The 72,089-nt window shown below is 42.3% G+C and overlaps 2 protein-coding genes and 1 long non-coding RNA gene across 4 annotated transcripts; 1 reads left to right on the forward strand and 2 right to left on the reverse strand.

Moving 5' to 3' along the window:
* The first annotated feature begins 1,507 nt into the window (after positions 1-1,507).
* Positions 1,508-60,634, forward strand: LOC124014174. Of its 2 annotated transcripts, none has more exons than XR_006834976.1 (3): positions 1,508-1,638; positions 1,862-2,013; positions 60,403-60,634. It is a non-coding gene; the product is annotated as an uncharacterized LOC124014174 (long non-coding RNA). The 2 variants fall into 2 exon arrangements; XR_006834975.1 differs by lacking the exon at positions 60,403-60,634 and adding an exon at positions 58,867-58,965.
* LOC124014172 (leucine rich adaptor protein 1-like) lies at positions 39,631-44,798 on the reverse strand. The gene is made up of 2 exons (XM_046328930.1): positions 44,148-44,798; positions 39,631-41,601 (listed from the first exon to the last, which is right to left on the reverse strand). The coding sequence occupies exons 1-2, from the start codon at positions 44,355-44,357 to the stop codon at positions 41,203-41,205; spliced, it is 609 nt and encodes a 202-aa protein (XP_046184886.1). The 5' UTR covers positions 44,358-44,798; the 3' UTR covers positions 39,631-41,202.
* On the reverse strand, positions 45,489-51,568 carry LOC124014171 (5,6-dihydroxyindole-2-carboxylic acid oxidase-like). The gene is made up of 7 exons (XM_046328929.1): positions 51,010-51,568; positions 50,047-50,369; positions 49,090-49,294; positions 48,177-48,344; positions 47,642-47,821; positions 47,217-47,363; positions 45,489-46,225 (listed from the first exon to the last, which is right to left on the reverse strand). Exons 1-7 carry the CDS (start codon positions 51,362-51,364, stop codon positions 46,035-46,037), a joined length of 1,569 nt encoding a protein of 522 aa, XP_046184885.1. The 5' UTR covers positions 51,365-51,568; the 3' UTR covers positions 45,489-46,034.
* Positions 60,635-72,089: the final 11,455 nt, after the last annotated feature.

Below are 72,089 nucleotides of genomic sequence, written 5' to 3' on the forward strand. Positions count from 1 at the left end.
TTGGACGTTTTATGTGTGGATTAATTGTCGGAGTAGTGTTCCTTGTGCATTTCAGGTAAAATAACAACTCAATGTTTATATCCCAGGACAAATTAGCTAGCAACAGCAAGCTAGCTAAATAGGACAAATTAGCTAGCAACAGCAAGCTAGCTAAATAGGACAAATTAGCTAGCAAGTGCAAGCTAACTAGCCATACATGTTTCATGCTTTTCGACCTGTCCCCAAATTAATGTCATTGGTTCAGAGTTTGTTTTGATATTTTAACCTGCGTGTCGTGATCGCGTTTGGTGTAGGGGGACAAAATACATTTATGCACGATGGCGCACGCACGCAGCCGGTTTGGGTTCCGTGTTCGACTTTTTGTCTCTTAAAGAGGTTGAAGTCGATCATCATCCTTATGGTGAAGAACCATCCATCAATCATATTTAAGGGACTAATTGTGTAATTGCCCTTGCTTCAGTAAAATTTCAGTTGGCACTAATTTCACTCCATACCCATGTAGCTGCAGTCTCCCATTCCCATGGGCTTCTCATATCTCAGCTGATAACTGTCAGCTATGCCCTGGAAGGGAGGAGGGAGAAAATACAAACATTGTGTGCTACCTTTGGTATGTTTGTCTTCTAACTACAGCTTCCAACTCATTATATCACTGCAGCCTGATAAGTCAATGTTTAATCAACCTTTTATGATCCCTGTGCGAAGTGATGTAATGACACAGCGAGCAGCACGGTATGTTTACAGAGCTGACGGTTGGGAGACCACCAGGCTGAACACGACAGGGTCACGTGCTACGTAACCTCGGTAAATGACCATTTATTAACCTGACAGACAATACAGTGAGAAAAGATACCTGGGAAATCGGTAGGAATGACGAACAAATGGTGGTCCAACCAACGTTTCAGAAAGAAAGCCTTTTGATGGTATTTTTCAATAAAACTGAATGAAAAAAATGCATTTGGATTCAAGTAATCATGTAATCAAGAAATCAGGATTTAATGTATGAGAAGCAAACTTGTATTTTCAGATTTTAACAGTGTAGCCCAAAAACTTGGTATGGGCATTAAAGGGTCAATCTGCAATTGGAAAAACAACAAGTGGTTGGCCTGCCACTAATTTGTTAAACAGCTGAGGGATGTGGCTGGAGAAATGTAACCACTCTCAAAAGCACGGACATTTTTAACTTACATTCTTCAAAAATCAATGGCTATGTATCATTAATTGGTGTCAGTGGCTAGGTAAACAAACCCGAAGATTACAGTCTCTTCTGGTTCATATAGATCGGTTACTAGGCAAGGAAACACATATGTAATTGTGTAATTTGGTTGAGCTATCCCTGTATGAAGTCGCTGGAATGACAACCACCGGTCCAGGGATTCATCATTACGCACACCTGGCACTCATTATTATGCGCACCTGTTAATCATTATGATTCACACCTGGACTTCATTACCTTTATCATTTCCTCCCCTTTATATGTCACTCTCATGTTCGTTCACTAGTTGGTATTATTCTTGTGTACCGGTGTGTAGCCACGTGGAATTGTCTCATTCCTGGTTTTGTTATTTTATTAAATGATTCACCTGCACCTGCTTCCTAGCTCCATTATTACACATGTGAAGTTCGTAGGAGCACATTCAGGTTGGTTTCAAATGAAAGCTAAGAGTCTAAACAAAAATATAAACGCAACATGCAACAATTTCAAAGATTTTACTGAGTTACAGTTCAAATGAAGCAATCAGTCATTTGAAATAAATGTATTTAAAAAAACCTTTTAAAGGTAGTGGCATGGATCATAAAACCAGTCAGTATCTGGCGTGCCCACCATTTGCCTCATGCAGAGCAATACACATCTCCTTCGCAGAGTTGATCAGGCTAATTGTGGCCTGTGGAATGTTGTCCCACTCCTCTTCAATGGCTGAGCGAAGTTGCTGGATATTGGTGGGAACTGGAACACGCTGTCATACATGTCGATCATGAGCATCCCAAACAAGTTCACAGAAGTTACAAGTAAAGGTTAGTCATTTAGTTATATTGTTTTTACTAATAACAATTTGGGTTACTATATGATTCATTAAGTGATTAAAATGTGTCATCCTGTTACTGAATTGGCTACAATGGGGAATCATAAGTCACAAACCACAGTTGGGTCACCTGCTACTGTCCTCCCTTCCACTGGCATACTGTTCAGCTCATAGCTGTTTTCTTTCTCTTTCTGATGTCTGGTGGTCAAAGCAAGAGTGATAAAACAGTCTGGAAAAGCTCTCCCCTCTCTCATCTCTCTCTATCCAGTTAATGTCACCTCTCCCAGCTCTTACTGACACCTAGCCATGAGGCGCCTCTCTTTCCATGTACTGTAACCAGTCCCCTCACCAACTGAGCTCTGACTAACACCAGATTTCCATGGATGTTAAAAAGCAGTTGAAATTTGGTCATTCCAAACCCGAACCAATCTTGGAATGTTTCACAAGTTTAGACAGCACAGTACTTGTATTTGCATTCATTATGGATGCCCATTAGTTCCTGCCAAGGCAGCAGCTACTCTTTAAAAAACATAACATTACATTTCGCAACAGATTTCACAACACATTAAGCGTGTGCCCTCAGGCCACTACTCTGCTACCACATATCTACAACACAGAATCCACGTGTGTCGGTGTGTGTGGAGTGGGTATGTTATTTGTGTGTGTCTGTACATGTGTCTCTTCACAGTCCCTACTGTTCCATAAGGTGTATTTTTTTTAAATCCATTTTTTAAAATCTGATTTTTACTGATTGCATGATTTACTTGATGTGGAATAGTGTAGCCATGGCTCTATGTAGTACTGTGCGCCTCCCATAGTCTGTTCTGGACTTGTGTACTGTGAAGAGACCTTTGGAAGCATGTCTTGTGGGGTATGGATGGGTGTCTGAGCTGTGTGCTAGTAATTTAAACAGACAGCGCAGTGCATTCAGCTTGTTAACACTTCTTATAAAAGCAAGTAGTGATGAAGTCAATCTCTCCACTTTGAGTCAGGAGAGATTGACATGCATATTATTGTTAGCTCCCCGTGTACATTTAAGGGCCAGCCGTGCTGCCCTGTTCTGGGCCAATAGTAATTTTTCTAAGTCCCTCTTTGTGGCACCTGACCACACGACTGTAGTCCAAGTGCGACAAAACTAGGGACTATAGGACCTGCCTTGTTGATAGTGTCGTTACTAGTGAGTTACTCTCCATTATAAACAGACCTCTCCCCACCTTAGCTACTGTTGAATCAATATGTTTTGACCGTGACAGTTTATAATCCAGGGTTACTCCAAGCAGTTTAGTCTCCTCAACTCCTCAGCTAAATTTCCAAGATTTCAAGATTTAGTTGAGGTTTAGCATTTAGTGAATGTTTTTTTAATTTTTTACATTTAGGACTAACTTATTTCTTGCCTCCCATCCTGAAACTGACTGTGACTCTTTGTTAAGTGTTGCACTGATTTCACTTGCTGTAGTAGCTGACGTGTATAGTGTTGAGTCATCAGCATACATAGACACACAGGTTTTACTCAGGGTCATTAGTATTAGAAAAAGGTAAGCTGTCCTGGGCAACGCCTGACTTTACCTGGATCATGTTGGAGAGGCTTCAATTAAAGAACCCCCTCTGTGTTCTGTTAGACAGGCAGTCCATAATATAGCAGGGGGGTGTAAAGCCATAACACATTTGATTTTCCAGCAGCAGATGATGATCGATAATGTCAAAAGCTGCACTGAAGACTCACAAAACAGCTCCCATAATCTTTTTATTATCAATTTCTCTCAGCCAATAATCAGTCATTTGTGTAAGTGACATGCATGTTGAATGCCCTTCCCTATAAGCATGCTGAAAATCTGTTCATTTTGTTTACTGTGGAATATCATTGTATTTGGTCAAACTTTTCCAAAAGTGTACTAAAGGTTGGTAACGGGCTGATTTGTCAGCTGTTTGAGCCAGTAAACGGTTCTTTGCTGTTATTGAGTTGCTAAATGAATTTTGCTTCCCTCCAGGCCTGATAGCACACACTTTCCTGTAGGGTTAACTTGAAGAGATGGAAAATAGGAGTGGCAATATCATCAGTTTAACAACATGATATCTGAATTTACAGTACGTTTGCCAGTCGGCTGTGCAGGCAGACTTATTTGACAATTATTTTCCCAAATCCCTCAAACATACGGTTTTTTCAAATCCTCATCAATCCATAGGGATGTAATAGTTTTTACAGTAATTGTCTTAATGGGTGCGTGCTTATTAGTAACTGGAATAAGCAATTTCATAAATGTGTCAAGTGCAGCGTCTGGTGGCTCCTCACAACACACCACAGACCAGTAATTATTCTTTACATCATCAACATAGGAATCACTACAAAACTTATTGTATGGCCTATTATACACTATATTAGGCCCAGCCTTTGGAACTTTGGTTTTCCTAGATATGTCTACTGTATTGTGATCACTACTTCTGATGGATTTGGATACTTTGAATTTCATCCCATCTAGTAAAGATGTGATCAATACATGTTGATGACGTCATTCCTGTGTTTGTTAATACCCTGGTTGGTTGACTGATAACCTGAACCTGGTTGAAGGCACTGGTTAAAGTTTGAAGCTTTTTCTTGAGTGGGCAGCTTGATGAAAGCCAGTCTATATTTACAGTATAGCACAGTACAGTACAATACAATACAGTACAGTAAAGTAAGGTATAATTTACTGTATCGTACTGTACTCTACTCTACTTTAGTGTACTGAACTATACTGTGCTGTGCTCTACTGTGCTTTACGGTGCTGTGCTGTACTGTCCAAACTTGTGAAATATGGACATCTATGATTGCTACAGATTTGGTCCGGACCAACCAAATTTGGTCTTGTTTGGCTCATTAGAATAATAGCCAGTGTGAAGAATAAAACCCAAACATACAAAGAAGGATGTTCTATTTTTCTACCTTTATGTATCTTTTCAGAAAACATTGGCATGAAGAGAATGACATTCATTATGATGCATTTCTGTATAGTACAGATCCGAGACCCCTGATGTCATTCTTTTACTATCATTTTGTTACCAGGTGTTAGTCCACTTCACTTACTGTAGTTCAACAACTAAAATATATGTTTTCAAAGTCAAGGTGTCATGTCATTAGCTGACACCCCATTATTTCTGCAGAATTTCTGCATTATTTCTGTTTTTTAAAACAGTTAAAACTGATGGAGATTTTACTGTCATTCTGTTACCAAACTTTACATCTGCTGTCATGCAGGTGAATGAGGACCCAAAAGCGACTTGGCGAAAACAGAGTATTTAATCCAGAATAAACTTTACAAAACAAAAAAGCATAATACTACACGTAAAGACGAGAACGGACTGGAGACTTGATCGAGAACTGCAGGTTGCCTCGGGAAGGCACTTGAACCTAGCAGACTCAGACACCTGCTCACCACGCAGCATCTGAGGGAAACACGACACGACAGGGCAAAACATAGACACAGCACGGTGAATTATAAATGAGGATCCGACAGGGCAGGTACGGGAAACAAGGAGAGAAATAGGGACTCTAATCAGGGAAAAGGATCGGGAACAGGTGTGGGAAGACTAAATGATGATTAGGGGAATAGGAACAGCTGGGAGCAGGAACGGAACGATAGAGAGAAGAGAGAGCGAGAGAGTGAGAGAGGGAGGGGGAGAGAGAGGGATAGAAAGAGGGAAAGAACCTAATAAGACCAGCAGAGGGAAACGAATAGAATGGGAAGCACAGGGACAAGACAAGATAATAAATGACAAAACATGACATCTGCACTGTTCTCCGAGTTAAATAGATTTTTGTTAAATGTTCTGTGGCAAATGTTAAAAGTTGTAATTGTGCATGGAGATTTTTGTTTACATTTGTAATTATTCGGAATCTCAGCGTCATTCTGTTAACGTGGATTTGTCCAAAACTCCCACAATGCTTGACAAAGATGGAACACTGTGTTACATAAGGGACCTAACTTAGTGAAGCAAGCTACACTATTATCACAGTCCGTCATGTGTTTGTGTTTGGACTTGTTAATGGACCTACTGCATTATTAACTGATGTCAGTCTCTGCCACGTATGTATGTAAAAAATAAAGCTACTCCATTGATTGAGTGAGGGAAGTAGGCATAGAAAAACATCCCATGATCCCCCTATAGGATTTAAGCAGCTGACACCACTGTTACGGGTCATTATCATCATTCATTCATCGACTGGCTAAACCATTTAATCTGTGAGCAAAATGAGAAAGCATGGCTGCCATTCAAAAAGCAGCCTGTATAATGCCAAGAAATAACTATACTGAACTGTAGACAACATTCTATATACATATATATTTCACTTTCTTTTTTCTTTTTTTTTACTCCTTTTTCTCCCCAATTTCATGATATCCAACTGGTAGTTAGTCTTGTCCCATCGCTGCAACTCCCGTACGGACTTGGGAGAGGTTATAGGCGACATTCTGAGTAGATCTGAGATTGGATGTTACACAGAGAAACAGCTATGTTTTGAACCATTCCATGAAATGCCGTCAGTTTCAGAGTAGGTCCTACAATATCCATCGTCATCGAGTATGGTACACTGTATCACCCAAGGAGTCAAGGAGATTTCTTCAAGCTTTGATCTAAATGTCTGTCCATATCTGTTTGAGGTATAGCTTGTGGAGCTTCATTGTCAATATGTTAACATTCAAATCCGACATCGGACATCAAGAAGTGTAAACCAACCCTAGTTATAAAAACATAACAAACAGTTTTCTCTACAATCACAACAGCACATAATAAACGCTTAACCCTCCATACTATTGTTGACTGTACATTTTTTTGTGGGGTTAGCAGTTAAGCCATATGTCATGGTGTACTCAGTTCTGTCAATCACTTCAAGTGTTAAAATCACATATTATTGCCGTTTCCTGTTATTGTCGGGGTCAAGATAAGGGCGTTCGTCTACGGCAGTCAAAATCGGTCATGGTAGACGGCAGTCAAAACCAGGCATTGTCTTTCACATTGTGAATCCCTTCTGTTGTGTACGTCATTGTGAGGTTCGAGCCATAATTACGTCCAGATGAAAGCATATGTCATAGCCTTTAATAATCGCCACATCAAAACAATAGCTTAATCCAAGAAAGTTGTCAAATCTGTCTTTGTAATGTTGTTTATTTGCTCCCCAGTTAAAAGCCCTCAGTGGCATTTTTGCAGCGATTCCTATGCAGCGTTCTATTATCGTCTTATCAGCCGAGCAGTGTTCCAGGGATGGTTTTAAGAAGTCAAAGACATTCTTGAAAGGTTAGGCAATAAGACAGACCTTATAAAAAGGAAAAATGACTCACAACAGTTCCCCTACATAGGTCAAAAGTTTGGACACACTTTCTCTTTCAAGGGTTTTTCTGAATTTTTTACTCATTTCTACATTTTAGAATAATAGCGAAGACATCAAAACTATGAAATAACCAGTGGTGTAAAGTAAAAAGACTTTAAAGTACTACTTAAGAAGTTTTTTGGAGTATCTGTACTTTACTATATACATTTTTGACTACTTATGCATTTTTTACTCCATACATTTTCCCTGACACCCAAAAGTACTAGTTACAATTTGAATGCTTAGCAGTAAAGGAAAAAGGTCCAATTCACACACTTATCAAGAGAACGTCCCTGGTCATCCCTACTGCCTCTGATCTGGTAGACTTGGTACATTATGTCTGAGTGTTGGAGTGTGCCCATGGCTGTCAAAGTTTTAAAAAAGTCATAAATAAGGTAATTGTGCCATATGGTTTGCTAAATATAAGGAATTGGTTGTGTAGAATTGACTTTTACTTGGTACATTTACTTAAGTATGACAATTGAGTACTTTTTCCACCACTGACCTTAAGTACATTTCAAATCTGAAATGTAGTGTTTAACTGGGTTACTTTCACTTTTACTTGAGTCATTTTATATTAAGACATGAAGGTCAGTCAATTCGAAGGGGAAAAAAAAGTTTCTTCAAGTGCAGTCGCAAAAAGCATCAAGCGCTTTGATGAAACTGGCTCTCATGAGGACCGCCACAGGAAAGGAAGACCCAGAGTTACCTCTGCTGCAGAGGATAACTTCATTACAGTTAACTGCACCTCAAATTGCAGCCCAAATAAATGCTTCACAGAGGTCAAGAAACAGACACATCTCAACATCAACTATTCAAAGGAGACTGCATGAATCAGGCCTTTATGGTCAAATTGCTGCAACAACAAAGAACTGCTAAAGGACACCAATAATAAGAAGAGACTTGCTTGGGCCAAGAAACACGAACAATGGAAATGGGAATCTGTCCTTTTCTGAGTCCAAATTTGAGATTTTTGGTTCCAACCGCTGTGTCGTTGTGAGATGCAGAGTAGGTGAACAGATGCTCTCTGCATGTGTGGTTCCCACCATGAAGCATGGAGGAGGTGTGATGTTGGGGGGGTGCTTTGCTGGTGACACAGTCAGTGATTTATTTAGAATTCAAGGAACACTTTTAACAAGCATGGCTACCACAGCATTCTGCAGGGAAACACCATCCCATCTGGTTGTGCGCTTAGTGGGACTATCATTTGTTTTTCAACAGGACAATGACCCAAAACACACCTCCAAGCTGTGTAAGGGCTATTTGACCAAGAAGGAGAGTGATTGAGTGCTTCATCAGATGACCTGGCCTCCACAATCAACCGACCTCAACCCATTTGAGATGGTTTGGGATGAGTTGGACTACCGAGTGAAGGAAAAGCAGTAAGTGCTCAGCATATGTGGGAACTCCTTCAAGACTGTTGGAAAAGCATTCCTCATGAAGCTGGTTGAGAAAATGCCAAGAGTGTGCAAAGCTGTCATCAAGGCAAAAGGTGGCTACTTTAAAGACTCTCAAAGATAACATTGTTTTTGGTTACTACATGGTTACATATGTGTCATTTCATAGTTTTGATGTCTTCACTATTATTCTACAATGTAGAAATTAGTCAAAAGTAAAGAAAAACCCTTGAATAAGTAGGTATGTATACATTTTTGACTGGTACTGTAGGTATCCCTAAATTCGAAGATGTTGAAAATGTTACGTTCACTCTGGCTTTACAGTACATTATAGGCCAATGAGATTAAAGAAATGTATTTTCTTTTGATTTGTATATACTTCACCTTACCACACATGTAACGGTGAACACAATAATGCATGGCATTGTCCTACATAACACATCAAAACACAAGGTCTCTTTTGTTAACAAGAATTTAGTATGCTCATACACTACTGTCTTTGCAAAACATGACCTACCAGTGTATCATAGTGGCTGTGCAGTGCTTCAAATCCAGTTACACCATTTGATTTACGAGCGTACCCTGGAGAGGAAGCAGCAGGGCTCTGTCCCAAATGGCACCACATTCCCTTTATAGTACACAACTTTTGTCCGTGGTCCATAGGGTTCTGGTCAAAAGTAGTGCACTATGTAGGGAATAGAATGCCTACATTGGGACGGACACTTGTAAGAGCTGCCATATGCCTCTTAAATGGAGTGTGACAGGCAATATACCATCTTCAAAGGGGCATTAAAACCTGTTTACACTCCCATTGCCAGGTGAGTGTTACCTCCCCAAGAAATTCCATAAAACATGCAGCTTGACAACCTTGCTGCTGTTTGGGGTCAGTGGTATTGACAGTGCTTCATGAGTTGGTGAGCAGAGGGTTGTGAGTTCACGACCATGTTGGGATGGAATTTGCATTCCTTTACACTGCAACAATCTGTTCTACATACCCAAATGCACACATACAGTAAGTAAACATTGAAGGTGTAGGTTACGTACAGCTGCAGTCATGATTCACAACAGCCTAAACTCAATTTTGTGATGCAAATGCTGTCTGTCACCTTTGCACCGTGGAGAGTGGAATGCCGTCCGGCGTCTCCAGGCAATAATTACAGCAGAAATATGTTCACCCCGTGGATTCTTTAGTGTGGTTAAGATCATGCCATGGTGCTGGAGGCTAAAGGGTTTGAACAAGCATTTAAGATACACGCCACTAGGCTCCCAACTGGTTCGGCATAAACAAGGATATAATTAATGGCACATTATTGGCGAATATAAATACAGACAAAACACGTGCACACACACACACATTTGTTTTACTATCTTTGTGAGGACCCAAGAATGTATTTCCATTCAAAATCATATTTTCCCTTAAACCACCCCTTAATAAAAACCAAACTAAACTGCACTCACACACACACACACCTGGTAACTGACTGCACTGTCTAAAGTACAGAGCATTACTCATTGAGGCAAAGGCTTTCAGCTTCTGAAAAGTGTTGTCAGCTCCATTTAAAAAAAATCATACTTCACTTTTGCCCGTTTCACACTATAGGGCCGAACGGGACCTTACTATGCTGGTTCTAGTACAGCTTGTCTTTGCTTGGCTCACTTTGACCCAATTGTGTGCTTTTTGAACTACAAAATGAAAGGTGCCAATTCCTATTCAGTTCAGGTAGTACATCAAAACCTTTCCTCCAATTTGGTGTCTACTGAACGCGACCTCGATTTGTCCCGATTGTGGTAGTAGTTGTCTTTAATAGGTCTTGGCTACATACACAAGCATCCGAATGAGTCCTCCTTCACTGACATTGTCTGAAATGTTCCATCAAACACGTATCAACCTGTTCACTGGATCAACAACTTAGACATGCTCAAACCTCATGTTAATCTGTTCTCCTACGGGCAAATGTCAAAGAAAGAATGATAGAATTGGATCGTAATTCATAACCATAAAATGATATTGCATGAGTCTACTTTATAGACACATTAGATTAGCTAAAACATCTGACAAGTCTATTTGGGTTTCTGTGCTTACTTAATCACCATTATTGCCCAAACTTCCCTTACAACATGCTTTCTCATGACCTATATCGTATTCTACCAAACCTGTAGACCCCCAGTCATTGCGCTAACGCTAGTTAGCATTGGCTTGTGAATCTACCTCTAACGTCCTTCATACTGCACGCAGATACCTAAACATGGTATCCACAAGTTAATATGACTCTGGAAAAGTAGAAAAACGCCTGTATCACAGTATCCCTTTAAAGATGCTGTATTTGTTTTGCGCACATTGCAGCACAGCATGCCACACTCACCTGGGTCAAAACCTGTATGTACTAAATAATCATCAATGCTAATCACTAATCACTAATGGTGATGTGATTCAATAATGGAAAATCCTCCCACGTGTTTCTTTCTGTTGAATGGTACTCCTAAATTCTCGTATTCACATGTACATTTAAATTAGACTTGGGGGCTAGGCCTGTTTGCATTCCAATCGATGTCATTCATTCCAATGTTATTTCAATCCATTTAGGGGAAACAGCCTTATACAATAGTAGAACATGTATCTTTTGAACTTGTGTGACGCCCAATAAGCAAGTCTCACTTGTGGTTTGAGGGTTATCAGTCACCAATTGCCTACCTGAATGTTCCAGTTTGGCTAGTAGTTACTAGTTGGTATATCTGGTTGGTAAATCTGCTATGCTGTGGACAGTAGACACTCCTTAGTGGCAAATATCATAGACAAAAACATTGAGGTTGAAAATATAACTGTGTATTCCATTGAAATGCAAAATACTAACATTCTAAGGAATGTTTAATACAGTAAATGCTCATTTTTTGCCATAATGCCACAGACAATAGCCCTCTTCTGACTACAAACGGGGGTCTTTCAGCCAACCAGTTCGTTTTGGGAATCTATCATCCTACTGTTCTCACTGGTGGGCTGTAAAGGAATTACTGCATTGTGACTAGCTAGCCAACATTCAGCAAATGCTAATGCCAGCTACTTATATCTGTGCTTATCCAGAATGACTTTTCTTTCTACAAACGCTCAACTTCCCACTTCTGTACTGCGCTACTCACAGTAAGACTTGCTGTGCTATTTGAAAAAACTCCACATCCAAAGAGAATTAGCAGCATTTTGCATCAGGTAATGAAATAATGCTTTCCTTTTCCAGAGTAACAGAAAGGGCATATCTTTGAGTGATGTGTGACGTCCTATTCTGTGCATCTTCTGAGATGCAGTCTCTGAAGACAGTAACAAGAGATGTTGCAAACAAGCTGTGATGTAGAGAGAATTGAAATGAGGAAATACAGTGAAAGCTGCGAGAGAGTTACTTTCAAAGGTTTTTCACCGACATTAAATAAACTTCCACGGGGTTACATTGGGACAATGTGCCCCAGATCTTCCTGTCAGACCAATGGTTTTAACAATACTTTAACAAACGTTTGCTCTGAGAACGAGAGAGAGATTCTCAAACGCGAGGCACACCACAATGTATACTTATGTAATCCCACAACATTCACACGTTCCCACATGAATGACCATTTACACATCTGACAACTAATTTGTCTTTATCGGTCTTCCCAGCCGTACGACATGTCTCAGTATCCAATGACAATGGTAAATGAGGACTGTGGTAAGGGTTAGACATCCTCCTCAATGAACAGACAAGGTGCCTGTCAGTGGGATGCATAATGATTAGCCCACCTAAAGATAATCATTAACAGCCACTGCTGAATGCCTGATTGCAATTACCTCCCCTGTTGGTCGCTGCAATGCATAGCCAGCTGGTTACGTCCCAAATGGCACTCCATTCCCTATATGGTGCACTATGCAGGGAATAGGGTGCCGTTTTGGAAAGCAGACAATGTCTCTCTGGCGTGCGTTTGAGTTGAAGTCATTGTAAATTGGCATAGAGCAAAGGTCAGAGTCCTCAGGTAATCCGAAGAAATCAGCTTGTCTGTCCAAATGTTGGTTATTAGGTTATTAAATTATTGCATCTGAGCTCCTAGAATGTGCAGCTGTCCTTTTTCTTTTTCAAGTGTTCTACTCTGCTAGCAGCACGTCGCCTAAACAGGTGTGCGTTTCTTTCACCTTCAAATCAGAAGAAATCAAACACATTTACAATGTGTTGTAGAAAATGTAATAATTGCAATTATCACATCTGACCTCGCTGTAAGGTCCAATGAGAAATAGTCAGGGCAGTGTAGTGATGTAGGTTGAAATGTAGCTACTTCATGTGTCTGGTAAAGTACGCTGGCATAGGGGAGGCTCAAATGCTTTACCTGCAATTGATTCAAATGACTCATTGGCTCTTTAGCCTTCTGTTCATCATTATTTATAAATCACACTGAATCATACTGTAGAGATGAATCAAAATTGAACAGAGTAGCAATAATAGCTAAGTAAATAAGAACAACCTCAATTCCTTAACTCTTTGCTCCCAAAAAGCATGCATTCGTTGAGTAAAAACATAACAGTACAAACCCACGACAGCAGAGTGAACATACAGAGTTGTATTTCCTCCTTGAACAGAAGAGGCCCCAGGAGTCCTATGAGTAACAGGCTGCTAAGAGGCTTTTCTCCTAAGCACAAAGAGCTGTCTGTTAGGCCAGGGGGATCCGGGGATCCCTGGAGTCAACTGGGCTATCTTCAGGGGGTGTATGTGGGGGCTGAGGAGGGTGGTTGGTGAGTGGCTGAGACAAATGTGCTGTGGTGGTGTCGGCTGGTGTGCGGTGTGTGTTTCAAACGGTTTCTAACTGTTCAACAACATGCTTACCATGGCTGGGTCAAAGGTATATTCAGAGAGGAAGGCGTGACGCGAGAGGGATAACTGGGCCCAAAATCTGTCTTCTCCAGCAAGTGGCTTATTTTCTTTGTGTGTCTTATTTGATCGAATAGAAGTTCCATAATGCTTAGGTTGTTACGAGTGTACTGATATATGTAGGACACGTCACATCCTGGCAATTCTGAGAAAAAAACACTTTATATTGGAGTTGTGCCTGTTGCTCCACACGCATATCTGCCCCCTCCCTCATACGCTAGAATGGTCCCACCTGATCTTGCCTACTCCCGACTGCCTTCAATTGTTTCCCCAATACATTTTTATGAGCAGCCACTTGAGTATCTGGTCAATATAATGGATATTCTGTGGTATGTTAGAGGTAATAAACATTGGGACGGTTCAAAATGGCCAGTAAGAGAAGAGGCTTAAAGAACGGTTAAAGAGTTCAACCGCCTTTTCCATGCATTAAATTGTTTTCCACAGCTGTAGGCAATGGCTTATGGCCACTTAATTCCTTACACTTGTGGGAATTGGCCTATAGGGATAGGGCTAAATCGAAATGTTTCTTACAGAAGAAATGCATATGCATAACCATGGTAGCAATTGAGAGGGAACAGTTTGGAGATTATGGGGAAATTATTAGACTAAAGAGTTCACCTGACACAAGACTGAATTCAAACATTACAGTGTTGATTTTATGTGAATTTGACATTTTCTGTACTTTTCGCCGCACTTGTTGATGACAAAATCTGATAATACTCTGGATACGTTCAGTAACATGATAAGAATATTCCTGGAAAATGTTGGGTAGGTGCAACATAAAACAATAAAATGGCAAGGATATTGAGTGAGAGGTCTAACTGGTGTTTCCAAGCGGCCACACACCTCTCCAAAGGTTGCACAGTCCCTAAGTTATTTCAGTGCACTGTTACGACTCAAAGAAGAGTCTTCCACCACAAGGTGCTTTTTTGAGCTCTCACAACCTGTACTGTTGAGGAACTAGAGCAGGGTCCCTCATCAGGTGGTGATTTTATTTGGCCCCAAGTTTTCTGAGCAAAAAAATAATACACATGGGGGACAAAAAATACAGTAAAAACATTAAATCAAATCAAATATATTCAAAAAGCCTCTTCATCAGCAGATGTCACAAAGTGCTTGTAAAGAGACGCAGCCTAAAACCCCAAAACAGCAAGCAATGTAGATGTAGAAGCACGGTGGCTAAGAAAAACTCAGGCAGGATCCTAGGAAGAAACCTAGAGAGGAACTAGGCTCTGAGGGGTGGCCAGTCCTCCTCTGGTAGTACATGGCTATTAAGGCCAGATCTTTCTTCAAGATGTTCCTAACTTTCATAGATGACCAGCAGGGTCAAATACTAATCACAGTGGTTGTAGAGGGTGTAACAGGTCAGACCCTCAGGAGTAAATGTCAGTTGGCTTTTCATAGCTGAGCATTCAGAGGTCGAGACAGCAGGTGCGGTAAAGGGAGGGAGGGAGAGGGTCGTAAACAGCAGGTCTGGAACAAGGTAGCGCGTCTGGTGAACAGATCAGGGTTCCGTAGTCACAGGCAGAACAGCAGAAACTGGATCAGCAGCATGACCAGGAGGACGGGGACAGCCAAGAGTCATCAGGACAGGTAGTCGTAAACGTAATCATAAACGCTGACACTGTATATTACAGGAGTTTCATGATATGGAAATGTGAAGTGCACATTTGGACTCACGAGGGAATGGTTTGCTTGTATGACATCAAAGCGGTATTTAGTATAATTCTCAATGTCTCATCTTTGAAAATACATCCCCACTCAGACACATTTTTAATCTTTGCACTCCCTCACTGTTGTAATTTTGGAAGCTATAGTAATGTCTACATTTGTTTTTGCCACATTAAGGTGTCTGAAATAGAATTAAAGTCTACTGTTAAATGATATCATGTAAGCTAAAAATAAGAAATATATGAAAAAATTTCCTTAAAATATATTATTTTGAGATTACTAATGTTACTGTCCCCACAACAACAACAAAAATACTTAAATACAAATGATTTTTGTCCTTGAAACATTTAATTGAAATACTGTTGAATTCCATTCATTTCCATGGAAAACTACTTCTACTGGGGAGTGCCAATATGGCCGACCGGTGGTGTCAAAGCAACTCAATGGCCAATACATAGTACCAGCAATCCAGGATTTACTGTTTACTGTGTTCAAAAGTTTGGACTCACCTACTCGTTCAAGGGTTTTTCTTAATTTTTTTATATTTTCTTTGTACATTGTACAAAAGTAGTGAAGACATCAAAACTATGTAATAACACATATGGAATCATGTAGTAACCAAAAAAGCGTTAAACTAATCAAAATATATTTGATATATTCTTCAACGTAGCCACCCTTTGCTTTGATGGACTGTCGTATCTTTTTGCTTATTTGAGCTGTTCTTGCCATAAGGATTGGTCTTTTAACAAATAGGGCTGTCTTCTGTATACCACCACTACCTTGTCACCACACAACTGATTGGCTCAAAAGCATTAAGAAGGAAAGAAATTCCACAAATGAACTTTCAAGAAGGCACATCTGTTAATTGAAAAGCATTCCAGGTGACTACCTCATGAAACTCATTGAGAAAATGCCAAGAGTGTGCAAAGCTGTCATCAAGGCAAAGGATGGCTACTTTGAAGAATCTCAACTATAAAATATATTTTGATTTGTTTTACACTTTTTTTGGTAACTACAAGATTCCATGTGTTTTTTCATAGTTTTAATGTCTTTACTACTATTCTACAGTGTAGAAAATAGTAAAAAGTAAAGGAAAATCCTTGAATGAGTAGGTGTGTCCAAACAATTGATTGGTACTTTACATCATTGGCAAAAACCCATACAGCGCTGTGAAGTGCAGACCCTGAGGTCTGACGTCAAGTATAGTATGTTAGTATAAAGCCACTGTGTTCCAATTGAAGCGCTTTCAATGTCCAAATCTGCGATTTTCAACCCGCACACAGGTACGAGTGTAAAGGGCTACTGGAAGAAGATTTGAAGTATTCTAATATACTTCATTTGTACTCATCGGCTTAGTTATCCATCAGGCTCTTGTATCACGGCGCATATGTAAAACTCATTTAGGATATAATTCCAGTGTCTGGACTTTCTTCTTGGAAAAACAGAAGCCAAATAACATGAGTCCACAAAGCATCAGTGTTTTTTTGAGAACACACACCACACAGAGTACAGGGGTCGTTGACAGAGTAGAGGGGTCGTTGACAGTTATTTGGACCTGCTGACATTATGCTGCTCCAAATCCCCCTCTACAAATGATCTTCCATTTTTTTCTTCCTATTTGAATAGGGGGGCTTTAGGTTGTGCCAAGGAACCATTGTCAGTATCAAGGCCTAGTCTGCCCAGATGTTAGAGGTTCCTCATGAACCAACCACTGTTTAGAGAGTCATGATGGTGGAGTGAGGATTAGACCTGGGTTGAAATAGTACTTGAATGAATTTTAAATACTTCATCTGTGCTTGATTGAGCTTGTCTGGCTTAATGGCCCAATAAAATAGTCCTAAAATGGTCAACCCTGCCCATCTGGCACTCTAGGCAGAGTAGAGCAAACGCTCAAAGTATTTGAAAGATTTCAAATAGTAGTTGAACCCAGTTCTGATGAGGATTGGACACCTTGGTAGATTTTTTTATATACTACACTGGTTAGAACTGTCTCGCAATAGATTTTTTATTTTTGCGGTCTAGCCTCAAATTTGAATAGTGAATTCCTATTTCTGGCTCCCTACAACACTCCATCAAACTTGGGGCTGAAAGCTATATCTCAGACGGTAAGAAGTGGAGGTCTGGTGAAAGAGGAGGATATACTGTATACTGATCCGATAAAGTTAGTTACACAATCACACCAAAACTGGATAACCACTCAGTCAGTAGTGCTAAGAGGATTTAAAACGTAAAGACACTTCTATTGCCTCCTAGACCTATAACAAATCAGCTCCCATCTGATACGATTGGGAACAACTGTCACGACTTCCACCGAAGGTGGCTCCTCTCCCTGTTCGGGCGGCGCTCGGCGGTCGTTGTCACCGGTCTACTAGCTGCCACCAATTCCTTTTTCCTTTCTGTTAATTTTGTCTTGATTGTTGTCACCGGTTACTTATTTGGTGTTAATTATGGCCTATTTAAACTTCCAGGGCCCGCCTGCTTTTGTGCGGACTTTTTCTCACTGTCAGTGATGAAATTATTTTGCTTACGTATTTTGCTGTCTGTTATTTTCCCTGGTTTTGGGAAGATACAAGTGGGGCAAAAAAGTATTTAGTCAGCCACCAATTGTGAAAGTTCTCCCACTTAAAAAGATGAGAGAGGCCTTTAATTTTCATCATAGGTACACTTCAACTATGACAGACAAAATGAGAAAATAAATCCAGAAAATCACATTGTAGGATTTTTTATGAATTTATTTGCAAGTTATGGTGGAAAACAAGTATTTGGTCAATAACAAAAGTTTATCTCAATACTTTGTTATATACCCTTTGTTGGCAAGGACAGAGGTCAAACGTTTTCTGTAAGTCTTCACAAGGTTTTCACACACTGTTGCTGTTATTTTGGCCCATTCCTCCATGCAGATCTCCTCTAGAGCAGTGTTTTGGGGCTGTTGCTGGGCAACACAGTCTTTCAACTATCTCCAAAGATTTTCTATGGGGTTGAGATCTGGAGACTGGCTAGGCCACTCCAGGACCTTGAAATGCTTCTTACGAAGCCACTCCTTCGTTGCCCGGGCGGTGTGTTTGGGATCATTGTAAGACCCAGCCACGTTTCATCTTCAATGCCCTTGCTGATGGAAGGAGGCTTTCATTCAAAATCTCACGATACATTGCCCCATTCATTCTTTCCTTTACACGGATCAGTCGTCCTGGTCCCTTTGCAGAAAAACAGCCCCAAAGCATGATGTTTCCACCCCCATGCTTCACAGTAGGTATGGTGTTCTTTGGATGCAACTCAGCATTCTTTGTCCTCCAAACACAGATTTGAATATGTGTAAAATTATTCTACCGTACATATGAGGTCGGCCATCATTGGAAGAAAATCCATCCTGTGATACAGATACGTGGGAGTGATCTGGTTGGGAAAAGAGTGATTGGGAGCATACTTTGTGCTTCTTCCCATGGGAATGGCATCCCTGCTAAGTAGCTTCCCTACCTCTCCTTGCCCCAACCTGGGCTCGAACCAGGGACCCTCCGCACACGTAAACCACAGTCACTCACGAAGCATCGCTACCCATCGCGCCACAAAAGCCACGGCCCTTGCTGAGCAAGGGGAACAACTACTTCTAGGTCTCAGAGCGAGTGACACCACCGACTTAAACACTATTAGCGCGCACCACCGCTAACTAGCTAGCCATTTCACATCAGCCACATTAAGCACTGTCAAAACATTCAAAGACGTTTTTATGAGGAAGTGCAGACAGACGGTTTGGAACAGAGGATGATGGGTGCCCCATAATGACAGAACTAGGTTCACATACAATTTGAAATCTTTCAGATACATTTAGAGTTTGCTTTGGCCTGCCTGGAGTGCCAGATAGCTGGGGTTTGCAATTTTGAACTATTCTATTTGTTCCATTGTGCAAGGCAAGCTCAATCAAGCTCAGTCAAGTATTTGACATGATATAAAATAGTATTTGAACCTGTGTGACAATAATGAGACATTAATTCAGAGTCTGAATGAACACATTAATACAACTAGAGAAATTGAGCCAAAAGAGTGACGGGGACAGGGACAGGGGACAAAAACAGAACTAAAATGAAGACTTAATGAAGTAGATCGGTCAGCACCAGCACCAGCACTTGCGCTGTCGATGCTCCAGCCAGTGGTAATGGGGAGTCCTCCTGAAGTCTGACAGGATGTTTTTCGGTGTCAACTACCTTCTTCGACATGTCTGTGTGTGTGTGTCTCTCAAGGGCAGTTGGATATGCAAAAAAAAACACATTTCCATTTATCCTCACACACTTGTACAGGTTACACACTTGTGTCTCTGTCACATCTTGTCTGGTCTTGTTATGCAGGTGAATGAGGACCCAAAAGCGACTTGGCGAAAACAGAGTTTTTAATCCAGTAAAGTAACTTTACAATCAAAAGGCATAATTCTACTCGTAATGACGAGAACAGACTGGAGACTTGATCAAGAACTGCAGGTTGCCTCGGGAAGGCACTTGAACGTAGCAGACTCAGACACCTGCTCACCACGCAGCATCTGAGGGAAACACGACACGACAGGGCGATACATAGACACAGCACGGTGAACAATAGACAAGGATCCGACAGGGCAGGAACGGAAAACAAGGAGAGAAATAGGGACTCTAATCAGGGAAAAGGATCGGGAACAGGTGTGGGAAGACTAAATGATTGATTAGGGGAATAGGAACAGCTGGGAGCAGGAACGGAACGATAGAGAGAAGAGAGAGAGGAAGGGAGAGAGAAAAAGGGGAACGAACCTAAAAAGACCAGCAGGGGGAAAATGAACAGAGGGAAAAGCAAAATGACAAGACAATCTAAGACAAAACATGACAGTACCCCCCCACTCACCGAGCGCCTCCTGGCGCACTCGAGGAGGAATCCTGGCGGCAACGGAGGAAATCATCAATAAGTGAACGGTCCAGCACGTCCCGAGACGGAACCCAACTCCTCTCCTCAGGACCGTAACCCTCCCAATCCACTAAGTATTGGTGACCCCGTCCCCGAGAACGCATGTCCATGATCCTACGTACCTTGTAAATAGGTGCGCTCTCGACAAGGACGGGAGGGGGGGAGGGAAGACGAACGGGGGTGCGAAGAAAGGGCTTGACACAGGAGACATGGAAGACAGGATGGACGCGACGAAGATGTCGCGGAAGAAGCAGTCGCACAGCGACAGGATTGACGACCTGGGAGACACGGAACGGACCAATGAACCGCGGAGTCAACTTACGAGAAGCTGTCGTAAGAGGAAGGTTGCGAGTGGAAAGCCACACTCTCTGGCCGCAACAATATCTTGGACTCTTAATCCTGCGTTTATTGGCGGCTCTCACAGTCTGTGCCCTGTAACGGCAAAGTGCAGACCTCACCCTCCTCCAGGTGCGCTCACAACGTTGGACAAACGCTTGAGCGGAGGGAACGCTGGACTCGGCAAGCTGGGATGAGAACAGAGGAGGCTGGTAACCCAGACTACTCTGAAACGGAGATAACCCGGTAGCAGACGAAGGAAGCGAGTTGTGAGCGTATTCTGCCCAGGGGAGCTGTTCTGCCCAAGACGCAGGGTTTCTGAAAGAAAGGCTGCGTAGTATGCGACCAATCGTCTGATTGGCCCTCTCTGCTTGACCGTTAGACTGGGGATGAAATCCGGAAGAGAGACTGACGGACGCACCAATCAAACGACAGAACTCCCTCCAAAACTGTGACGTGAATTGCGGGCCTCTGTCTGAAACGGCGTCTAACGGGAGGCCATGAATTCTGAACACATTCTCGATGATGATTTGTGCCGTCTCCTTAGCGGAAGGAAGTTTAGCGAGGGGAATGAAATGTGCCGCCTTAGAGAACCTATCGACAACCGTAAGAATCACAGTCTTCCCCGCAGACAAAGGCAGACCGGTAATGAAGTCTAGGGCGATGTGAGACCATGGTCGAGAAGGAATGGGGAGCGGTCTGAGACGACCGGCAGGAGGAGAGTTACCCGACTTAGTCTGCGCGCAGTCCGAACAAGCAGCCACGAAACGGCGCATGTCACGCTCCTGAGTCGGCCACCAAAAGCGCTGGCGAATAGACGCAAGAGTGCCTCGAACACCGGGATGACCAGCTAACTTGGCAGAGTGAGCCCACTGAAGAACAGCCAGACGAGTGGAAACAGGAACGAAAAGGAGGTTACTAGGACAAGCGCGCGGCGACGCAGTGTGCGTGAGTGCTTGCTTAACCTGTCTTTCAATTCCCCAGACTGTCAACCCGACAACACGCCCATAAGGAAGAATCCCTCGGGATCAGTAGAAGCCACAGAAGAACTAAACAGACGGGATAAGGCATCAGGCTTGGTGTTTTTGCTACCCGGACGGTAAGAAATCACAAACTCGAAACGAGCGAAAAACAACGCCCAACGAGCTTGACGGGCATTAAGTCGTTTGGCAGAACGGATGTACTCAAGGTTCTTATGGTCTGTCCAAACGACAAAAGGAACGGTCGCCCCCTCCAACCACTGTCGCCATTCGCCTAGGGCTAAGCGGATGGCGAGCAGTTCGCGGTTACCCACATCATAGTTGCGCTCAGATGGCGACAGGCGATGAGAAAAATAAGCGCAAGGATGAACCTTATCGTCAGACTGGAAGCGCTGGGATAGAATGGCTCCCACGCCTACCTCTGAAGCGTCAACCTCGACAATGAATTGTCTAGTGACGTCAGGAGTAACGAGGATAGGAGCGGACGTAAACGTTCTTTTAGAAGATCAAAAGCTCCCTGGGCGGAACCGGACCACTTAAAACACGTCTTGACAGAAGTAAGAGCTGTGAGAGGGGCAGCAACTTGACCGAAATTACGAATGAAACGCCGATAGAAATTAGCGAAACCTAAAAAGCGCTGCAACTCCACACGTGACCTTGGAACGGGCCAATCACTGACAGCTTGGACCTTAGCGGAATCCATCTGAATGCCTTCAGCGGAAATAACGGAACCGAGAAAAGTAACGGAGGAGACATGAAAAGAGCACTTCTCAGCCTTCACGTAGAGACAATTCTCTAAAAGGCGCTGTAGAACACGTCGAACGTGCTGAACATGAATCTCGAGTGACGGTGAAAAAATCAGGATATCGTCAAGATAGACAAAAACAAAGATGTTCAGCATGTCTCTCAGAACATCATTAACTAATGCCTGAAAAACAGCTGGCGCATTGGCGAGACCAAACGGCAGAACCCGGTACTCAAAATGCCCTAACGGAGTGTTAAACGCCGTTTTCCACTCGTCCCCCTCTCTGATGCGCACGAGATGGTAAGCGTTACGAAGGTCCAACTTAGTAAAGCACCTGGCTCCCTGCAGAATCTCGAAGGCTGATGACATAAGGGGAAGCGGATAACGATTCTTAACCGTTATGTCATTCAGCCCTCGATAATCCACGCAGGGCGCAGAGTACCGTCCTTCTTCTTAACAAAAAGAACCCCGCCCCGGCCGGAGAGGAAGAAGGCACTATGGTACCGGCGTCAAGAGACACAGATAAATAATCCTCGAGAGCCTTACGTTAGGGAGCCGACAGAGAGTATAGTCTACCCCGAGGAGGAGTGGTCCCCGGAAGGAGATCAATACTACAATCATACGACCGGTGAGGAGGAAGGGAGTTGGCTCGGGACCGACTGAAGACCGTGCGCAGATCATGATATTCCTCCGGCACTCCTGTCAAATCGCCAGGTTCCTCCTGAGAAGTGGGGACAGAAGAAATAGGAGGGATGGCAGACATTAAACACTTCACATGACAAGAAACGTTCCAGGATAGGATAGAATTACTAGACCAATTAATAGAAGGATTATGACATACTAGCCAGGGATGACCCAAAACAACAGGTGTAAAAGGTGAACGAAAAATCAAAAAGAAATAGTCTCACTGTGGTTACCAGATACTGTGAGAGTTAAAGGTAGTGTCTCAAATCTGATACTGGGAAGATGACTACCATCTAAGGCAAACATGGGCGTAGGCTTGTCTAACTGTCTGAAAGGAATGTCATGTTTCCGAGCCCATGCTTCGTCCATGAAACAACCCTCAGCCCCAGAGTCAATCAAGGCACTGCATGTAGCACCCGAACCGGTCCAGCGTAGATGGACCGACATAGTAGTACAGGATCTAGATGAAGAGACCTGAGTAGTAGCGCTCACCAGTAGCCCTCCGCTTACTGATGAGCTCTGGCCTTTACTGGACATGAATTGACAAAATGTCCATCAAATCCGCAATAGAGGCACAGGCGGTTGGTGATCCTCCGTTCCCTCTCCTTGGTCGAGATGCGAATACCTCCCAGCTGCATGGGCTCAGTCTCTGAGCCAGAGGAGGGAGATGGTTGCGATGCGGAGCAGGGAAACACCGTTGACGCGAGCTCTCTTCCACGAGCTTGGTGACGAAGATCTACCCGTCGTTCTATGCGGATGGCGAGAGCAATCAAAGAGTCCACACTGGAAGGAACCTCCCGAGAGAGAATCTCATCTTTGACCACTGCGTGGAGTCCCTCCAGAAAACGAGCGAGCAGCGCCGGCTCGTTCCAGTCACTAGAGGCAGCAAGAGTGCGAAACTCTATAGAGTAATCCGTTATGGATCGATCACCTTGGCATAGGGAAGCCAGGGCCCTAGAAGCCTCCCTACCAAAAACTGAACGGTCAAAAACCCGAATCATCTCCTCTTTAAAGTTCTGGTAATTGTTAGAACAATCAGCCCTTGCCTCCCAGATAGCTGTGCCCCACTCTCGAGCCCGGCCAGTAAGGAGTGAAATGACGTAAGCAACCCGAGCTCTCTCGCTAGAGTATGTGTTGGGTTGGAGAGAGAACACAATATCACACTGGGTGAGAAAGGAGCGGCACTCCATGGGCTGCCCGGAGTAGCAAGGTGGGTTATTAACCCTAGGTTCCGGAGGCTCGGCAGGCCAGGAAGTAACAGGTGGCACGAGACGAAGACTCTGGAACTGTCCAGAGAGGTCGGAAACCTGAGCGGCCAGGTTCTCCACGGCATGGCGAGCAGCAGACAATTCCTGCTCGTGTCTGCCGAGCATGGCTCCTTGGATCTCGACGGCAGTGTTACGAGCATCTGTAGTCGCTGGGTCCATTCTTTGGTCGGATCCTTCTGTTATGCAGGTGAATGAGGACCCAAAAGCGACTTGGCGAAAACAGAGTTTTTAATCCAGTAAAGTAACTTTACAATCAAAAGGCATAATTCTACTCGTAATGACGAGAACAGACTGGAGACTTGATCAAGAACTGCAGGTTGCCTCGGGAAGGCACTTGAACGTAGCAGACTCAGACACCTGCTCACCACGCAGCATCTGAGGGAAACACGACACGACAGGGCGATACATCGACACAGCACGGTGAACAATAGACAAGGATCCGACAGGGCAGGAACGGAAAACAAGGAGAGAAATAGGGACTCTAATCAGGGAAAAGGATCGGGAACAGGTGTGGGAAGACTAAATGATTGATTAGGGGAATAGGAACAGCTGGGAGCAGGAACGGAACGATAGAGAGAAGAGAGAGAGGAAGGGAGAGAGAAAAAGGGGAACGAACCTAAAAAGACCAGCAGGGGGAAAATGAACAGAGGGAAAAGCAAAATGACAAGACAATCTAAGACAAAACATGACAGGTCTGGTCTGTCTCCACTGAATTGTGTGTGTGTGTGTGTTGTTGGTTTGAAGCTGTGTCTTTCTTCAGTCAGTCTTAAAAAGCTGCATATTGTTCTTTCCACAATGCATGGCCAGGACAGGAAAGGAGCCACAAAAGGCCAATACAATATGGGGTTCTAGATGAATTCTCTGATGGAATGAAGTTAGAAATCACATGATTGCAGTGTAATTATGTTGAATTGGAAATACATAAGATTAAACATTTTCATGAGTAATGTTTTTGTTGTCGTGTGTTTTGCCACATGGGAACACAGAAACATTCAAGAGTCAAATTGGATGTATTTACCATATTAACTTTAACCCAAAAAGGTTTTAACAACCTGTACCTTGAGCTAATATAACCAAAGTCCAGAGTCAACTGCGGACGCCCAATGCTGTCTGTGGTTCAGGGGGGGGTGGTCATGTTCTATAGTGCAGAAGATCAAATTCACTTGACCTCTGTAAGCCTGTTTATCTGTTGTTGTGGTGTCTGACCTGAAGCTGGCCTCATTGGATCTGAGGATCAAAGGTCTGAGGTGTTGGGGTGGAATTCCCAGCTCTCTACACTAATGAAGTTACAACGTTCCACATTTGTCATATTAGGCGTGATAACAATTTCCAAGCTGGTGGAAATAAAACTACATGTGAAGTGAACAATCAACAATCTCTTCAAAGTAAACTAAAATAACTGCTGTCTCTTCTCTGCAATCTATTACCACTCATGATACATAAAGTTAGCTGTCAAAAGCACTGAAGGTGTCAAAGCCTTGAAACAGCCTAGTCTTTGATTCCTAATATAGCCATGTAGGGTTTCTGGGCTCGAGAGAAGTAACATTTAAAAATGTAAAAAGATCAAATTCAATGAGGAGTTTGTTTTGTCAACTGCATTTTTTTTTTTTTTTTACAGTTGAAGCTTCCTGGCTGATGTTCCACTGTGTTTATTAATCTACACAGCTCAGTGGATTGATTATCAGGTTGTGTCCCAAATAGCAGCCTATTCCCGTTAGAGATCAATACTTTGGACCAGGACCCATGGGGCACTTTATTGGGAATAGGCTGCCATTTGGGACACAGCCTCTGTATAGAGTGGTAGAGGAGAGAGCATCTATCCCAGACAGAAATCAAACAGGACAGACAGAGGGTGTTGGGAGGTAACCCTACAAACATCAATGTGAAAGAGGGAGTTGAAAGGGGTAGGGAGGGAGAAGGGGGTGGGGGTGAGAGAGGCAGAGAGAGAGAGAGAGAGAGAGTGGGGGAGAGAGGAGTGGAGAGAGAGAGGAGGGAGGCAAAGAGGTGAGGGTGAGGAACTGGAAGAGGAGGTGGAGATAGGGGTCATGAGAGAGAGGGGGGAGGAGATGAGGGAGAGAGGAATGAGATTATACGGTAGAGATAAGAGGATGAGAGAGGGAAAGAGAGGGAGATTATGTGAAAAATAAAGTAAATGGGAGAGAGAAATAGAGTGAGTGGAATGAAAATACATAGGCAGGGGGAAGGTCACGTGGGGGGGGTCATGCTACTATTGATTTTCTGATTTTCATTACTTTGAGTTGTATCACAACATATCATTCCCTACTAACACAAATCTTCCATCATATTCCTGATATTCAATACAGCACTTTGGGGATGGGGACATCAAGATTTTAATCAAGTGGCACATTGTATAATGAGCACTTTAGATGTGACTGTAGTTGAATGCAAATCAGGCAGCCAATCAGATCTACTCCAGCTGTTCTTACCAGCTGTTCAGTGCATAAGTATACAGAGTAAGAGTGAGAGCAAGACAGACAGACAGACAGACAGACAGACAGACAGACAGACAGACAGACAGACAGACAGACAGACAGACAGACAGACAGACAGACAGACAGACAGACAGACAGACAGACAGACAGACAGACAGACAGACAGACAGACAGACAGACAGACAGACAGACAGACAGACAGACAGACAGACAGACAGACAGACAGACAGACAGACAGACAGACAGACAGACAGACAGACAGACAGACAGACAGACAGACAGACAGACAGACAGACAGACAGACAGACAGACAGACAGACAGACAGACAGAGCTAAATCCCATTCAACATTTTATCAACTGTTTAACTCCTATATCATCTCCACATTGAGTATAAATATGAATTTACAAATTATAAAACATTTATGGATGCATTACTGGCTATATTCAATACAGAAGGTCTTATCGCATATCATTTTGAGTTTTTGATTTTTAAATGTTAATGTTCATTTACCCAGGCAAGTCAGTTAACAACAAATTCTCATTTACAATGACGCCCTACCCCAGCCAAACCCAGAACAATTGTGTGCCGCCTCATAGGACTCCCAATCTTTGATGTGATACAGCCTGGACTGGAACCAGGGACTATGGTGACGCCTCTTGCGCTGAGATGCAGTGCCCTAGACATAGACGAGGGGAAGGCCAGGGGACTTTAATGCAGGGACACTTTAATCAGTTGCACATGTATCAGCATGTTAAATGTGCAACCAGAGGGAAAAAAATTCTAGACCACCTTTACTCCACACACAGAGACTAGTACAAAGCTCTCCCTCGCCCTCCATTTGGCAAATCTGACCATAATTCTATCCCCCTGATTCCTGCTTACAAGCTCAAATTAAAGCAGGAAGCACCAATGTCTATTAAAGTCTGTAAAAAAGTGGTCAGATGAAACAGATGCTATCTACAGGACTATTTTGCTAGCACAGACTGGAATATGTTCTGGGATTCTTCTGATGGCATTGAAGTGTACACCACATCAGTCACTGGCTTTATCAAGAAGTTCATCGAGGACGTTGTCCCCACAGAGACTGTACGTACATACCCCAACCAGAAGCCATAGATTGCAGGCAACATTCACACTGAGCTAAAGGGCAGAGCTGCCGCTTTCAAGGAGCGGGAATCTAACCCGGAAGCATATAAGAAATCCCGCTATGCCCTCCAACGAACCATCGAACAGGCAAAGCGTCAATACAGGACCAAGATCGAAACATACTACACAGTCTCCGATGCTCGTAGGATGTGGCAGGGCTTGCAAACTATTACAGACTACAAAGGGAAGCACAGCCGGGAGCTGCCCAGTGACATGAGCCTACCAGATGAGCTAAATAACTTCTATGCAAGTAACACTGAAACATGCATGAGAGCATCACCTCTCCGCAGCCAATGTGAGTAAGACCTTTAAACAGGTCAACATTCATAAGGCCACAGGGCCAGACAGATTACCAGGAAGTGTATTCCGAGCATGTGCCGACCAACTGGAAAGTGTCTTCTCTGACATTTCCCTGTCTGTAATACCAACATGTTTCAAGCAGACCGCCATAGTCCCTGTTCCCAAGAACACTAAGGTAACCTGTCTACATGACTACCAAGCCATAGCACTCACATCTGTAGCCATGTAGCCATGAAATGCTGGCTCACATCAATGCCATTATCCCAGAAACCCTAAACCCACTTCAATTTGCATAACACACCAACAGATCCATCTCTATTGCACACCACACTGCCCTTTTTTGAACCTTTATTTAACTAGGCAAGTCAGTTAAGAACAAATCCTTATTTACAATGACAGCCTAGGAACAGTGGGTTAACTGCCTTGTTCAGGGGTAGAACAACACATTCTTTACATTGTCAGCTCAGGGATTCAAACTAGTAACCTTTCAATTACTGGCCCAATGCTCTAACCACTAGGCTACCTGCCGCCACCTTTCACACCTCGACAAAAGGAACACCTATGTGAGCTAAGGACCCTGGGAGTAAACACCTCCCTCTGCAACTGGATCCTGGACTTCCTGACCGGCCGCCCCCGGTGGTAAGGGTAGGTAACAACACATCCGCCACGCTGATCCTCAACACAGGGGCCCCTCAGGGGTGCGTGCTCAGTCACCTCCTGTACTCCCTGTTCACTTATGACTGCACGGCCAGGCACGACACCAACACCATCTTTAAGTTTGCTGATGACATAATGGTGGTAGGCCTGATCACCGACAATGATGAGACAGCCTATAGGGAGGAGGTCAGAGACCTGACCATGTGGTGCAAGGACAACAACCTCTCCCTCAACGTGATCAAGACAAAGGAGATGATTGTGGACTACAGGAAAAGAAGGACCGAGCACACCCCCATTCTCATTGATGGGGCTGTAGTGGAGCAGGTTGAGAGCTTCAAGTTCCTTAGCGTCCACATCACCAACAAACTAACATGGTCCAAGCACACCAAGACAGTCGTGAAGAGGGCATGACTAAACATATTCCCCCTCAGTAGATTGAAAAGATTTGGCATGGGTCCTCAGATCCTCAATAGGTTTTACAGCTGCACCATCGAGAGCATCCTGACGGGTTGCATCACTGCCTGGTATGGCAACTGCTCGGCCCATCCTCCCGCAAGGCACTACAGAGGGTAGTGCGTATGGCCCAGTACATCACCGGGACCAAGCTTCCTGCCATCCAGGACCTCTATTTATTTCATTTAATTTTACCTTTATTTAACCAGGCAAGTCAGTTAAGAACACATTCTTATTTTCAATGACGGCCTAGGAACAGTGGGTTAACTGCCTGTTCAGGGGCAGAACGACAGATTTGTACCTTGTCACCTTGTCAGTACCTATAGCAGGCAGTGTCAGAGGAAGGCCCTAAAAATGGTCAAAGACTCCAGCCACCCTAGTCATAGACTGTTCTCTCTGCTACCGCACGGCAAGCCGTACCGGAGCACCAAGTCTAGGTCCCAGAGGCTTCTAAACAGCTTCTTCCCCCAAGCCATAAGGCTCCTGAACAGCTAATCAAATGGCTACCCTGACTATTTGCATTGCCCCCCCCCCCTTCTACATTGCCGCTACTCTCTGTTGTTATCTATGCATAGTCACTTTAATAACTTTACCTACATGTACATATTTCCTCGACACCGGAGCCCCCAGACATTGACTCTGTACCGGTTGCTCCTCCATATAGAGCCCCGCTATTGTTATTTAAGGCTGCTCTTTAATCATTTTGTTATTCTTATCTCTTACTTTTTTTGTATTTTCTTAAAACTGCATTGTTAGTTAAGGGCTTGTAAGTAAGCATCTCACTGTAAGGTCTACACCTGTTGTATTTGGCGCATGTGACAAAAACAATTTGATTTGATTAGTCCACTGCGCCACTCGGGACCCCAGTTTGGTTTGTGATTAATGTTGCTGCTGCTCTAATGCTGCCAATAATTGCTAATCAAAGCTTTCGTCAAATGCTTGAGACAGGCTTTGCTTTTTGCTTTGCTTGTGCATATTCATGTGGTTACTGCATATTCACGTGTTACATCTTGCTAAACTAAAAATTAGTATTGGGCTCAGATTCATTGCAACACCGTCTCTGGTCCAGAGGAGGCTGGTGGGAGTGTAGTGGGCAATAATATTTGACATGTGTATATACAGTATACTGTATATGATATTATAAATACCTCACATGTGACTTGTAATAAGCAATTAGCCTATTGAAATGTTTATCTGACTCCATAAAGATAAGTAAAATATGCATGCAAACATTAGGCAATGAGTTGACATTGACTAGTAAGAATTAGTCTGAGAATGGTCTATATCAAAGGCGGATATTTAATTAACATGGTACAATTCATGGATTCACATACAAGGCATGAAGCTTAAGTCACAAGTATTAACAAGCATTACAAAGCATACTTCTAGGCAAATAGATCCTCAGGTTAACTTAGAAGACAAAGCATGAACAAAGAGAGTCTTACTAGGCCAGAGGCTTAGGAGCCTAGGAAATGAAAATTGATCGTACAACCTTCCTCCGTGGACTGAATACAGAACACGAGAGAGAACGAAGGCATTCAATTCCGTTCATAACATCTGTAACCTTTCAACACAAAACCAATCACCTTTGACCAGTCAAACAATACCAAGTTTGCAGTGTAACCAAGGTCCAATCTCCACAGGATGTCATAGCATCTAATAGCTTGTGTGGGGGATGAGACCAATGGAAATCAGACAGCATGCCTGAGAGGACAATAGAACCTCGTTGAGCGTAATTTAGACTTCACCCTGTCCAGATACAAGTTACCACAGAGATCATACATCCATATAGACAGCATCAGAGTTATCCCCAGAGAACAAGTTTCAGAGATACCAAGCATGGATACTATATCCATGCCTCTATCACTCATTCAATAGTCAGTCCTTTGGATACTGTAACCAAGATACATTTTGTTCTCCTCAGAGGACGGAAGGGCTGACTAGTCCTTTGGCATTGTCCTTTGTTCCTGGATCATTTGCCATGCAGCCCCAGGTGACAGAGAACACATACGCCTACAGGAGGAGCTACAGGAGGAGCTACAGGAGGAGCTACAGGAGGACAGGCTCATTGTAATGGCTGAAATGGAACAAATTGAACGGTATCAAACATCCACATGAGCCCATCCTCCTATAGCCCCTCCCACCAGCCTCCTCTGGTCTGGTCCTGACTGTTTATCCACTGTATGGTCACGTTACATGATGGGAGATGCTCTTCAAACCCAACCCTACTACAGTGATGACACGTCTGCCATTCAGTCACACGTAGCCATGTTCTATTCAAATCTGGACAACCCCTCATTATGGCATTCTGCTATACCTTGGTTTGGCCTTTCAAAATGGTGGGAGTGTCATGAGCTAGGAGTCAAAAGGTCACAGTGAAGTCACCGACAGTGCCACGTTCAGTAGCCAAACATTGTTAAACATTGCAGATAGAAAGGCCATGAATAGAGCAAACATTCTTCTTTATTCTACATCTCAGAGAGGCATGCTTGTTCTACATTGCATATTTCTATCTGAATGTTCCAAAACATTAAGTCCTGCTAAACGTGCCCCCAGATTACAGTCTAAACAGAGTGGCAAGTCAGATCTCAAATATATCACACCCAAGGCCTAGAGTGTGTGACTAATACTGACTAATTAGCCCATCCCAAGTCAAACAGAAACATGCCTTCCAAGGACATGTATCTGCACGACTGTCACCACAATTAGGTTGTAATTATAAATTACCATCATTGTGATCTAATCAATATGCGTCTTATTAAAGAATTAGGCACATTTTTCCTCTCTGCATGCTACATTTCTGCATTAATATTGTTATGCAGCACCATATCCCCCACTATGTAATGAGCACAAATATGACAGACTAAATGAGGCGAAGAACTTCAAATCGAATTTTATTTATCACATGCGCAGAATACATGTGTAGACCTTACAGTGAATTGCTTACTTACAAGCCCTTAACCAACAATGCAGTTTTAAGAAAATACCTAAAAAAAATAGTAAGAGATAAGAATAACAAATAATTAAAGAGCAGCAGTAAGTAACAATATCGGGCTATCGGTACAGAGTCAATGTGCAGGGGCACCGGTGTCGAAGTAATTGGGGTAAAATGTACATGTAGGTAGAGTTAATAAAGTGACTAGGTTGTGTCATCAGCAAACTTAATGATGGTGTTGGAGTCGTGCCTGGTCGTGCAGTCATGAGTGAACAGGAGGTAGAGGGGACTGTGCACGCATCCCTGATCAACGTGGCGGATGTGTTGTGACCTACCCTTATCACCTGGGGTGGCCCGTTAGGAAGTCAAGAATCTAGTTGCAGAGGGAGGTGTTAACTCCCAGGGTCCTTAGCTTAGTGATGAGCTTTTAGGACACTATGGTGTTGAACGCTGGGCTGTAGTCAATGAATAGAATTCTCACATAGCTGTTCCTTTTGTCCAGGTGTGAAAGGGCAGTGTGAAGTGCAATAGCGATTGCATCATCTGTGGATCTGTTATGCAAATTGGAGTGGGTCTAGGGTCTCTGGGATAATGGTGTTAATGTGAGGCCTGACCAGTCTTTCAAATCAATTCATAACTACAGACGTGAGTGCTACGGGTCGGTAGTAATTTAGGCAGGTTACCTTAGTGTTCTTGGGCACAGGGACTATGGTGGTCTGCTTGAAACATGTTGGTATTACAGACTCAGACAGGGAGAGGTTGAAAATGTCAGTGAAGACACTTGCCAGGTTGTCACCTCATGCTCGGAGTACGCGTCCTGGTAATGCATCTGGCCCTGCGGCCTTGTGAATGCTGACCTGTTTAAAGGTCTTACTCACATCAGCTGCGGAGAGCGTGATCACACAGTCATCCGGAAGAGGTGATGCTCTCATGATGCATGTCTCAGTGTTACTTTCCTCCAAGCGAGCAGATAAGTTATTTAGCTCGTCTGGTAGGCTCGTGTCACTGGGCGGCTCTCGGTTCCGCTTCACTTTGTAGTATGTAGTAGTTTGCAGGCCCTGCCAGATGCGACGAACATCAGAGCCGTTGTAGTACGATTTGATCTTAGTCCTGTATTGACGCTTTGCCTGTTTGATGGTTCGTCTGAGGGAATAGCGGGATTTCTTATATTCTTCCGGGTTAGAGTCCTGCACCTTGAAGGCGGCAGCTCTACCCTTTAGCTCAGTGCAAATGTTGCCTGTAATCCATGGCTTCTGGTTGGGGTATGTACGTACCGTCACTGTGGGAATGACATCCTCGATGCACTTTGCACTTATTGATACGCCAGTGACTGATATGTTGTACTCCTCAGTGCCATCGGAAGAATCCAGGAACATATTCCAGTCTGTGCTAGTAAGGCAGTCCTGTAGTTTAGCATCTGCTTCATCTGACCACCTTTTTATATCCCGAGACACTTGTGCTTCCCGCTTTAATTTTAGCTTGTAAACAGGAATGAGGAGGATAGAATTATGGTCAGATTTGTCAAATGGAGGGTGAGGGAGAGCTTTGTACTAGTCTCTGTGTGTGGAGTAAAGTTGGTCAATAATTTTTTCCCCTCTGGTTGCACATTTAACATGCTAATAGAAATGAGGTAAAACTGATTTAAGTAAGCTAACAGGATGGAAGGCATGGTGTTAGATCCTTTTTATGTCTCTATTTTGGTTTGGTCAGGGTGTGAGTTGGGGTGGGCATTCTATGTTTTTGTGTTCTATGTTTTCTATTTCTGTGTGTTTGGCCGGGTGTGGTTCTCAATCAGAGGCAGCTGTCTATCGTTGTCTCTGATTGAGAACCATACTTAGGTAGCCTTTTCCCCACCTGTGTCTTGCGGGTAGTTATTTTCTCTTTAGTGTTTTCCTTCTCCAGCAAATAACGGGGATCTGGGCCTGGTTGGATCATGTTAATGAAGTAATAAATATACTTAACAATTCTCCATAGTTTACCTTGTAAAAACCATAGGGGAAGAATGATATTTTGCATTTTCAATGTCCTTTGATTGGGAATGTCTGTAGTACTTGGGAATGACCCACTCTAAAATCTGATAAATGTCTCAGAAAAGTTTATTGTGTGTGGAATGCACCACAATAGACTTGGGGTTAGTACGTTCTCAGAGTGGTGGGCATTTGTATATTGAGCTTCCCATAACTTTCCACAATGGAAATTGTCGTAAACTTCAGACAAAGCATTTCTGTTCCAAACCAGAGGCTCCCATTGTTAGTCTAGCTTGTATTGCAACAGGTTAACGATACAATAACATGTTCTGATGAGTGATGGGAAAGTGCTCAACTGGGGCTTATTTTACAGTAGAGATGCATTAAACATTTGGGACATTTTCCCAACACTTGTGGGCGTCACAGTTGAGAGTTCTCCAGTTATGTATGAGGAGTAATCTAATTGGTCTGAAATATTTGGCGTGGCTGTGAAGTTGACTGGCATTAGCAAATCGCAGTGTGGTTAAACTTGACATTCACTAAGTATTTTTCCCGAGGAAGAAACAAGATATTCACGGTAAAGGACCACCCTTATTAAGTTTTCCACACAGGTTCATACATCTCCCAACATGCACTCCTTCATGTCTGGGAATGCGAAATGGTAGGCTGACGGTGGATCTGATTTGCTATGGGGGCAACAGATCCAAAAGCATTAGCCAAACCAAGAGATAAAGTATACAATTTGTTGAGCTAGGCATTAACACTAATACTTTGTTTAGATGTTGAAAATAATCCATCCGAAGTACATTTTCAACCACTCTCAATATTCTCTCAATGCCAGGAAAACAATGCCTCGTTGATATAGCACAGCGCATAGTATAATGACAGTTATCTTGTTAAATGACTTTTAAATTGACTTGGGATTCTTGTTTGAGACGTCTATATCTGTGCCTTCCTTCCTGTTTGCAGGGGCCCCTGCCTTTGCTGTACGGACCCCCTTTGATCCCCCTACTACACTAACCCATATCCTGTGTCCTGAGTGTCGCATGGTGACAGTTCCCCAGATACCACATGATATTGGTATCCCAAGCCTGGTGGCATAGGCCCAATACAGTGTCTAATTTGTTAATGGATCTCCATTGGAAGCTCTCTTTCTCAGACGCATGTCGGTGTAATTATTTGCTCTGGAGGGAAGTAATTGGGGCCAAGCTACTTGAATGAATAAATCATTGTTTTGGACTTGTGTGATCTTTTTGACTCGGCGATAGTTAGGCCCCCTGTGTTTGTTTCCCATGCGTATCTCTCCCTTCGGATGTAGTTGAGACAAGAGCATGACTCGCCCCGTTGTGGGATTATTCCGTGTGAAACTGGAACAGAAATGCCAGAGGAAATTGTGTATCAATTGTGAATTATTATGACATTTAGTACAAAGATATGTCTTTTGGAGGAAGGATCTTTGACATAGCCTTGGCATTTTTCTATACAAAATTAGTATGGAGACAGAAGTGATCTATCTATGTTTGTATATCCCTGAAAATGTGGCCTTACCAAGGCCTCTTATAATAATATAGAATTACTATGCCAAACAGGTCCGTTTTATGACTTTTAGCTGACTCCCTTAGCTTCCAAAACAATTCTAACATCTCTCTGTGATCTGGCGGACTGCATGACGTGAATAGGAAATACAGTACATAGTACAACAGCCATGACATGACTGAAGGGAGCTGATTATTAGCAGATAGCCTATTCAATCACCTGGTTAGAATATGGTTCATTAAGGTGCTGAGAAAAAAGTGGTTCTCTGAACTTTCCTGACGCTATTGTTGGGGCCTCTTTACGCTGCACTACTTTGAGGACACAAACTAGGTCCAGGAAAGATACGTGTGTGTTGTAAACAGACAAATCTAGATTCAAATATCTCTTTAAGGGATGTCCTCCGGAGGTAGTGTGGGAGACATCTACACCACATAACCACATACCTCTGAGTGGTACAGTGTAAAGACAAGGCTCTTACACACCACATGTCCCTGCAAGAATTACATGAATTACCTTAAAGGTGCAATACGCAGATCTCACTCCTGCCATTTCCTGGTTGCTAAAATTCTAATAGCTTATGTGACAAAACAAGCAATGGATAGTGTAGGGAATCATTGTACCATCTAAACCGCTGTGAAATATATTTTCAATAACCAAAAATATTGTATTTCATCTGTTTGTAGCTGGTGTACAAAATCAAAAGTTAGAGACAAAAACAAAACTTAAGAACGCGAAGCACAGAAATAGAGCACATAGAACATATCTACCACTTCTTCGGCTTGATTTCAATGATAATGACAGATCTATAACTCACGTTTCTATGTGATTTTGGTAGCGTCAGTAGACACATTTTTTTCTCTGCTAGCCAAATTGAAAATGGAAGGCTTTTAAAATATCCACACATTTGTGAATCATTGAGTTAATAAAAGGTGCAATACTATGCACAACATGGTTTAGATGAGAAGCTCAATTCATAGTTTGTATTTATATACTTATTTTGTTATATATATATATATATATATATATATATATATATATATATATATATACGCTGCACTCACACATTTACATTTTAGCATTTTATTCAGTTAGCAGACGATCTTATCCTGAGAGACTTACAGTTATTGCGTTCATCTTAAGATAGAAAGGTGGGACAACCACATATCACAGCTATAGAAAGTACATTTTTCTCAATATCTAAGGCTAGTGTAAACAGAAAATGAGCAAATCTGATGTTGAAGATGCTGTAGATCTCACTAGACATATTTTACTAATGTAAATCCACCCTTAGTCCAAGGAGTAAATTAAGGGAAAACGAACTAACCATATTCAACACCTTGACTGTCTGTAAATACCGAATTCAATCTTTAAAAATGTATTTAGATTCAACAGGCTTTTTTACACTAACAAAATATATGATGTAAAAACCTGCACTTTCTTCGACATCAGATTTGCCACTTTTCTGTTGACACTGTCCTGTCATTAAGAGTTGATCAAATGTGCACCCTGTGATTCATTGGGTTGACACACCTCTGTTGAAGGTGAACAGTAAACTGTTGAACCCCATGCTGTGTCAAAGAGAGCCCTTGTCTTTGCATTGTTTGCACTAGCAACCAACGCCATGTTTAGCGGAGTCAGTATTTAGAGAGATAGACTTGACGTGCTGAATGTTCATGTGAAAGAGACAGTCTTAGAATCTTTTGTCACAAAGGTGCTAAAGGAATATGAGCATGTGGAGAGAAAGTAAGCTTTTAATCCCTGCCTTGGAAATACAAAATACCCAAAAACTGTACATGGGTGGTGTACCATGCCCTTCTCTCAGGAATTCCGATGCATAGAAGGGGTTATTAGCAAATCAACCTGAGGAACCTGTTCTTGTTTCTTGAAATCCTCCAATTACTTTATGAGCCACTAGGTCTAGTCATTCTGTTTCCCTGAAGGGGATAGTCAAAGAATAGCCAGTGGCGACAAAGTTAAGATTCATTGACAGGAAATGATGATGGTACTTTGTCTGTTTCTAATTGAATATGGTCAAACAGAGGTCACACTGTCATTCAAAAAGGCTTTCTGGGGTGGTACGTTTGGCTTTGTTAAGTCTTGACAAGTGTGCTAAAGGCCTAAGAAGCCGAGATAAGGCAAAGTAAACCAAATAAAGCTGCTTTGCTTTTAGTCATGGAAATTTGTTGGATGGTCAAGAGTATGCTCAATTTCCCCCTCGCTTAACACCAGTACAGTGTGATCTCAGACAATATGGTGTGAGGCTGAAGAAAGAGAAAGAGCTATCATAAAAGTGGTAAACAGTATGTGACCAATACTTTAGACACCCAAACATATAGCACAAAAGGCATTTTCTATGCTGCGGCTAAACACAAATCATTGTGGTATTAACTGAGATGTACTGTAATTCCTCCCAATCCTTATGCAGTGATTAATACCAATTCAATGCATTTCCTATTTCAGTTTTTAACGGTGATTCTTCACTAATCCCTTCACCTCCAATGTTAAGGAAAACATGTCATTTGAACCAATGTGAAATTATATTAAACCCCTTGAAAGGGTATTTGTATTTATCTTGCATGCTGCCCATCATCAGAATTATCTGTGACTCACAGAGGCGTATGTGACCACAATGGCTGTCTTTAACGCTAAAATGAAGTTAGAAGTGATATTGTATGCAGTTAAATAGAGTAGATCATTGTAGTCTCACGAGAAAAAAGACGTGAGAGGTGATATGGGTTAGCTGCAGTGTTAAATAGAACAGATGGGGACGTCATTTACTGTGTGGGAACTGGAATGTAGTGGGGCTGCTCATCGTGCCACAAGGGCCTCCGCTTTCCAATAAATACATGTACACTCCGGTCTTGAAATTCAATTATCTCCCTTAGCATCCAACAAGCCAGCGTGATGAATTAAAATGTCCATAAAACATACTGTGAGTAGCACTCATTTTGTGTTTCTGTCTTCTCTCTGACGGACATGAGTTTTTATTGACTTGATCCGACTATAATATTGTGTGATGAATACTCCCAAGGTTTAGTCATAGTAAAATGATGCTTCGTTCAGGAGAAGTTAAGTCGTTACTAAAAGTGTAATCCCAAATGGTTTTCCTTCCCATTAATAGTTCCAACAGGTTTTAAAAAGAAAGTGGCCTACCATTTCCAGGATTTAGGATATGAATCGCCCTCTTCGAGTTGTGTTTTTTCAAGTAATCTAAAGGGTGGAGATTAAAAGACAAAGGCCTAGATTTAATCAGATCTAGTGTTAACCGGCGATAGCCGACACCCACATAGCTGATGTTTTGGCGGTGTCGTATGTGCAACTGCATTGGAGCTGCCAAATCTGTGAGCAGCTGCTCAGTCACCAAGCCACACCCATCCCACTTGCGTTAGAAGTTCAGAATGAGAAAGTGTAGGCTATATAGAAATAATGAAGCTCAAACTGGACATCATTAAACAAAATAATGAGGATTTCTATCTGCCTAATCGAGGTGTAGATTACTATATATCACAGTGTTCGAATTTGTGAACAAGGCTGCATGGGATTTCTCTTAATGCGACTCTATGCAGCCATTGGCAATGTCCACTTTAGGTATAATGTCGGGAGCCTCTTGTAGATTTGACAGATCTAACGCAGTTCCACCTCCGACACAGCCAAAACAACCATTATGCGGGTGTCAGCTCGGATCTGATGGAATCTAGCTCTAACTGGGTACAATTATCTATGGTACATTGGTCAAATTGCCACATGTTGGAACTTCACTAGTCTGACAAAAATGGAGCAAGACTGCCTCATCATAAAAATCTGCATATAATCGCTTCTGTGGTTTTAATAAATAATCCAACAATTTTCTCCACTAATTGCATGCTACCACAAAATGGTCATTGTGTGAACCAGTGTGTGTGTGTGTGTGTGTGTGTGAGAAGGAAACTGAGAAAGAAGACCATCACAATATATTATTTATTTTACCCAACAAACCTTTCAACAACACCAATAAAAACAATAAATGACAGCGTTAAAAAGTAAGCAACATGAAACAATACTCACAGGTAATGTGAATCGACACAGAAAGTGGAGCTTAAAAGCTATATCATCTTTGTACAGAAATAAATGGCATTACTTTTGTACTTGAATTTTGTTAGTTACCAGTCATTAACTAGTTGACTGGTTCAACAGTAAGTTATAAACTGTGATCGACAAATACTATCTCGTAACTAAATTAACTGAGTGTTGTGAATGTCAAGAATTCCACTTTGTAAATGGTTTGCAATTCATCTCTTGTGGTATAACAAAACAAAAAGAGTAAAATAATGACCTTGTTGGCATGGCAATTCGACTGCCACCTGTCTAAATAAAAAAGCCAGCAAGAACATTGTATCTGTCCAATGTTAAATATGTAAGCATATAACTGTAAAAATGTATGTTTAATTTTCATTTTACTAGCTTCCATATTAGGTACATGAGCTAAAATACAGCGATTTGGCATGTTCACAAATTGCACTTGAATGATACAGCCTCTATTTGAGGGAAAACAGTATTTCTGCCGCACTAAACCAGTCCAGTCGATGTCTCCGCACGGAACCCGCTAACGCTCCAAATGACCACAAATTCCTTATCTACTACATTAACTTAGTTCAGATGGATGAGCGGCTAACCAAAGACATGGTATCTAAGTGAAAAAGAAAAGAAGAGACTAAGGTATCAAGACTCTTTGGAGTACAGTCGGAGTGCACTGAATGAACCTTTTGTGAAAAACACATCACATTTTTGCCAATTCAGTCGTGCTGTTCTAACAACAAAACAAACAACAAAATACTTCTAAAAGGTTAGATTTGTATGTAAGATTCCCCGTCAGAGTCGCCTCAACGCTTCTGGAGGATTCAAGGGGAGGGTCTTGGTAAGAGCACTCGAACGCAACACCAAAGATGATGAGGATGAGAGTGCATTAATTTATTTTAAAAAAAAAATGTGTTCCAGACCTGTTGATCGTGGTTGCAGTTCATATTGTTGGCTGCAGATAAATTGCACCATTGTTGAATTCTCAATGATGTTTAAAGCTCTTCCGAACTGGCGACAAGTGGCTAAGGTTTAGTGAGGTGGAAATGCATCAAAAGACAAAAAAAGAATTTGGTTTTATGATACAAAATAGCACAACTGAGTATTTGCCCCTTGTAAACCCACTTAAATGGGTTTACAAGGGGCGGCAGGTAGCCTAGTGGTTAGAGCGTTGAACAAATTCCTGAACAAGGCAGTTCCTGAACAATCACTGTTCCCCGGTAGGCCGTCATTGTAAATAAGAATTTGTTCTTAACTGACTTGCCTATTAAATAAAGGTCAACTTAAATGTCACTGTAGAATACTTAGCAGCAGGAAAATAACAGATCATCAAGGGAAACATCCATGTGCTATATTTCCCACAGCGAGCTCAATGAACCAGACAACATATGAAACATTTGTAATGAACTATTACCATGCCAACTCATTGATAACGCTTGATGGCACTATTGATAGCACTATCCAAAGCAATAGTACTCATCGGAATCCACTCTGACTTGCATGGGTGGCTTGCTGAAAGTCTTGTCCTCTATGATGGGTATATCTGAGAAGAGATTAAGATCCGTTGGAGAAGGGTGGACTGGAAGGTCCTCGGCTAACTCCTCCAACGTATCCAGATAGCTGCCCACTGATATCCCGTCCAATCCGTCACTGTTTCCGTCCTGCAGACTGGTGAAGCTGCCGCGTGGAGAGGTGTCGTCCTCGCTGTCCGTCAGGCTGTACAGGCTGCCGGTCAGGCTGCTTTCACGACTGGCTAGGCCCCCCTTGTCCTCCATCACCCATTTGATGGATTCGATGCCCTCGTTGATTGACATCAGCTGCTGCATCAGCTTGACATCGATGGCACGGAGGTGGGCCTGCGTTTGGTGTTAGAAGGAGATTCATTTTTAGGACTTTATTATAGATTTTTACTGGCAACATTTACACACAATATCACACTTCCAACATTTAGGCCCACAATCTTATTTGTTTTCTAAATTCACTGCTTTCCTATTCCATTCTTGTGAGAAGAACATCACCAGCATGTATTTTGAGTTGGCAAAGTAATGCTGAAAAGCAAATTGTCCCTTGGGGATTGTAAAGACACCACTCTACTCTTTGGCATGTGGACAAGGACAAAGGTAAAACAAAAAAGCATGCCACAGGAAATCACTCCGTCCTTGGCATGTACAGCATGGTATGTGAGGGCATAGCAGGACATTCTCGCCCTGACACCCATACAGTACCACCATTGATTTATCACTTCACAATAAGATTTTCCCTGGCTACTAGTGACACATAGACAGCCGTTTACACCAATGGACAGTCAGTAGCAGCAGTCTCGAGCCAAAAAAGCATTATGCCAGATGGTGGTTGACAAGGCTGATACAATGGCCCGGACAGCTGGCTGGCTATAAAACAGTGCCATTTTTGGGAGTGGATCGTGACTAGCTCATAATGCTGCCAGTGTTTGCTTACGGATATAACCTGTCCTTTATGTGTGCACAGACGCCCAGCCGGAGCATAGTGGCATTTTACAGAAGCATTAGCAGTGTCAATTAAAGTTGGCTTGAATGGGGTGGTGAATCACAAGATGGGTATAGCTAATGTAATTTACTGCAGCCTGTTTGTTAGTCATTGAAATTGAACTTCATTGATTTAGTATCTAACAATACTTACTTATGATATATGTTTAAGATATTTTCTGAACTCTGTTTAAAACGAGTTACATTATTCTGGACTTTTGTCTAAAACTGGAGTTACAGGTCAAACCCTATACAGATTTGACTAACTGTTGATCCCTCCATGTATATTGTAGAGTGAACCAGTCGGTTAGCCAAATGGCCAAGAGAAAAGCAGCCTAATTGGATTGAAGAAGTGACAGCAGAGCAAAAGCCTTAGATGGCCCAAATGTGCCATTCACTATAGTAGGGTCCTAGGGAGCACAGCGGATTATACTTGTTTTAAATGTAATTAAACCGAATGGAATAATACTGGTATTTTTCTGCTTTACTCCCAAGAGAGCATGGTGGATGTATTTCAGTCATTGTCATCAATATCATTTTTGACTGTCCAGTCAGAAGACAAAGACTAGCTGTCCTACATCACGATATGCCTTTGTGTCCGGCAAAATGCACTCCCGGGTGGGATATCTTCTCTGTTATTATAGTTTACTGGGCCTGTCATCATAATCGTATTATGAACCACCCTTTCAATGACTTCAACATGGAAACTAACATGAGAGAGGTATTTTTCCTCAGTTGGTTAACCAGGCAATGACACAGTACCCTTCTGTACAAACTCTGTCAATTTGACCATCTGTTCAAGGGTCCTAATGCCTTGACTGACCTTAAGCCTTAAAAGGGGTGGGGGGTCTCCTCAATACAGGGGGTCAAACAAGGCAAGTAGTAGCATGGAATCCAAGTGATAATCAATTTGAATTCCAGGCTATCTTTCTGTATTTTTGTTGAGTTTGGAATTTGTGTAAATGAGCGTTAATTGAGGTGAGAATTGTCTGCCTGCGTGATACCGGACAATTTATTTTCGATTTAACCTTTATTTAACCCTTATTTAACTAGGCAAGTCAGTTAAGAACTATGCATTGTTGTTATGTGTAGAGAGAAAGTGTTAATGGCTTTCGCCAACTGGGTGGCGTCACATCTGTAGCTGATAGAGGGCGAGAAACATCACTTAAATCCATAGATTTATAGCTCAATACTCAACAGAATTGGTTATTTAAGAGGTGGGCCAATGTTGATCGCTTTGGGATTGAGACACCGACTCCCATTGTCTTGTTATGTATTAAATGACGGCCAGAAATATGGCAACAAAAAAAAACTACCCTGTAGTGTGTATATCCTACTTCTATTTCAGATGATGGAGTTACAGTGGAAGTCAATGAGACATAAATAAGACGTGCCACTCACTATTATTTCCAATGCCTTGCGACCAGGCGGCATTTGAAGTCATCCATAAACTTCTGAGATGCCAAATATACCCTATGAACACAATGCCAATACAGTTGGATTTGCCATCAGTCGTCTGGAAGTTACTGCATAACAATGCCGAGTTATCATATCACAGGTCAGTGAACGAACGTAACGTCCAAGTTCCATTAAAGCCTAAAGCGAACAGCTGCAACAACTAGACTACTGCAGCTAAAAGCTTTTTTTTGTTTTCTTGTGTCGATGGTCAATTGCATTTCATGCAACGCACCAATGGATATACGGCATGGTTTTGAAGGAGCAGTGAACTGACTTGAAAAAGCCTGGGTCCGAATTGCAATTGTACCGGATTTGGATGTCTGCTTCGGTATTCAATCAACTTTATTATAGACTTACTGCACGAAACAACTCACTGACCCAGCAGCGGCAGACGGACATATATTTGAAATTGCATCTTTAAGGCAAACCACATAGCCTACCATTTCCTGTTTCAAAAATAATATCTTGCTCTCCAGTCGTTTTAAGTCAGCAGAGTTTGAGCGGTTCTTCGGTGTCGCCGGTTTTCTCTCCTCATGCTTGTCGTGATGATGATGTCCTCCCGCTAGGGAACGAATGAGACTTTCAGGAACATTGCGACCCAACTTTTTCTCAATGTCCTTAAAATCGGATAACACGTTGTCCTCTTCCATGATAGAATTGCAGTAAGAATATAAACGAAAAAAACGATATATGCTACGTGCAGTAGAAATAACACAGAGAGCAAATGATGGGGTTCAGTGGCTTAACGGCTCCGTCTGATTTCACTTCCAAAGAAAAGGTCATAGCCCGGATGGTCTTAGTGGTCTGATGTTGAAAGCGACTTCTATATCCATAGGCGCACAGTAACACAGTTTCCCAATCCACTTCTTATCACCAACTCAAAATATAGAGTGCATTTCAAAACAAAATAGAAACAACCCCTGTTATTCCTGTAACACAGCCACTACAGACGTGAATTGAGAGATTCGGAAGTCCCTTGCGCCGGGATGTCAGCGGTGACCATTGAAACAATATTCGTACCACGGAGCGGCACAGTAGGATGACGAAGTGCTGCTCAACCACACAGTTTATGACTGAAACCTTACACCCCGGACAAGTGGGACTATAAAACTACGCCTGTTTGCCGTAATGATAAGGCAATTGTCGCAGCATGTATTTTTGTGTATGGTGCACAAAGTACACCCATATGGTAGCCGACAGTATTTTCATCAGTATCATCAGTTCAATCATACAACGGATTCAATTGCCATTTCATGTCAGCAAAGTAGGCTACAGTAAACTGTATTTGTGAATGTATTTGAATTCAAACCAATGTTGTGTAGCCATCCTAATGGCCTGTTTGCATACATTGTTATTAAACCAGCATAATGAAATAAATACATTTAAAAAAGCTATCTTGAACGATTTTAAAGCAAGCAAATGAACCTAAGTTTGACCTGACAATAATTATATATTTCTTCAAAGCAACACAAATTAATTGAACCCCTATTGACTCTTTTTCAAGTCGTATTGGACTTCACACTTCTACCCCCTTGTGGCAATACGTGAGCATTGACATTACCTTCACAAGAATGGCAAAGTAGGCTATACAACTTGAGAATCCTCATGAGAATGAGGATCCTTTCGTTTTCCCTATTCTATTAAATTACATTCTATTTGTTTCTACTTCGTCCACATAGTAATTTGCTCTCAGCTGTCATGGCACATAAGGAGAGAAAATGTGTATGAATCATGACATTGCCCTCCACAAGTGTTGCAGAAATTCTAATAATGCAAGACAAAATTCTTAACCTTTTATTTTGTTTAATCACCAAATATTGTCAATTGAATTACAAATAAGTTCAATTTTGACCGAAATATGTTTACAAATTTACAGAAAACCATCGTTATACTCAGAATCTGTAGTTATACAGGTCAAGGCACTCCGTAAAGTAGAATGAGTGATGCAATCAATAAGATTCCATATTATGCACTACAGCAGTCAGCAGTGGTGGTAAAACCTGGCAATGGGAGGACCGCAGTGTTCAGGTTTTTGTTAGACTACATTCAACCCACACCCTGCATTGGCAGCATTTGGCCACTCCCTGAATACAGTTTGTGATGCATATTCTACGGCACTTTAAACTCAATTTAAAATTATGAAAACACAACTGCTAACAATACAAAAGTTTGAACATATGTGACGCTCAGCTAAGCCTCGGTCATGATCATTAGGCACGAAACAGGAGAAAATTGACAGAAACAGGGATGGACTCATTTTATGTTACGCAAATTTTGTTTCAAAATGCGTGCCCTAACGAACATAACCCTGTAGTTTCACATACAGCTCAGACCACGGATTGACCTTTGTCCTCGTCGTAGCGTTGGTACTGTTCTCCCAGCAGGGGCTGGCGGCCCTCCAGTTTGCTGTAAGAGTGGGAGCGCACGGCACATGTGGTTGCAGCAAAGATTACAGCGACGACGACCAGGGCCGCCACGATGGCAATGGTGATGATCTCAGTCAAAGTTAAAGGAGCAGCTATAGAGACGAGACAAGATTTATAACATTTACATTCATCATATGGAATGTGAAACTCGCAAAGAGACAGACAGACAGACAGACAGACAGACAGACAGACAGACAGACAGACAGACAGACAGACAGACAGACAGACAGACAGACAGACAGACAGACAGACAGACAGACAGACAGACAGACAGACAGACAGACAGACAGACAGACAGACAGACAGACAGACAGACAGACAGACAGACAGACAGACAGACAGACAGACAGACAGACAGACAGACAGACAGACAGACAGACAGACAGACAGACAGACAGACAGACAGACAGACAGACACTTACCAAAATAGCAACAATGAAGAAACTGTAAGCATAACAAGCTATAAGCATAACATTGCATATAAAGTCAGGTCCATGATTATTGTCACCCTTGACAAATATGAGCAAAAAAACAGTAAAATATAATAAAAACTGAGCTACAAAACAATGGGACAATATATATAAAATATGGTGGTGGATCTATCAATTTCTAAACAAAATCTCTTTCTAATTGTATTAGTATAAAATATATAATTTTCCCTTTTTCCCATACAATATAGCTCAGTATTTGTATTATTTATTTTATGCAGTATTTTTTGCTCATCTTTATCAAGGCTTCCAATAATTCCAGTCCTGCCTGACTGTATATAATAGACAAGACAAATATCCATAATGTATTTATATTGACATTATACACACCTGGCCATTCAGCCTGTATTTATATTGACATTATACACACCTGGCCATTCAGCCTGTATTTATGTTGACATTATACACACCTGCCCATTCAGCCTGTATTTATATTGACATTATACACACCTGCCCATTCAGCCTGTATTTATATTGACATTATACACACCTGGCCGTTCAGCCTGTATACACACCTGGCCATTCAGCCTGTATTTATATTGACATTATACACACCTGGCCGTTCAGCCTGTATTTATATTGACATTATACACACCTGGCCATTCAGCCTCATAGGAGTAGCCAAGGTTCTCTGGGGCCGTAAGAAACATCTCAGCGTTGGTCACTGGAGGCCAGAAGGGAACCATGTTGTACCCCCTGTTGTGACCAATGGGGGCATTCTCTGAAGGATAGACTGCCAAATCTGCAAAATGTATCAGTTAAGAGTCAGCTTATGAACATGTGCCGCTGATGTACAAAGAAAAAATCCTGCCAGAGATAAACAAAGGGTGCATAGTAATCGTGTAATTGTTGTGTAATTACCATTTTACCATGTCATTTAGAAACGGCCTGTACCGCATAGTCAACAAGTACATAGAAGAACATTGTATCTTCAGACAAGCAGGCACAGACAAAGCCAATACATGAAGACAACAGATCAGGTATTGAACATGAGATTGACAAGAGGATGGGATCCGTTACCAGGGGCGTGCCTCCTGAGCCACTCGTCAAAGATGGCATCTGTGAAAGTGTGGAGAAGCACGAAGATGGGGTCGTTGGGCGAGAGGTGGGTCTGTCCCCCTGTCCCGTTCAGAAACAGGTGGGCCAGGTTGTGGAGGCTCCGTACCACTGGGTCGTAGTTTCCCTGGGGGGCACTATAGCCTGTGCACACAACACAGGTAACACAGGAGTACACCAGTGAAATGGGTGACGTCACACCTTCCCTAAGACCTAAATCTCTCAGTGACTAGACTCTTGCCCTAAGACAGTTGGCTTTGAGTTGCGTGTGTTATTGTGTGCAGAAGGTTGTTGGTTCACACCCTGCTCGGGACAGAACAGAATGCACTCTGTTGCGTGTGTGCATGCGTGCGTGTGTCTCGGTGTGTATCATCATGCACAACAACCCTCAACATTCAGTGTGTGTGAGCCTATGTACACTACAGGAAGTGTAGTGATATCTGTGTGTTTCAATGTGAATTACTATATCTATTGGTGTAGACCAGCAATAGCCACTCACCCTCGATGGTGTTCCTGAAGCTCTCTGAAGAGGTGGAGTAGTAGGGAGGGGTGTCAAAGGTGTTCACCTGCAGGCAGTCTGCCACATCCTGGGGCTCAGGGAGACGCTGCACCATGGGGCGGGCCACGTTTCCAGCTGGGTTCCTCCTGATGGGGGTGGTCTCAGTATCTGGGTGGAGAGAGAGGAGAGGGTTAAAAGGGTGGTCTTAGTAACCTGGGTAGACGGAATAATAAATGGGCTTGGGATGTGCTGAAAAAACACCAGGGCCATATTTAAATACTATTTAGATATTTCATTATTTTCCTTCCTTCCTTCCTTCCTTCCTTCCTTCCTTCCTTCCTTCCTTCCTTCCTTCCTTCCTTCCTTCCTTCCTTCCTTCCTTCCTTCCTTCCTTCCTTCCTTCCTTCCTTCCTTCCTTCCTTCCTTCCTTCCTTCCTTCCTTCCTTCCTTCCTTCCTTCCTTCTGGAAATCACCCTGTTGTGGAGGAGAAGGTCCCTCCACTTTGAATCTTGTTCTCTGATGGGTTTTTGAGGAGACGAGGAGAGGGGATGCAAGGAATCGAGGAAAGATGAATTGAGATGGAGACAGTGCTTGGGGACTAATGTTGACAAGCTCATTGCTTCCCCTAGTGTTCTGACAAGGTGTTGCGCCAATAGCACCAACACTTGAACCAGGCTTAAGCAAGTAATGATAGTAATCAACAGGCATCACAATATGGAATTGTTGAAGTTGATCAAAGGGACACTACACGTCCCTGGATGTTCTGGTCATTTTTCAACCTTACTGAGCATGTTTATATAATCTCAGTGACTTTTACGGATTTTAACATCTGTGCCCACAGGCAACTTCTACCCACCATATAGGGGTTCTCTTCAACACTTGGAAGGATATGAGAGCACTACGGAAGGCTTACTGTTGCAGATGGTCCCCAGTGTATCATAGTCCCCCACACTCTCACAGATCACCCTCCAGTTGGAGAAGATGGAGTTGGTGCTGATGGAATTCATATCGAGGTTGCTCCTCGCTCCCAATAGGTCATCTGTGCAGATGTCACAGGTGCTTCCACCAATGGCAAAGTTCCAGTAGGGCAGGGCAAAGGACGGGTCTTGCAGCATATCCTAAATGGAAAGTAGGGTAGGAAAAAATTACATAAAGGGCACACAATTATAATAATCATATAGTGCAATTAGAAACCCCTTAATAAACTGCAATTAAAATAGTTACAAATGGGCATAGAGGAGTATATCGTGGCTGCATTATTTCCATTCAATTGAACAAACAACATACCACAATCTCAATATTTAGTTGCAACTGATTCAATGTATTTCATTGTATGAAACAATGATTTGCCTTTTATTGCTATAGCCTAATATATGGTTATGCCAAGATAATGACCAAGATAATGATCTTTGGAAACAATAAACAATCTTTGTCAGTAATGAACCAATGACTAATACACAATCCAGTAAATGACTTGGGCAACAGATGCTCTGTTGTGCCCTATTAGAAGATAAATCTAGGCTCAGACTAGTAACTCCTAAGCACATTTTCTGCTAAGCTTGCTTGATTTTGGCAGGAAATTGCTTCTTCTGGAAAGATATCCTCACCTTTAATATGGCACTAATTCCAACAAACAATAGGGAAAGTGAAATGACTATTGATGGCCAATACATACAGATTCAAATGGATTTGCTGGTGGTGAAAATCCATAATAGCATAAGATGATGGCCTATTAGACTGTGATATACAATTAAATAATCAACCCCCAGTGGTTGGCACACTACAAAAAAAAGTTATTTGCATTATGATGCATTATTTCAGTTCATATTTTACATGTATACAGTGACATTTTGCCGGTACCCCATCTCACCTGCATGTCACGCTCAAGTTGGAGCAGGTGAAACCTGTGCCAGGTCACAAAACCGGGACCTTCATGAGAGAAGTCGACCCCGCCAAAGCTCGGCTGGCCGGCCCCCAAGAAGGTCTTGCTGACCGAATAGTAGTGGGTCCACACAAAGTAATTGTAGATGGTGATGTTCTCAAACTGCGGGGTGTTTCCATCCGGACCGAATACCTCCTGGTACCGCCTGGTAGCAATTACAATGTCCGGGTGCACCGCGCGCTTGGCCTGGTCCAGCGCGGTCACGAAAGCTCGCTTCTGATCCACACTGAGCTGCATCACGTTTCTCCGGACTGAAGGATTAAAACCAGTCATGCGTTAATGAGCACATTCTTGTGTGGGAAGAAATTGAGTAATTACCCACTGGGGACACACTGGTTGAATCAAAGTTGTTTCCACGTAATTTCAATGAAATTACGTTGAATCAACGTGTAATGGACTTTGAATTGACGTCTGTGCCCACTGGGTATAGATAGGGCAGGTAGTCTATCCATAGTACCGTTAACCTTTACGCATAGACCTACACCATTGCCTAAATATGAGGCAAACATGTCATTATATCGTACATTAAATGCAACTAAATGTAATCCATTGACGTTCGTGTCCTTGACATTTGTAAAGTTTGTATGCTTTCCATAATCCCGTGCAGAAATGTGATTTTCAACCAGTTGAGCGGCCGTACGTAAAGTACGGTGTGGCGGTGCCGTGTATAGAGGTTGCTTGTAGTAGATTATCATTTACTTATTTTAATCAACATATATATGGACTGTTGATCTCAGTTAAATTGGTTTAAGTGTGAGATTTACCACACCACTAAATGAAACACATATTGGAGGTTATTAACCCTATGCACTTTCAATTGCGTAAAAACATCAAATCATTTGTAATGGAACCTGCAATATTTGTTTCCCAGGGGGATAAAAAAAAACGTACCAACAGCAATCGGTTGGTCACAGTTTAACCCGGCAAATCCATGCCTACAACGGCCACAATTATAACCGGTGAAATTCCCGTTGCACTGGCAGGTTCGATTGAAGTAGCGGATAGGCCAACGTTCACGATCATCCCGTCCATCGTGGGGGTACTGAGGGCCGTGTGCACTTGCGTCTGCCGCTATCGAAATGCACTGACCACGTCCAGTAGCGGACCCGCAGTCGTCATTCGCGACCCCAAACGGGGATGGACAACACTGACCACTCCGAAGTCCCTCTGGAGTCACACATTCCCTCGGAAACTGCGCGCGCACAAACACTGCGCCCAAGAGCACCAGCAAGCCATACTTCCACATAGCCACGAATAGGCAAAAATACACAAACCAGAAAGTTAGTTCAATGGAAAGATGGATCACCCAATTCTCTTTCTTCAATCACACTAACGTTAGTCAGTACCTTACTCGTAACCTCATCACTTCAAAGTTATTTTTCTGTTTCAATTCAGTGCGCGTTTGTATTTCCATGCCGCCCGACCCTCTTGTACTAATTGCCCCAACACCAGCCAAATAACCCCCTGGCCTTTAAATACTGGATTTAGCGCATGACTGCCCGGATTTCTGATCTCCTCGTGATCACATCACATTTCTTACCGGACTGAGAGGGATAGAGGTTAGGTAGTCACGCACACTGTTTCACCAGTCCTACTGTGAAACATAATTTGGCATGTCACCTGTGGAAGCTATTGAATTAATGCTGTCCTCCAGTTTTAATAACCCCACCAATTAATGTTTATGAATTTCTGTACTCATTTCACCACATGTTGTCAAAAGGGATTACACTTAAATTACATGGCCACATTGAAAACCACAAAATAGAGTGACTGCTCTAAGTTAGTATTACAAATCAAAGGAAGTACACTGCAACAACAAAGTGTGGTCTGCTACAGTACATGGTTAAGTGTCACTTGGAATAGAATGGAACCATATTTACATGTTATTATGCCTAAATATACCTATGTTGACCTTATGACTAATACAACCCACTCATCTGGATGTGATTGCAAAAGACCCCAACCTGGACCTAACGACCATTACAATAGTCTTATAATAACACAAGTCACTTTCTCACAGAGAACAGCTACACTGTCCTCGGTGATGTACTGCTTACTGTCACTCATTTGTTTCATTACACCTAGTGTCATCAGTTGGGTTATTTATTTGCACAGATAAAACACAACTTTTGATACAACGTTAAAGGTAATAAAAGGTATGCAATGCATGAGCTCTCCTTTAGCTAATCCCTAATTGTTTACGCTCGCAGGTTCATGAGTTCATGTTGGAATGTGATCATCATACCCAAGTCATTTGACTTCTCACGCAGCACCCCTTCCTCCCTAACTCGTTCACCCCCTCCACCCTCGCTTGCCCTTTCCTCCCTGGCTCCAGTCATTCCCTCCTCATGTGAGCTAAGAATCCTTCGAGGCCCTTGTGATAGTGGCAGCACGGTATAGTGAGGGAGTCTAGTTGAATAGCTCTTACAGACCACACGTTACTTTTGCCTCTAGGAATGGAGAGCATTCTGGACATTTTTTATCCCAACTCTCAGCCGATGGCTTCATAGCCAGTTGGCATTTACATATTGTTAATGATTTTTTTTTAGTTGGGACTGCATCGTCATCAGCTCAAACGTATTCCTCTTTCAAGATATGTGGAGTTCCGTGGATTTGGAACACATTGAGAAGACACCACCAGTGTGATAACAAACCTAAAAGAACATCACAATACATGAATCACAAAAAGGCTAAAAACCTAACCTGCAAGGAATATATTGAAAGTTTCCCACATTATACTGTTTGCTTTGCAGCGGGTTATTCCGAAGTTATCTCCGAATACAGACAGTAGTTGTTTATTGGCACTAATTAGTAGTCATTATTTCATAATAACTAGGACATGGATGGTTTCGTCCTCCTCAGGAGGGTGAACTCCTCCTAATTAGCGAAGGGCCATTTTTCTCGGTGCTATGGTTTGATGGATAGTTGGGCGAAAACATCAGTTGAGTGCTGGGGGAAAAAAGTCCAATGGCAGGTTTTTAGCTTTGAATTACCATATGTCTCTTTCCCACTTCAAAGCACAGACAGCACTGTTGGAAAGAACTTGGCAGAAAGCCAACATTCCTTTAAAATGCTAAACAGGTACAAAGGAATGGAGAGCCACGTCATTTTGGAAGGCGGACCGTAAGGCTGTAAGGCTGCTAAGTGTGTAAAGGAAGAAGTAATAATGAAAAAGTCAGTTTATGAGAAGAAAACACAAGTCCTCAATGTACCTCTAATTATCTCTGTAAGAGCTCAGTCAGATTGTTAGCCAATGAAAAGTTGACTTTGGAATCCACCACATTATTTTCTTCATGTTGTCTTACAAACGAAAACCTGCCATTTTTCCAAAGTAGCTGAAGTAGAAATGATTAAAAAGTACATCTAGGAGATTATTTTTTAAATATTTTTAAAAATCTCTAATACTCTTTGTAATGTCCGAGTATCATTGTTTGCAAATTGAAAATGTTTATTAATAATTTAGCTATATCACATACTTTTTTTCATTTAGACCTAAAAATAGGCACATTTTTGCACATCTGAGTTGGTTTGTTGCTGGTGCTCGGGAATATTTTTATGATATCTTAAAAGAAAAGAGAAACTTGCACACTGCTCTTGGCAGTATCACGTCCATTTATTCATCTTACGTATCAGCCTTCAAGTCAGGCCATTTTTACTCATCTGGCTCCCAGCAGACATACTGAAGGGAAAGATTCTTAAATAGGGGTCTGAGGATAAGCAAGATGTAATCACATTCTAATGAAATACATATGAAAATACATTCCTTAGGAGTTGTAAGATCACAGGTTTGTGTAGGGAAATGCATATTGTAGATTCATTACAGAACTTTCTTTTGATAAGTTAAGCATCACTAAATCTATATCTGAATCTGTTTTGAACTGCCTTTCCTTGTTTTAAATTAAATTGTCATATTTGATCATGTAATAATTTGATGGAATACCTATTGTCTCAAAAACAATACAATCTTATTTAGCAGTTGCTGCTTGCTGACAGTCCTGAACTGTAATTTATTCATGTAATGGTATTTCATTTCAATGTATATTGAATAATTAAACAAGCTAATGTCCTGGAAGGTAATGTTCTCATGCATGTTAGCCATTATAAGGTCACATCTCTAGGTCAGTGTTTCTTAGTCCTGGGGACCCAAAAGGGTGCACATTTTTGTTTTTGCCCTAGCATGCACACCTGATTCCACTAATCAACCCATCATCAAACTTTTGATTTGTATCAACTTACAGTGGTGGCCAAATATATTGGCACCCTTGTTTTCAATGTAAATATATTTGAGAAGAAATAGAGAATTATTTAAGAAAAGTGCAAGGGTGCCAATATATTTGTGCAAGTGCATGATTGGAATGAAAGTTCATATATGGTCGAAATTACGGCAATGCTGGGCACTCCCATTATAAATGAGGGCAATCACATACAATACATGTACAACATAATAACAAATCCCTCCTTAAGTATTGAATACATATCACCAGGGCCGTAGCCAGGGGATTTGGGAAAGTGTAAGACATTTGAAGCTAATTTGGTAATGGTTTTCCTCCTCTTCGTCTGAAGAGGAGAGGCGAGAAGGATCGGAGGACCAATATGCGGCGTGGTAAGTGTCCATGGTTGTTTATTAAACACATAAACTGAACACTGCATACAAAACAATAAACGTAACGAAAACCGAAAACAGTACCGTGTGGTGTAAAACACAGACATGGAAACATTCACCCACAAAACAACAGTGAAACCCAGACTACCTAAGTATGATTCTCAATCAGAGACAACTAACGACACCTGCCTCTGATTGAGAACCATACTAGGCCGAACACAGAAAAACAACCTAGACACACAAAACATAGAATGCCCATTCAAACTCACGTCCTGACCAACTTAAACAAACAATTAACACAATAACTAGGGTCAGAACGTGACACATTTACTGCATTTCTATACAATAGAAAATCTAAAATGCTTTTTGGAGAACAGCAAAAGCAATATAAAATGACCACAGCCATTATCACATTGGTTGCTGTAGCTTCATTTACCTCAGTCGATATACAAACACATAGCCTATTAGCTATATGTTTTCCGCTACACATTAACTCACATTAACTCAGCATCGGGATTAAAAACTATCATTTAATCTGTAGCAGAACAAGTATTTTTTTGGGACAAAAGTTAAACAAATACAACGCTGGCTCTACAGAGTTTTTTTGTTATTGTTGCAGTTTTAAAGCAAATTTCCTGCAATGCTACACATTTTTCCTTGACTTATGCCATGTTAAACAAAACTGTCAACAATACAGTAGAAAAAATAAAACAAAAAGTCTATATACAGTGAGAGCAAATGAGGTAAGATAAGGGAGGTTAGGCAATAAATAGGCCATGGTGGCGAAGGAAATTACAATATAGCAATTGAACACTGGAATGGTAGATGTGCAGATGATTAATGTGGAAGTAGAGATACTGGGGTGCAAAGGAGCAAGATAAATAAATAAAGAGTATGGGAATTAGGTAGTTGGATGGGCTGTTTACAGATGGGCTATGTGCAGTGATCTGTGAGCTGCTCTGACAGCTGGTGCTTAAAGCTAGTGAGGGAGATATGAGTCTCCAGCTTTAGTGATTTTTGCAGTTCGTTGCAGTCATTGGCAGCAGAGAACTGGAAGGAAAGGTGGCCAAAGGAGGAATTGGCTTTGGGGGTGACCAGTGAGATATGAGCGCGTGCTACAAGTGGGTGCTGCTATGGTACACAGTGAGCTGAGACAAGGTGGGGCTTTACCTAGCAGAGACTTGTAGGTGACCTGGAGTCAGTGGGTAAGGTGATGAGTATGAAGCGAGGGCCAGCCAACAAGAGTGTACAGGTCACAGTGGTGGGTAGTTGTCACAACTTTGGCTGAGGTCGGCTCCTCTCCTTGTTCGGGCGTCATTCGGTGGTCGAAGTCACCGGCTTTCTAGTCATCACCGATCCATGTTTCCTTTTTCTTTTGTCTTGATTAGCGGAGAAAGTACGGTGGGATTCTGAAAGGTCGGTAATCTGTTCGTTAACTTGGCTTTCGAAGACCTTAGAAAGGCAGGGTAGGATAGATATAGGTCTGTAGCAGTTTGGGTCTAGAGTGTCTCCCCCTTTGAAGAGGGGGATGACTGCGGCAGCTTTCCAATCTTTGGGAATCTCAGACGATACGAAAGAGAGGTTGAAAAGGCTAGTGATAGGGGTGGCCACAATTTCTGCAGATAATTTTAGAAAGAGAGGGTGCAGATTGTCTAGCCCAGCTGATTTGTAGGGATCCAGATTTTGTCGCTCTTTCAGATGCATGCATGCGCACATCCCATGATCAACCATTATTCCTAATTACCCTTCATTTTTACTATTCTGTCTATGTGCAGTACACACTTTACAACCTATTGCATCATGTGAGAATATGTGACTGGAGCCCATGGTCAAAAAAGCCCAGTGGGAGTCATTAACACTGAATGTAGGAGCTGTTCATTTGACTACCTCTTGGATGGAGGCCGCTATCCCCCACCCCCACATTTTCTTCTCCTCCTTCCCCGCTCTTATCCCAGTCATGTGATTATGAGAATCATTCCTTCATATATCCAACTACACATTCATTCACATTAGTTAAAGAGGCTATATGGAACCGTTGCCTCTGAGGGTGCTCTTGAGAAAACGACGATCCTCTATATGAACAGAAATATTGGACAGAAAAATTGTCAGGAAGTGCACAACTCCCGAACACCCTTAAATGTATTGTTTGACTGAAAATAAGTGTTTGTGTGGTTACATGAGATAATAAATAGATTAATATGAATTAATTCACATGATGTCTATTTGCTATAACGGTAGACACATTCTGCATTAGTCTATATAACGTAATGTCTAGCCTGTTTGACTTCTGAGAAAAAGTATTATAGGTTTTATAGACCACATAAGGGTCGGTTCTTGGCCTTACAGGAATGCTCTATGGTTAAGGTGGGACTGGCATACAGCATGCCTCTACTCCTAATGGGATGACCAAGCCTCATGACCAGAGCCCTGCGGTGCAGACGCCTCTTGCACATTACACCCCACTGTATCATAGCTATACTGTGGTTCTCAAGGACTGCTCCTAGTTGCCCCTAGACATTTTGGGGGCCATGAAGCAAGATTTAGAATACATTTTCAAGTTTAGAATTCATTTCATGCGATTCTACACATTTTGCCGTGACTTATGCCATGTCCATATGATATCTGAGTGAGTGACTTATATCTGAGTGAGTGACTAACACAATCAATCCCCCCCCCCCCCCCAATTGGGTCACGATTTGGTCCTGATTACTACAATGTTTAGATAGGTGGCTGGACTAACTTACCTAGAAATCTCTAAAATGTTAGCTGACATGGGCTAATTGATTGGCTGTCATTGACTGACATAACAAGAGAAACTGCTGATGCAATACCACATTTCGAAATTGCACGTTGTGTAGGCTACTCTACTATGCTTTCTCTCGACAGTAAAGGCTATGAAACACAAACATTCTTTTTCAGCAATATTGCCTGCAACGGAGAGGCGTATGAGACACTGGAGCCACATGGACATAAATAATAGATTTCATATGTACATCAATTTAAAACACAATTTCTCCATTCATTTACTTATCTCCTATAGCTTGTTAGTGGCAGCTGACTGCCACAGCTGTACTGAAATGTATCAGCTAACAAACAAGCAATAAAGAGCTGTTGCCCCTGCTGCCAGTCAAGTCAATGGCAATGCAGACAAATCGCAGTGCAGATTAACTTCATGATCATAAATTAGAAATGTGTCTATTTCAGCCAACCCGTTGCTGACAAGTGTGTAAAATCGAGCACTCAATCATGAAATCTCCATAGACGAACATTGGCAGTAGAAGTACGGAAGAGCTCAATGACTTTCAACACCGCATCATCATAGGATGCCACCTTTCCAACAAGGCAGTTTGTAAAATTTCTGCCCTGCTAGAGCTGCCCCGGTCAACTAAGTGTAGTTATTGTGAAGTGGAAATGTCTAGGAGCAACAATGGCTCAGTGCAAAATGGTAGGCCACACAAGCTCACAGAATGGGATCGCCGAGTGTATGGTGTGTAAAAATTGTTGCAACACTCACTACCAAGTTCCAGACTGCCTCTGGAAGAAACGCCAGCTCAAGAACTGTTTGTCGGGAGCTTCATGAAATGGATCTCCATGGCCAAACAGCCGCACACAAGCCTAAGATCACCATGTGCAACGCTAAGCGTCAGCTGGAGTGTTGTAAAGCTCGCCGCCATTGGACTCAGTGGAAACTTATTCCCTGGATTGATGAATCACGCTACACCATCTGGCAGTCCGACTGGGTTTGGCGGATGCCAGGAGAACGCTACCTGCCCCAATGCATAGTGCCAACTGTAAAGTTTGGTGGAGGAGGAATAATGGTCTGGGGATGTTTTTCAAGGTTCGGGCTAGGCCCCTGACTTCCATTGTAGGGAAATCTTAATGCTACAGCATTCAATCACGTTCTAACCTGTTATAGCAGCAAAGGGGGGACCAACTCCATATTAATACCCATTATTTTGGAATGAGATTTTCGACGAGCAGGGTTCCACATACTTTTGGTCATGTAGTGTATATTGGATTTTCTCTCACTACAGCTTTTTCCCAAAACATTCCATTTTCTAGAGACCATCCACAACCTGCACCACTAATCCTATGAGGACAGGAAGTACCAGTAGTAACAACTAAGTATCTTGGTTTTCATCTAGACTCTAACCTCGGTGGTGACACACATGTGGAGCAGTCAGTGAGGAAGGCCTCAAAACGCTTGACTGTTCTTGCCAGAAATGGCCTACCCACTGAAGATCTGGTCACAGTCCATACTACACTGGTCCGGCCTTGTCTGCAATACAGTGGAGTGCTGTTAGTTGGATGCAGTAAAAAGCAGCAAGCCCAACTAGACAGGGTGCAGAGGAGGGCCTTGAGGATCATCTCCAGAGGAGAAGCAGTCCAACCACAGCTCCCCTCACTACAGTGCAGGCGAGAGCAGGCTGCAGTGCATCTGGTGAAGGACATGCATACACTTGACCATCCACTGAATGGCCTGCTCCCTCCAAAAAGAGGTAACTGCACCACAAGGCTCCTGAGAAACAGCCACAAATTGTCCTGTATAACTGCCCATACGAACCGCCTGCGAAACGCCACTCTACCCACTGTTATCAGACTGTATAATAACACTAGCTCTTAAATGGTTCTCCAAATAGTAAAAAAAAAAAATCACATTTTTATATTTATATTTCAAATTGTTCAATATTCTATTTATGTCACGTTTTATGTGTTATGTATTTTAAATTAGTGTTTTGCAATTATTAGTCAAGTAAATTCTGCATTTCTTCAGTTTCATCTGTGAGCAAGAGTAAATCAACTCAAACTCAAACTCAATATCTGTGTTCTGATTGAAGGATTTAAAAAAATTGCCAACTTGGTGGCGCTGCCGATCAAAATTCCCTAGACAATAAAAACGAGCTAATTTTCAATGGAAAAATGTTGCATCAAAGACGTATTTTCATTGCCTCCAAATATTGCTAGTGCATCATAGCCTTTAAAGTGACAGTTTATGACCATTCTGTCATTCTATCATTCAAATTTGATCTATGTCAAGCTCTATCTTCTAAGTCATGCTTAATGACAACCGTATACAATGTGTTGCAGCGTCATACTGATTCCTGTACTTCCTGCAAATTCACTGTGTTGAAAGGAAATTATCTACAATATCCTGACCTTTTTCGACCAATAACACAAAACATTTGGCAAGGGACAGAAGCAACACAGGGAAAATATGTAGGGTTGGAGGGCATAAGTCGAAATATGCGGGCCCAGACAACAGCTACTTTGTTACAGTACAACAATTAAGTCTCACAAAGCTGTCTAGTGATAATCATACTTAGCAGTCACAAGTTACACTAACAAATGGTCCCCCTGATAATCATAGTTTTGGGTTGGCCTAGCACTTCATTTGACCAACTAAATCAAGTTGGCGCAACAGTCTCGTACATTGAGGCCGAGTGGTCTTGAGGGAAAGTGATAACCAGGCCTGGGTTCACATACTATTTGAAATATTTCAGATTATTGAGCGTTTGGTTTAGACTTCTCGGAGTTCCAGGTGGACAGGGTTTGAACCTTTGGGAACTTTTCTGTTATTGAGTACAGAAAAAAAATTGTTGAGTACATTATTGAGTACATTGAGTGTACAAAACATTAGGAACACCCTCCTAATATTGAGTTGCACCCCTTTTTGTCCTCAGAACAGCCTCAATTTGTCGGGACAAGGTGCCGAAAAGTGTTCCACAGGTAAGCTGGCCCATGCCGACTCCAATGCTTCTCACAGCTGTGTCAAAATGGCTGTATGCGTCACGGATCCCCCCCCGTACTGCTGCTCATTCTGTTCACCAGTTCTACGTCACCGGCTTTCTAGGCTTCACTGAACTGGATTCATTATCATCAACCCCGGACTGTCTTGTCTGATTACACACCTGGTTCCCATTTCCCCTGATTAGTATGTTATATATGTGCCCTCTGTCTTTGTCTGTGATTGTTCCCATGTTCGTTGGTGGTGTGAGTACCTATGCGTTGGTGCAGCTGTTATGCTGCGTGCTTTATATATTGTGTATAACGGGTATCGTCCCGTGTTGTTCAACAAGGTTTACCCTCGCCCTTTTGTTTGGGTACAGCCCTGTTGTTTTGTATACGTGTTTGTTTTGGGTGCATTAAAAACCCCTATTGTGTATACCTGCGCCTGTCTCCAAGTCCTTTATACCAGCGTGACAGGATGTGCTTTGGGCAGTGGCCCATTCTTGATACACATGGGAAACCCAACATCGTTGCAGTTCTTGAAACACTCAAACCGGTGTGCCTGGCACCTACTACCATATCCTGTTCAAAGGCACTTAAATATTTTGTCTTGCCCATTCGCCCTCCGAATGGCACACATACACAATCCATGTCTCAATTGTCTCAAGGCTTGAAAACCATTCTTTAACCTGTCTCCTCTCCTTCATCTACACTGATTGAAGTTGATTTAACAAGTGACATATATAAGGGATCATAGCTTACACCTGGATTAACATTGTCAGTCTATCTCATGGAAAGAGCAGGTTTTCTTAAGATTTTGTACTCCGTGTATATCCACATCTTTTCAGAGACGAGAAGGTACAATTTTACAAAGCAAAAGTGTTTTGTACACTCAGTGTATGTCACGCCCTGACCTATCTCTTGGTTTGATCAGGGTGTGAATTGGGTGGGAATTCTATGTTCTTTATTCTATGTTTTTGTATTTCTTTGTTTTTGCCGGGTATGGTTCTCAATCAAGGACAGTTGTCTCTGATTGGGAAACATACTTAGGTAGCTTTTTCCCACATGGTTTTCGTGGGTAGTTAATTTCTGTTTAGTGTTTTGCACCTTTCAGGACTGTTTCGGTTATTCTCTTTGTTAGTTTTGTTAGTGTTTAGTTTTAATAATGAAAGCATATAAATATAATCCTACGAATTATTTAATTTCTTTTGACGATTTTAGCTGGTGGCGTTGGCTAAAATGTAAGCTTGCATTTTCTCCATTATCATCAAATGAATAGTATCACACATTCACCAGCAGAGGTCAATGTATTCATTTATATCACAAATCGAAACAACTGTTTCTCATTATTGATCCCACTGTGAGTGTTAAATTCCACATCAGTTTGCCGTGATTTAGACACTGCTCTATTAAAGGGAAGCACATACCTGAAAAACACAAAATCCCCTGTCTTAAGAATACTGTCATATCGGCCTGACATATATACCTGTCAGGCATAACATATAAACCTGTTATATAGGCCTGAAATAATAAACTCAGCAAAAAAAGAAATGTCCTCTCACTGTCAACTGCGTTTATTTTCAGCAAACTTGTCAATATTTGTATGAACATTCCAAGATTCAACAACTGAGACATAAACTGAACAAGTTCCACGGACACGTGACTAACAGAAATGGAATAATTTGTCCCTGAACAAAGGGGTGGTCAAAATCAAAAGTAACAGTCATTATCTGGTGTGGCCACCAGCTGCATTAAGTACTGCAGTTCATCTCCTCCTCATGGACTGCACCAGATTTGCCAGTTCTTGCTGTGAGATGTTACCCCACACTTCCACCATGGCACCTGCAAGTTCCGAACATTTCTGGGGGGAATGGCCCTAGCCCTCACCGTCCGATCCAACAAGTCCCAGACGTTCTCAATGGGATTGAGATCCGGGCTCTTCGCTGACCATGGCAGAACACTGACATTCCTGTCTTTCAGGAAATCACGCACAGAATCAGCAGTATGGCTGGTGGCATTGTCATGCTGGAGGGTCATGTCAGGATGAGCCTGCAGGAAGGGTCCAACATGAGGGAGGAGGATGTCTTCCCTGTAACGCACAGCGTTGAGATTGCCTGCAATGACAACAAGCTCAGTCCGATGATGCTGTGACACACCGCCCCCAGACCATGATGGACCCTCCACCTCCAAATCGATCCCGCTCCAGAGTACAGGCCTTGGTGTAACGCTCATTCCATTCGACGATAAACGCAAATCCGACCATGACCCCTGGTGAGACAAAACTGCGACTTGTCAGTGAAGAGCACTTTTTGCCAATCCTGTCTGGTCCAGTGACGGTGGGTTTGTGCCCATAGGTGACGTTGTTGCCGGTGATGTCTGGTGAGGACCTGCCTTACAACAGGCCTACAAGCCCTCAGTCCAGCCTCTCTCAGCCTATTGCGGACAGTCTGAGCACTGATGTAGGGATTGTGCGTTCCTGGTGTAACTCGGGCAGTTGTCATTTCTATCCTGTACCTGTCCTGCTGGTGTGATGTTCGGATGTACCAATCCTGTGCAGGTGTTGTTACACGTGGTCTGCAAGTGCCAGGACGATCAGTTGTCATCCCTGTCTCCCTGTAGTGCTGTCTTAGGCGTCTCACAGTATGGGCAATGCAATATATTGCCCTGTTCACATCTGCAGTCATCAAGCCTCCTTGCAGCATGCCTAAGGCACGTTCACACAGATGAGCAGGGACCCTGGGCATCTTTCTTTTGGTGTTTTTCAGAGTCAGTAGAAAGGCCTCTTTAGTGTCCTAGGTTTTCATAACTATGACCTTAATTGCCTATCGTCTGTAAGCTGTTAGTGTCTTAATGACCGTTCAACAGGTGCATGTTCATTAATTGTTTGTGGTTCATTGAACAAGCATGGGAAACAGTGTTTAAACCCTTTACAATGAAGATCTGTGAAGTTATTTGGATTTTTACGAATTATCTTTGAAAGACAGGGTCCTGAAAAGGGACATTTCTTTTTTTGCTGAGTTTATATATCTGAAATATATACATGTCAGGCCTAACATATAAACCTGTTATTTAGGCCTGAAATATATACCTGACATATAAACCTGTTATATATGCCTGAAATATATACCCAACATATACCTGGTTAAATAAAGGTGAAATAAAATAAATAAAAATAAATATAAACCTGACATATAGGCCTGACATATTGTCACGCCTTGGTCATTGTATTTTGTGTTTTGTTATATGTTTGGGTAGGCCAGGGTGTGACATGGGTTTATATGTTGTTTTCGTATTGGGGTTTGTATTATTTGGGATCGCGGCTGATTAGGGGTGTTGTATAGGCTTGGCTGCCTGAGGCGATTCTCAATCAGAGTCAGGTGATTCTCGTTGTCTATGATTGGGAACCGTATTTAGGGAGCCATAGTTCCGCTTTGTATTTCGTGGGTGATTGTTCCTGTCTTTGTGTAGTGTTCACCAGATAGGCTGTAATAGGTTTCTCGTTCCGTTTGTTGTTTTTGTATTTAGTTATTTCATGTATCGTCACTTTTCATTCATTAAAGATCATGAGTAACAAACATGCTGCATTTCGGTCCGACTCTCTTCCTTCAACAGACGAACGCCGTTACACATATATACCTGTCAAGCCTGACATATAAATCTGTCATATCGGCCTGACACACATACCTGTCATATAGGCCTGTCATATATACCTGACATATAGGCCTGTCATATATACCTGACATATAGGCCTGTCATATATACCTGACATATAGGCCTGTCATATATACCTGACATATAGGCCTGTCATATATACCTGACATATAGGCCTGTCATATATACCTGACATATAGGCCTGTCATATATACCTGACATATAGGCCTGTAATATATACCTGATATATAGGCCTGTAATATATACCTGACATATAGGCCTGTAATATATACCTGACATATAGGCCTGTAATATATACCTGACATATAGGCCTGTAATATACACCTGACATATAAACCTGTCATATCGGCCTGACACATATACCTGTCATATAGGCCTGTCATATATACCTGACATATAGGCCTGTCATATATACCTGACATATAAACGTATATAGACTTCTAAATATACAAAGACATAAATATGTTTGTCCAACCACCAACAAAGTATTTTCGCAAAACACGTCTGTGTTAGTTTTTGACCAATAAAGACTAGGCCTACTCTCAGTGTGTTATACATGTCAGGCCTAACATATGAACTTGTTATATGTCCTCAAAACCCTGCTCAAAGACTGTAAATGGAGAATATTGAGTTGAGTATGCCAGTTCTTCATAAAACCCTGATTTGAAGTTGAATGTCGGATGACACGTCAATATATCCTTTATAAGGGAACAATGCAGTCACAACCCATTGGCACAGACGTCAATTCAACAACATTCATCATTAATTCATTATTACTATCAGTGTTGGTGTTGTGTGACTATGGCACATCATAGTAATCCATGGACAGACACTGATTAAAGGGATGTTTCACCCAAATTAGAAAATGGCATCGCCCTACCCTGTAAGCAGTCTATTAACAAGGTATGACACCGATCCATGCTTTGGTTTTGTTTACCTGGCATCTGTTTCAAATGCTAACTTTTAACATTTGTTGCACAAATCCAATGCAAGTCAATTATATAAGTATATGAACAACTTAATGTAAAGTTCTACAAAGTCGAAAAGGGTAATATGTAAACTTTTTAAGTACTTGAAAGTAACAGTGCTTCTGCAACAGAGTCGGAAACTGTGGCCATTTCAACACAGTAAGCAGAAACTGCCATGTACATAAAGTACGTGAAGAGCGTTTGTTTCACCGGGGAGGGACCTTTCCAGAACCTGGCGTCCACACCCACTAGACAGACATGTTGACAAATGAGCACAGTAGGCCCCTCTCCAAAGTCTCCTTGAATATCGGGTTACTGTCTACTTAGGGCCTCGGCCAGTATCTTAAATCTGCTGCTTTCCAATACGAAAGCACTTCAGGTGATTTAAATAGCAATAATTTAAACGGCGCTGGAGCCATGACCTGGCGTTAGCAATAAAAAACGGAGAAATACTGTCGAAACCGCCGCTATCACCTGATTGCTTTTTAACCGTCATTAGTCTTGAGGGACAGGTTTCTCAAAGCGCCGGCAGTGTGAAGTTACCTCACCAATGGGAAAACATGGAAATGAGAAAGGAATTAGAGAGAGAGAGAGAAGTAGGGATAAATCAATGGGTGGGAGGCTCGTTATGAAGCAGATCATTGCAGACAGTGTTGGTAATTAGCGTGGAATGGTAATTTAGCTCCAGATTGTGCTCGGAACCAACTGGGTTGGAAGGTTGAACCAGTCTGAGCTAATTAAAATGCGGGAGACAGAGGATGGAGAACGAAAGGGAGGTTGCCCTACAGTGTGCTCAGTCATGCCAGAGAATTCATATAATGACAAGATGCTCATGTCTCATCCCTAATAATGGGAGTCGTTGGCCCAAAGGCAGGATGGCAGGTGACAAGCTTAGGTCCAAAATAAGCCCATTCCTGTCTGGTCATGCTTTTACCCCCCATAGGGCTAGCATAGGGATTACCATAATATGCACTGATTAAAAGTATAGCGGCATTATTAACCATTTTATTCGTCTTTATTCCGTTTTTTTCTTACTCATATGTGATCACAATAAACAAATCATGTTCAAAAGAAGACACTGAATAAAGCCCTAACAAATGGCTAATAATACAAAATAGATGACCAATATATATATGTCATTGTGAAGTATCACAATGCTGGTTGATGATACAGTAACAGAGGCCCTACAGCTGGAAAGACCAGGACCAACAAAATCCGCAAATACTGTTATAATAGGGCATCGGTTCATAAAGTGATTAGGGTTGCAAAATCCCCTGCTTTTCCAGAGATCCTGGTTGAAGGATTCCCGGATTTCCTCCTTATTCCTCCGTAATTCAAGGAATTTTACAACCAGACTTTCTGGAAAACAGGAGCATATTTGGAAACTAGTTGGGAATTTTGCAACCCTAATCCTAACTGACTGGACAGCTCAAACAAGAGTGCTATATGGACCACACCTTCTCCAATGGCAGCAATAAGGATACTACAGATTAATAACCAGAAAGAATATGACCAAGTAATAATCTCATCATGACACATGGGCCTTAGGTAGGCTGTTGCACCAAAAGTTACTCTATTTAAACTGTCACTGGCTAGTATATGCACAAGGTTGCACAGGGAGTGGTACGTAAATACCTACAGTAGTTAATGTGAAGTAATGCAGAAACTTCGGAGCCACTCTACTTGAAGGGGGTATAGGCCTACTAGGGCATTCATGACACCTTTTTCTACCAAATTATGACAAAAAAATACATTTTAAATACCTTGTCGTGTCTTTGGCTATGCCGGATTATGTGATATGACTTGCTATTCTATAAAATAATTTATCCATAATTAATATCATCTGATTGAGCGAATCATGTAAATGTCATTAATTAACTAGAGAGTCGGGCACCACAAAATAATATTTCTAGAGCTGTTATCTTCCGAATAAACTCTTAAAGACATAGTAATATTTTACATCCATAGCAGTCAACATTAATCTTCATCTTACTTCAGTCTCATCTGAAAGTTGTAAATTCTTGGTTATCTGCAAGAACCCTGGCTAACAATTTGAATCAGCAATACAAAATTGGGTTTAATCACTTATTTACTAAATACCTAACTAATCACACATAATTCAATCATAACTTGATTACAAATTACGTCATAAAGGAAAACGTCCCTAGTGGGCGGAACAGATATGACAGCTTGTTACACAAAGTAAAAGGGTCTGGGTTGAGTGAAAGAGCGGGAAGACAGGAACAAAGGCGAAGCTGTGCTATTGTAAATACAGTATCTTATGCATTCTAAATTACCCGCCATAAGGAAAAGGAAATAAATATTTACTCTGAGCTGCGCTTCAGTAGGTTGGTGGTAGATGGAAGGCCGTGTTGTCCTTTGAAGAATGTCGCTGGTTGTCAATTGGATACGTTGTAGTAACGTCGTGGGTGATAGACGGGATACTCTGTCTGTTCTCTCCTAACCTGCGTTTGCAGCTGCGGTCGTTAACACAACAGCTAGGAGGTATCACTTCTGTAGTGAATAAGAGTTCAAAGTTCATACCTTTCGCAACCAAAGCTCATGATGATGTTGGCTTCGTTCTGAACCATTCTGACATAGGACCGTCACCCTCATATCCTCGGAACAGAGAGTTATGTTGTGGTCAAGGACTTATATAGGAAGGGAGAAGAGGGCATGTTTGAAAAGTTTTATAGCCCATTTCCCTTCACAGAGGCGGGCCACTGAGTGAGCAGCCCTAACTTATGAAAACCCACATCTCACATTTTAGAAGATAAAATCACATTTCATCCCATCACAAATAATTTCATATTCAAACATTTAAATTGAACAACAATTCCATGTGAATCCGATAACTCTGATGTGCAGACTTTCCACTGTAGAGTTTGTCATCTTATCATTGATGAGAATGTCTCAGATGACAACCGAACTGACATTATATTCATTAAGTACCACCGCATATGTTCATTTGTTAGGATTACCAGAATATAGTTCATTTCCCCCCACATTCTGATGTTCCCAGAATCTCTATGTTAACCACGTTTAAAAAAAAATGTAACCTCAGTAGGTTAGAAAGAGGAAAAAGTGTTATGCAGGTGAGTGAGGACCCCAAAGCGACTTAACAGAAACTGAGTTTATTCACGTCCAAACAGAAAATAACAAATCCTGAATCCTTAACAGGAAATGTCCAAACGGGGATAACAGAAATCCTCTAGTCTGTAGAGGGGAATAACAGGATAAGCGGCCACAGACTGCAGGTCCCTTCGGGTAGGCGCAGGCCGTAGCTGACAGAGACACCTTCTCACACGCAGCATCTGATGAAGGCAAAAACACGACAGGACGGAACAAGAACACAGCACAGCAAACAAGGATCCGACAAGGACAGAAGCAGAAACAGAGAGAGAAATAGAGACTTAATCAGAGGGCAAAATAGGGGACAGGTGTGAAAGAGTAAACGAGGTCGTTAGGAGAATGAGGAACAGCTGGGAGCAGGAACAACATAGAGAGAGAGGGATAGAGAGAGGGAAAGAAACCTAATAAGACCAGCAGGGGGAAACGAATAGAAGAGAAAGCACAGGGACAAGACATGACAATATATGACAATACATGACAAAAGGGGGGGGTATTTATGACTATCATAAACCTATCCCCCAGGCCAACGTCATGACAACATCAACAATGATTTAAGATTCATTAACCAGTTGCTGTTCAGATTAATTTACCACATGCTACTCTCTCCAACCTTGCAGTGCCCTTGTGGGCTACCTCACTTGTGCATCTATCTTGTTGGGGCGAGTGACTATTTGACCTTACAATGGCCAGCCCCAAGTCGTTTTATTTTTTTCTTGTTCTTCATGCTATTTGCCCCATGACTCATGCATGCTTTGTTGACTATGAACTTGCTTGTTAACCCGACCGTGTGGCAGACAATGTTTGGTCCCACACTTGCAACTCTGACTCTCTATCTAAGACAGTCTTTTGGCCTCCCATCTCATTCTAACCACCTCTTGTCAGCTTTGTATTTATGTTACCTGATGAAATTGCTGCACAATATGATCTTATTACCTTCTGATGCACATTTAAAAATATACACTGCATAGCTCACCCTGTCCTCTGCCATGCCCTGATTGTATTAATGATATCTGGAAATGTGCATGTACACCCTGGCCCCACTACTGTTGCTAGCCCCAATCCTGACTTGTGCTCTGATTTCTGCTCTTTTAAAAGCCTGGGTTTTCTGAACGTTAACACTAGAAGCTTATTACCAAAAATGTATCAATTGAAAGTGTTGGTCCACAGCTCCAATCCAGATGTGTTGGGCATTACTGAGATGTGGCTAAGAAAGAGAGTTTTGAACACTAATGTTAACCTTTCTGGTTCTAACCTTTTTTAGCTAGACAGATCTTCAAAAGGTGGTGAACTGGCAATATTTACCAAGGAACAACTTCATTGCTCAGTGCAAGTCTGTCCCCAAACAATTTGATTGGCTGGTTTTAAGCATTAAGCTTTCAAATAGCTCTTTGTTCATGGTTGCTGGGTGTTATTATCCACCATAAGCACCGGTCTGTACCCTACCTGCCCTAAGCTTTCTCCTGGCCCCCTCTGAATTTGTCCTGCTAGGTGACCTAAACTGAATAAGTTCTAAAGCAATGGGACTCCCTAAATCTTTCTCAGGTTATTACCAATCCCACAAGGTATGATTCCAAACACCCAGAAAAGGTTACTCTCCTTGATGTTATCCTCATAAATAATCCCGATAGGTATTATTTGTGACATGATGACTCCTTGCTGTCCCCAGTCCACCTGGCCGTGCTGCTGCTCCAGTTTCAACTGTTCTGCCTTATTATTATTGGACCATGCTGGTCATTTATGAACATTTGAACATCTTGGCCATGTTCTGTTATAATCTCCACCCGGCACAGCCAGAAGCCTGGTTCCTCTCTAGGTTTCTTCCTAGGTTTTGGCCTTTCTAGGGAGTTTTTCCTAGCCACCGTGCTTCTACACCTGCATTGCTTGCTGTTTGGGGTTTTAGGCTGGGTTTCTGTACAGCACTTTGAGATATCAACTGATGTACGAAGGGCTATATAAATACATTTGATTTGATTTGGTATCAGTCCGGTGTTTTCGGTAATGAACTTAGTGATCCCTGTTTTACAGCCTGTGTTCGTAATGGCTGCTCAGTTAAACGACCTGTCCTGCTAAAAAACTGCCTTCCTTCATGACCTGGCCTCTGTAAATTTCTATAGAATCAGCTTGATCCCCTCTGTTCTTCTTTAAGGTTGCAGCCCCTATAATCGCTAAGCCTATCTCTAACCTTTTCAGCCTGTCTCTCCTCTCTGGGGAGGTTCCCATTGCTTGGAAGGCAGCCATGGTGTGTCCTTTATTTAAAGGGGGAGATCAATCTGATCCTAACTGTTATAGGCCAATTTCTATTTTGCCCTGTTTATCAAATGTGTTGGAAAAACTTGCCAATGATCAACTTACTGGCTTTCTTGATGTCTATAGATGTCACGCCCTAATCTGTTTCACCTGTCCTTGTGCTTGTCACCACCCCCCTCCAGGTGTCGCCAATCTTCCCCATTATACCCTGTGTATTTATACCTGTGTTTTCTGTCTGTCGGTTGCCAGTTCGTCTTGTTTTGTTCAAGCCTACCAGCGTTTTGTCTCAGCTCCTGTTTTCCCTAATCTCTCTTTTTCTCATCCTCCTGGTTTTTGACCTCTGCCTGTCCTGACCCGTACCTGCCCGCCTGACCACTGCCTGTCTCTGTCCATGATTCTGACTGCCGCCCTGTACCTTGGCCTCTGCTCTGGATTATCGATCCCTGCCTGCCTTGACCTGTCGTTTGCCTGGTTACAATAAACAGTGTTACTTCACACAATCTGCACTTGAGTCTTACCTTGATTCCTGATAATAGTATTCTCTCTGGTATGCAATCTGGTTTCCGCTCAGGTTATGGATGTGTCACTGCAATCTTAAAGGTCCTAAATTATGTTACCATTGCCCTTGATTCTAAGCAATGTTGTGCAGCTATTTTTATTGACTTGGCCAACGCTTTTGATACGGTAGAGCATTACATTTTTCTGGGCCGGCTAAAGAGTATTGGTGTCTCTGAGGGGTATTTGGCCTGGTTTGCCAACTACCTCAAGTGCAGTGTATAAAGTCAGAACATCTGCTGTCTCAGTCACTGCCTGTCACCAAGGGAGTACACCAAGGCTAGATCCTAGGCCCCACGATCTTCTCAGTTTACATCAACAACATAGCTCAGGCAGTAGGTATCTCTCTCATCCATTTATAGGCAGATGATACAATTTTATACTCAGCTGGCCCCTCCCCAGATTTTGAGTTAAACACTCTACAACAAAGCTTTCCTAGTGTTCAACAAGCTTTCTCTGCCCTTAACCCTGTTCGGAACACTTCCAAAACAGAGGTAATGTGGTTCGGTAAGAAGAATGCCCTTCTCCTCACCAGTGTGATTCCTACCTCAGAGGGTTTAGAGCTTGAGGTAGTCACCTCATAAAAGTACTTGAGAGTATGGCTAGATTTCACTGCCTTTGGTTCCTTCCCCAGGCGTCGTTGTTTCTGTTTCCTGTCCGTGTTTCTTGTTCCTGTCGTGTTTCTTGTTTTGTATTATGTTTAATTTATTTATTAAAACACTCACTCCCTGAACTTGCTTCCCGACTCTCAGCGCACATGGTTACATTGGCAGGTAAGGGTGCCCTCGAGCAGCTAGATGGGCTTTACCATTCAGCCATCAGATTTTTCACCAATGCTCCTTATAGGACACATCATTGCACTCTATACTCCTCTGTAAACTGTCCATCTCTGTATACGGGGCGCAAGACCCACTGGTTGATGCTTATTTATAAAACCATCTAAGGCCTCAGTCCCCTCTATCTGAAATACCTACTGCAGCCCTCATCATCACCCATTCTGCCAGTCACATTCTGTTAAAGGTCCACAAAGCACACACATCCCTGGGTCGCTCCTCTTTTCAGTTTGC

This window comes from Oncorhynchus gorbuscha, linkage group LG25 (assembly GCF_021184085.1).
Source record: "Oncorhynchus gorbuscha isolate QuinsamMale2020 ecotype Even-year linkage group LG25, OgorEven_v1.0, whole genome shotgun sequence".
Lineage (NCBI taxonomy): Eukaryota > Metazoa > Chordata > Actinopteri > Salmoniformes > Salmonidae > Oncorhynchus > Oncorhynchus gorbuscha.

Bases quoted from the DNA above. Each gene is read 5' to 3' on its own strand.
- LOC124014172 (XM_046328930.1), bottom strand. From the start codon at position 44,357: ATGGAAGAGGACAACGTGTTATCCGATTTTAAGGACATTGAGAAAAAG. The intron at 41,602-44,147 runs GTAGGCTATGTG...CACCAAACGCAG, and splicing joins TATTTTTGAAACAGGAAATG to GCCCACCTCCGTGCCATCGA.
- LOC124014171 (XM_046328929.1), bottom strand. From the start codon at position 51,364: ATGTGGAAGTATGGCTTGCTGGTGCTCTTGGGCGCAGTGTTTGTGCGC. The intron at 50,370-51,009 runs GTACGTTTTTTT...TTAATCCTTCAG, and splicing joins TGACCAACCGATTGCTGTTG to TCCGGAGAAACGTGATGCAG. The intron at 47,364-47,641 runs GTAACGGATCCC...TACATTTTGCAG, and splicing joins GCTCAGGAGGCACGCCCCTG to ATTTGGCAGTCTATCCTTCA.